Source organism: Triticum aestivum, chromosome 5B, assembly GCF_018294505.1.
Source record: "Triticum aestivum cultivar Chinese Spring chromosome 5B, IWGSC CS RefSeq v2.1, whole genome shotgun sequence".
Taxonomy (NCBI): Eukaryota; Viridiplantae; Streptophyta; class Magnoliopsida; order Poales; family Poaceae; genus Triticum; species Triticum aestivum.
The window spans coordinates 239,432,229-239,504,317 of NC_057807.1; the positions used below are offsets into that span (position 1 = coordinate 239,432,229).

The following is a 72,089-nucleotide window of genomic DNA, read 5'->3' on the forward strand; positions in this document are numbered from 1 at the left end:
AGTCTTGTTCAAGACTTTGTGAAGGTAGAGCCGGATGCATGCCATGCAGTGTTGATGGCTTTGGCCCAAAAGTTGTACGGAGATTTGAATTCCGCCATCGTGGTCCTTGCCACATCCATCAACGTCCGGTTCTTCCTCTCCGCCACACCATTTTGTTGAGGGGTATAAGGTGCGGCATATTGATGCTTGATCCCCTCATCACTAAGGAACTCATCACTCAGTGACATTGTCACTCCGGATCATCAAAATCTTGGCACCATATTGATGTTGAGCTTCATTTGCAAAGTCGATGATGGTTTGTTGAGTCTCACTCTTCCTCTTGAAGAAGTATAAGTGTATCTTGAATAATCATCCACAATCAGCAAGCAATATTTTCTCCCCCCAAGACTATCGAAGGATGGAGGACCAAAGAGATCCATGTCAAGGAGCTCCAAGGGCCTCTTCGAGTAGATTATAGTCGTGGGTCCATGAGCCGTCTCATGAAGCTTTCCTTCGATACAAGCACTGCAAGCATGGTCTTTGGAAAAACTCACATTTGTTAGTCCATGAACGTGATCCCCTTTGAAGAGACTTTGCAAATATCTCATATTGACATGGGCTAGCCGGTGATGCCAAAGTCATCCCACATCAACTTTAGCCATTAGGCAAGTCGCGATCTTAGTGGGTTGCTCCAAAAGTTAACCACATAGAGACCGTTCTCGACATGCCCAACAAAATCTACTTTAAGAGTCTTGCTCCACAAAAGGGCCATGATATCAAGATCAAAGAATGTTGAACAGAAAGTAAATTGTATGCAAGGGACTCAACAAGCATGACCTTCTCAATAGATAAACCTTGAGAGATGACCACCTTGACAAGACCCAATACCTTAGAAGTCGAAGCATCGCCGAATTGGACATGGGTGGGCATAGATGGGATTGGTCACATGTCCACCACCAAGTCCTTGCTCCCGGTCATATGATTTGTTGCTCCACTATCGAGAAACCGTGACACCCCGTCGGAAGCAAACTCCTACAAGAGATCAATGCTTGGATTTAGGTACCCATTTTTGAATGGGTCCTTTGAGGTTAGCAACAAGGGTCTTAGGAACCCAAATAGACCATTCAATGTACTCATAAGAAGAACCAACAAATTTGGCATAAATATGCCCATCCATAGCACGACATAAAACATTGGAAGGGTTAAAGTCGCTAGCTTTGTTAGGAGGGGTGGTATTTCCCTTCTTGGCATTACCACCCATCCCAATGTCCTTCTTCTTCTCATGAGCACCCTCCCCCACCTTTATGAAGACTTCTTTGAGTGGGAAATGTTGTTTGGTCTTGTTCTTCTTCTTCTTCTTTGACTTGGGTGCAAACCCAAGCCGTTCCTTTGCCACAACTTCCTTTTGATTGATCAAAAGTTCATTGAGGTTCTTCTCACCTTGTATGCACATCACAAGGCCTTTCTCAAGTTGCTCTTTCAACTTGGTCTCCTCCACAAGATGCACATGCTCACAACAAGGGTTAGTAGCATGGGCATTATCAATTAAAACAAAAGGAGGGCAAGTGGCTATCTCCTTAGTGGGATTTACTTGTAGTTGATCATGAGACTCCTTAAGAGAAGCATGAGCACTTTTCAAGGCATTGTGAGCCTTTTCAAGTGTATCAAACTCTTCCTTGAGTCTATCATGGCCAACCCCAAGTGCAACCTTCTTGGTTTTGAGCACACGAGCAAGAACAAGAGCATGATCATGATCTTTCCTTAATTTAGTGAAGTCATCATTGTGTGACTCCTCAAGAGCCAAACGAAGACCTCGCTCTTCCTCAAGAGCAATGGAAAGATCCGCTATCTCATCAACATAGTCATGACTATGCCCCTCCATCTTAGAGATGGTTTTCTCATGAGACTCAATGATATCATTGGCCTCACCAAGTTTTCTAGGAGAGCAACAGAGTGCTTATTGGTCTCACCTTTAAGCTTACCCAAGAACTTGTCAAACTCGTTCTCATCAACCTTTACCTCATCATCATCATCCACACAATCCAACAAGGAAGGAGTAGTAGTGATGGCAGTTTTGATATTGGAGGTTACCTTGTTGCTACCTTTGGCCATGAGGCACTTGGCAATGAGGTTCTCGTTGGGGGCGCCGAAGAGAGACACCTTGGTTGGGGAAGAGGTGGCAATGGCCACGGTTGTCGTTGTCATTCCTTCACCACTTGTATCTTCATCATCATCATCGGAGATGTACTCTGTGCCACCAACCCCTTTTGTTTCACCTTCTTGGTGAAGTTGTTCTTGTTGGGAAAGGACTTGGCCTTGTCTTTGTGGATGAGCTTGCCACCATTGTCTTCCCTCTTCTCATACAGACAATCCACCACAAAGTGGCTCACATTTCCACAATTATAGCACGTTCTCACACATTGGTTGCCCTTTGAGCCACTTGAGTTGTTCTTGGAGCAGTTGGGTCTTGAGTTTCTCTTGTTGCCCCAAAATTGCCTTGACACAAGAGCCATGTGCTCGTGGTAAGCATATTTGGTGTCCTCGGGGCAACTCTCTTTTTTTCCTCCTCTTCTTCTTCCGGAATTGCCTTGGCCTTCAAAGCAAGGTTGGGTGTGACTTTCTTTGACCGTTGGACATGAGCTAGAGCGTTGTCGGTGCCCTTGTTCAAGATGTTCATGGCAATAAACTCTTTCAACACATCGCTCGAGGACAAGGTGTGGAACTCCGGTCTTGGACGGATCACGGAGGACATGGCCTTGTTGAATGGCATGATGGCCTTGAGAAATTTGCGCTTGATCCAATTGTCATCGGTATCCTTGCTACCATGATCTTGGAGAGAGACCACAAGAGTTCTCAATCTCCGGTAGAGCTCACAAGGGTCCTCATCTTCATTCATCAAAAACTCATCGGCCTCATCAAGTACCACTTCAAAGTTGGATCACAGAATGCTTAAGCTTCCCTTGTACAAAGAGACAACACGTTCCCAACAATCCTTTCCATGAGAGAAGGGCCACAAGTGAGCAAGGTCTTCGGGAGGCGCTGCAGATTAAAGGATGAACAAGGCGGAGTGATTGTATTGATTGTCCGCCTCTTCTCTTGGGGTGAGGTTGTTTGGATCATGCGGGTAGAAACCTTGCTCAATGATTTTCCAAAGGTTTGTAGAGTTGTGATTCAAATGAGACTTGATACAAAAAAACCAATTAGCAAAATCATTCTTCACAAGCTGTGACGCCCCCGCTTGATCATGCACTGATCATACACACAAATGCGTACGATCAAGATCAGAGACTCATGGAAAGATGTCACAACACAACTCTAAACACAAATTAAAGTAATACGAGCTTTATATTACAAGCCCGGGGCCTCGAGGGCTCGAATACAAACGAGTCAGCGGAAGCAACAATATCTGAGTACAGACATAAAGTAAACAAGTCTGCCCTAAGAAGGCTAGCACAAACATCAACGACTAATCGAAAAGGCAAGGCCTCCTGTCTGGGAGCCTCCTAACTACTCCTGGTCGTCGGCGGTCTCCCCATAGTAGTAGGCACCTTCGGGGTAGTAGTAGTCGTCGGCGGTGTATTATACCACATGTAGCCCGATAACTACATAATAACCATGTTGATAACTACAGTACATTTAACCCGATAACTACATAATAACCATGTTGATAACTATAGCACATCTAGCCTGATAACTGCATAATAATCATGTTGGTAACTATAGTACATCTAACCGGATAACTATATAAAAACCATGTCGGTAACTATAACACATAGTAACCATGTTGCATGATGGTGCATCTTATCCACTTTTTAGAAGTTTGGCGCGGGAGAGGACGAACGATTGGAGATTCCTAGTCTACTCAACTCCTCTCTAATCAAGTACACACTCAAGCATTGTTTCCAAAAATCGGATCATTGATTGAATACTGTTTTTTTCTCGATATATGACTATTACTATGAATCCTCATCATTGCCTACTTACGGAAAGATAACCTTGCTATTACCGTGGTGTTTGTATGTGACTTATCATCTCTGATGTGTGTGTATTACCATGATATTTACTCAGAGCTTAGGGGGTATATTTTCAACAACTTTTATCCGGGAGGCAAAGTTACCATGGTGTTTCTACGTGATGTATCATCGTTGCTCCACGTATATTATCATGATATTTACACAGAGGTTACCAAGTTATGTTTTTCAATAACTTTTTCCGGCGTCAAAAGTTATTGCAGTCTTTGTAAGTTATCATCTCTGTTGTGCATATATTACCATATTATTTACACATAAGTTATCAGGACATATCTTTCAGCAACTTTTATCCCGGGTCAAAAGTTATCATGGTGTTTGTGCATGAGCTATCAGCTCTATTCTGCGTATATTATCATGCTATTTACGTAGAGGTTACCGGGTATGTTTTCCAACAACTTTTTTATCCGGGTCACAAGTTACTACGTCTGCAGTGTGTGTATTACCATGTTGTTTGCACCGAAGTTACCGGGTGGGGGGTATATTTTTAGCAACTTGTTTACTCATGGCAAAGTACCAGGGGTATATTTTTAAAAAAAAATTTATTCGGGGTCAATGTTACCACAGTGTTTTTGCATGTGTCCACCCTGCAGTGTGTACATTACCATGTTATTTGCACATAAGTTATAAGATTTGTGTTTTCAATATTTATTTTCCTGTGTCAAAAATTATCACGATATTTATACCTGGGTTAGGTCTGTGGGGCGTATATTATCATGCTATTTGCACAAAGAAAATACTAAATTACGGCGTGTCGGATTGTACCTCAGGACACCCGGCCATTTTCCCATCACTTACGTCGTTCACCTCGCCAGCTGCACCTCAATGGAGGCTTCATCGGCCGCGTCACTGACATCATCCTTGCAAACTGTCGAAGCGAGTCCGCCTTCAGCACTTGAAATGCAACGCCCATTAAACGGCCGTGTCTCGCGGAGACCAAAATTTCTCACCAAATGAACAATAGTACTCATTGAAGTGTTCGCAGAAACACCAACATATGATGCACTAGAGAAATCTATCAAAAAGTACAGAAAAGATGCCTTTCATTGTTTGTTACGGAAGTAAAGAAGGTTCAAAAAACGTTTTTCTATCTCACAAGAAACCTTCGGTGAGGTGGCTAGTGCGTCGATTACTAGCGTTTCGATCCGTTCAGATCTGATGCAGAAAAACAAAGGTAAACGTTTGCACACGGTCGACCGGCCAAGCGTTCAGCCGGTCGTACCGCTCGCTCCACTGCAGGCCCACCTTATCCCTTCTTTATGCGTGTCTTCCTCCTTGGCTCGCTGCCTCTCCTTTCTTTTTTCTTTCCCCACCACGACCTGCTTGGCGCCCAACCTCGCCGCTTCGTCGTTGCCGGTGAGCCCCTCTTCTCAAACTGCCATGGACGCGGCACCCTCGAGCTTGACCTCTTCCCCTCCTCTATCTCTACCCCCCACCAGGACCATCGTTTGCGCGCCCCTCACCACCGCTGCTGCAACGACCCACTCCGTCGCTACTCCAAGCTTCCTCGCCGAGCTTCTGCAGCCGGCGGCGGCGCCACGGGCGTCGACCTTTTTTTTGCTTCAACCAAAACGGCGCTGTGAAACGAGATGGGGGTAGTGCTACAACCAGCGACGTTGGAAGCTACAACCGGCTTTGGCGAAAGCTGCATCCAAAGAGTAGAAAGCTACAACCAGTGCACCGGCGGAAGCTGGAACCAGAGACAAGAAAAGCTACAACCATCATCCGGATTTGCTACAACGGATGCGGCGACAGCACCAACCACCGGAGCTGCACTCGCGAGCAATGACTCCACAGTGGCGACCCCTTTTGCTGGAACCATCACCAGCTTTCGCTACTACAGGCAGGAAATTTGCTACATCTATCATAAAGGGAGCTGCATGGTGCTCGACCGACAGATCTTTTTTGCTGAAACCGACTACTAGCGGAGCTGCAACCACGCAACGCGGATGCTGGAACCATTGCCGACGAAAGATGGAACTGGTGTCTTTTTTTTGCTTCAACCAACGAAGTGGTGCTGAGATGATGATGTGCGCCGCCGTGGTGAGCTGCAAACGGCACCAGAAAAGATACATCCAGCCTTTTGTTTTGCTACATTGATTTTGATGTGTGAAGCTTAATCCCAGGAGACGACAGCGAGGAGCACGGACGGCGCCACTTGTGCGGTGGGGCGGCACGACCCGATGGCTGCAACCTTGCCGGCTGCTGCTAGGAACGCACTGCCGCAGTAGCGACGCATCCCACAGGTAGAAGATGGAAGATGTGGTAGTCATGGTGAGGCGACTGCGAGGTTGCAAGCACACCCACCACGACGAGGCGCGCGTCCATGGCTGGGAGCGGTACGACCCGCGGCGCTTGCGGGCGCGGCCGGAGACGTGCGCGCTGGAGGTGCTTGCGGGGGCTGGTGGTGCCGGCGAGGGCTGGTGTTGTGGGTGGGGATCGATAGCGGAGAACGACCAGCGAAGAAGATGAGAGTTGACTCGGGGGGAAAAGAGTTTTCTAATCTAACGGCTGTGCGTTGTCCAATCGAACGATGTAGCTGCGACCGGTGGAAGCCTTGCGCCGGTCGACCGGCGCAGATCACTGCCCAAAAACAAAGCTTTCAGAAATTACAAAAATCGTGTAGTTATTGTTAGAGCGCAGCTGAAGTCTTGAGGCATTTAGATGTTACTTCCTCCGTTCCTAAATATTCCAAAAGTCTTTTTAAAAATTCCAATACTAACTACATACCGTGCAAAATAAATGTGTAGTCAAATGACCACGCACGAGAAACATGCAAGATCATTTTCGTCGATTATAGCTTGTTTTTTTCATGGCAGCTGGAGTTTTTGATATGAAGATTAACATTTTGGTATTACTCGATCCATTCATTTCGTGAAGAATGAAGTGTTGGTCTCTATTCTGTTTGTTAAGGGCTCCAATTTAGTTAATTTTTTTAGTACTACTCCCTTGTCAAACTGGCAGTCAGGTCGGGTGAATGGGTTACCAAACCCATGAACGATAAGTAAATGGGTCCACCCATTCGCCCACAGCCCATAGCAGCAGACCCATGCCCGACAGATAACCCATGGGCATAGGAGCAGACCCACGCCCGAACCCTACAGGTAACCCATGGGGATAGGAGCAGACCCACGCCCGAACCCGACAGGTAACCCATGGGGATAGGAGCAGACCCATGCCCGAACCTGATAGGTAACCTGACCCAATGGGTTACCCATCGGTTTCCGAACAGTGCACAACATAGTATAGTTGCAAAAATTCATACTATAACAAAGATCGATTCACAGTGGCAAAAATGCACAAATAGCTTCAATTGCTAGCCATCAATGGCAAAAATGCACAGAAAAGCATCACAAATACAGTACATGGTTCAGGTCTTGAAGAGCACACATACATGGCGAGAACGTATCATGTGCACCGAGCCAACTCATGCACCGAATGCACTCATACGAACCATTGGATAAAAAACTGAATAGTTCTTTTGTTTAGCAAAATCAACCCACATTACACATCTCCCTCTCCTATAAATAAATCTACGTGTTTAATTTGTTTGCTTCAAACAAAAAGGTGTCATGTATTTTTAAACTAAATGTCCGATTTCTGACCTGTTCTGACTGCCATCTTTGTTTTGACGTTATCTTCTAATCAAGAACAATATTGAGTATATTTTAAAAATTAAAATGCTTTTACTTTCTAAAATTGAACTCGAAACTTGGCTGCAACATACACATGTTTTGCTTCTCTCACACGCGCGGCCCGGGTGCACATCCTTCTAATACATCACAAGTTCCAAGCCAAACTTCAAAAAACCAGCAAATTATAATTTTTGGAAACATATCGAACATCAATCTTATTTCGAATATCTTGTCAAGACATAAATTACAGGAAAAACAGATCTTAAATCAATCATTCAGTTCAAAATATATGAACCATTTTATGTTTGGCCAGAAAAACAAACATACAGATCTTTTGATGGGAGTTAGTGCTGTGGAGTGCGGGTTAGTTTGTAGAAAGTGCAAGGTTGCCTTTGCAAAAAAGGCATAGTCCTTTTGACCAAAATCTGGCCCACTAATTTTTCATCCAAGGGTCCTGAATCCATCGGTGCATTGGGTGCACAAATTGGCTCGGTGCACCTGATATGTTCTCTGGTTCAAAATAGCATCACAAATATTTCCATCCAAACAAAAAAGCTTGTCCCTCAAATGAATGTATCTAGCACTAAGTTAGTGCTAGATACATCCATTTGAAGGAAAGCTTTTTCGGACGGAGGGGGTACATGGTTCAGGTCCAGGAGCACAAATACAAAGGTTCAGGTGCACAAATAGTAGCAGAAATACAAGGTTCAGCAGCAGCACAAATACACAAAAAACAAGGTTCAGGTTGAGTACTTATGGGCCAACAAGCTAGCAGCAGCAAGTAGTAGTGTAACAGCTAATGGAGGTAGCAGAGTAGTGTAGCAGCTGGTAGCATCAGGCTTCAGTTAGGATGGATTGAGCATCAACCTCCTGAAACATAAGAAAATAGAAGCATTCAAAGTAAAGAACAAGATTTGCATTAAAATCTAAGATTAAAAGGCGCATGGAGCCTGCTGCCTGCTGCTCGAGGAAGAACAAGGATTGAGACAGCGGCGGCGGTGCTTGGTTGGGGGATCCAGCGACCTTCGACCTGCGACGGCGTGGCCGCGGGGGACAGTGGCGGCGGCGGCGGCGGCTTGAGGATGGCAGAGAGCAAGAGCTAGTTTAGTTGAGTGAGAGGAGGCGTGGAGTGGAGAACGTGGTCCAGTTGGCTTCTCTGGTAAAACCTAAGGTGCTGAGTGCTGACTTACTGAACTGGGCCAGGGACGGTGGGCTGGCAGGCAAGGTTCGGGAGGCTACTACTATTTAGATATGAAGGGACCAGATGTCAGCTAATCGCGCAACCCAGGTGACCCACAGGCAGGACCTCATGCCCATACCCTACCCGTGACTAATCGGGTTACCCATCGGGCTTATCCATGGGTGAATATGCCGACCCATACCCTACCCATTCGGGTTGGGTGCCCATGGGCACGGCCGCCCATGGGTCGGATTGCCGGGTTGACTCCCTTGTAAAGAAATATAAGAGCGTTTAGATCAGTAAAGTACTGATCTAAACGCACGCTCTTATATTTCTTTAAGGAGGGAGTACCTATTAAGTCTGAAGCTCTTTTTCCGCTTAACAAGCAAGCAATTCACTCGTCCTGCAAGAAAGACATGACATTCTAGATCGCCAGGATATAGAGAAGATGCTAAGCATTCCCGGCCAGATCGATCATATCCATCAGCAGGAGTTATTTAAAAAAGAAGGAATCTAACTTCCGAGAAACCAAGTACTTGTGCAGACCTTTCGAGAGTATAAACATGACATATTGGCCAAGATACAGCTACTGAACACAATCAGAACAGAAATACTTGATTCAACATAACTAATTATAGTTGATATCAATACACAGATAGTTAAACATCTGATCCATTCATAGACAGTTGGACAACAAATACTAGTAAAACAGGATAGGGTACAGAGATAGTTAAATATCTGATTCATAAATAAATACTAATCAATAAAACAGTACAGTAAAACAGGTATAGTTTCAAACCTCAAGGTTAGGTCTTGCATACAACATGGACCGACCAAGCAACGGTGATCTCCACCTTGGAGTCCCCAATGTCACATACAGCTTTACTTATGTTGCAAAGCTTGGGGGTGAACTTGACATGACCTTTTGCAGAAACAACACCAGACTCTGAATAGGCTTCTACCTGAACTTTTAAGGTCTCTTCTAACTTTTCTGGATAATAAAAATGATCTACCGGTAACTCCACGGAAACAACACGCCTCATTAGATCAAGGTAACCATCAGTGCTCATTGGCATTTCTCCATCATCGCAATAACGAGAATCAAGCAACACAACTTGTGTGCCTGGGGGATCAATAAAGGGCAGCCCGGTCCATGTAGCTCCCGCTCCTGGGGGATCTTCCATCAAAAAGCCTTTACTATCACAGACAATAGCTTCATTAGATTTCAACGAGCAAGCAACGCGGCCCCCATATTTGAATGTGCATGTGCCAGCATTAACGATCTGGACAGCTATGATTGTAGCCTGAACTGAATTCACAAGCTGCTGCAGGCTTAACTTGATTTCACATAGGCAGTTGTGTAAGCCAATACTATAGAGGTCAGCACAGGAATGAATGTAGGGGTATGCTTGATATATCAATGCTCTGTCGCAAGACTTTGTTCTGCCCTTAACCATGAGTTCGACTTCAAACTCGACCTCAGGCAAAATTGCCCGAGCTGGACCAGTCAAGCACAAAAAAGGATCCTGCAAGCATCGTTATATACACTTAATTGCAACAAACGAATTAAGAAAAGACACATGCAGCATACGTTCAGGAAAGGAAAAAAAATGAAAGGAAAATGAAGAGAACTCAAAACTAAAAGCATACATACAGCTTCTGTGACTTTCTGGGCATTATTCCTCATTCGATTGAAGAGAATGTTGCGGTTGAAATCCACTCTGTCTCTGGCAGCGACCACACCATACACGTAAAGAGGCCAATTTAAGTCGCCTTTGATCTGGGCAATCTTGATGGAGAAGATCTCCAAGCTGGTCCCGGTGGTAACTGCAACGTCATCTTCAGAGGCTACTCCAGGCGGGCAGAAAGTAAAATGCATAGGACTTATCATGCCTGTACCAGCAAGAGCGAGGAATCGATATGAATTCACTTAGACAAAGAAGAAAGAATATGCTTGAAAAATGAGTTAGGTGATACACCCGGTGATTAAGAGAATAAGGCAAATTAAGTGATCAAACAGATTAATTGTCAATGCTTGTCTGCAGTTTATCTTGCTTACTTTCAGCTTCGAAGGTAGAGCCAGCCAATAAACCCTTCCTGCCTCTACGGTAGGTAGCATAGAGGCTCTCCTCCTCTGCAATCTGCTTCTTAAGAGATCTCGTCAGCTTCGTCTCCTCCTCCTGATGAGGATGAAGCCTGTAATACTCATGCATGTACTCCTCGGGCTCTTGGAGAGGGATGAGCTGCAGCTGGTCGCGGATCCGGATCTTCTCTTTCTTGGAGATTTCCTCTTGCATCTCGCGCATGCGGTTGGCGGCATAAATACCCACAAGGTCCTTCTTCTTCATAGATGATTTGCTGCCCGCGGCATCGAATCCGATCTCAACAAGTACTGTTCTGAACTTGGACAAGTTATCACACAGAGCTGAAATCTGGTTTGGGATATCTTCCCTCTCCATCAGGAGTGCGGGCTGAGATGCGTTGATCTTCGTCAAGAACGATGCCGTCTCCTGCATCTGCAGACAGATTGTCTCGATCTGCTCCTTCGGCTCCATGTCGAATCTGATCTCAACAAGTAATGTTCTGATCTTGGACAAGTTATCACAGAGAACTGAGATCTGGTTTGCGGTATCTTCCCTCTCCATCAGGAGTGCGGTCTGAGATGCGTTGATCTTCGTCAAGAACGATGCCGTCACCTGCATCTGCAGACAGATTGTCTCAATCTGCTCCTTACGCTCCGTGATGTCCATGGCCACCTCCTTCTGGGCATACACTTTCTCGACCTTATCTTCCGTGCTCCAGCCTTCTGCCCCGCCGCCATACGCCATAGCTGTTCTTTGGCCAGAAGGGTCGCCGCCGTCGGGGAGGCGATTAGGGCTTGCGCCGTCGGGGAGGCGATTAGGGCTTGCGCCGTCGGGGGCGTCGCCGCGGCGGCGCTTAGGGTCGGGGTCGGGGTCGTCGCCGCGGCGGCGCTCAGGGTCGGGGTCGTCGCCGGCGCGGCGCTCAGAGTCGGGGTCCTCGCCGGCGCGGCGCTCAGGGACGGGGTCGTGGAGGGCGCGGCGCTTAGGGTCGGGGTCGTCGGCGGTGACGGCGGGGCGCTTAGGGTTTGGCATTATCGTTTTTGTTTTCTTTTTGTGTGAACGCGGAGGATGGTTCGGAGTTTATATAGCACGTCTCTGCTAGGGTGTGTTTGGTAGCATGTATGGACCTAGCCTAATTGTTCTCATCTCATACATGCTGAGTGTAGACATGCTGAGTCCATACAGTTGTTGTTGTTTGGCAGTGATGTATGCGCTCAGACATGCTGAGCTGAAATTTTGTTTGATAGCCAGCATGTGTTTAGACATGCTGAACAATTTCGAATTCTGAATATTTTTTTTGAATGATAAACAAAATCGGAAAAATGTCAACACAAATTTAAACATATTTTGAAAATTTAAATAAAATTTGAAATTCTAAACTTTTTTGGAAAATTAAAATAAATTTTGAATTTTTGTTTTTTTTATTTGAACATATTTGAAATTATGAGTTTTTTTAAATTTAAACAAAATTTGAATATTTGAATATTTTATAAAAAACTAAATTCTATTTTTTTCCAAAATTCAAACAAATTTTGATTTCCTTTTGAAATTCCGAACATTTATGATTTTTTAGAAAAATTGAAATTTCAAACAAATTTTGAAATTATGATTTTTTTTGAAAATTTAAACAATTTTAAATTTCCAATTTTTTTATTTTTTCTGAAATTCTAAAGTTTTTCGAAAATTTAAAAAAAATTGAAATTCTGAATTTTTTGAAAAAATAAGCATATCTGGACGTGGTCTGGTCGGTGGGGACGAGTGCCAGGGCCAGCATAGCTGCCTCCATGCACCATGTCTGAGGTGCATGAGATGAGCATGGCTGAGGGCACTTTTATGCATCAGATGAGCATAGCTCAGGTGAGCCCATGCACCCTACCAAACAAGCAAAAGTGGATCAGATTGGGAACTTTTGCCCTCATACACCCTCCATGCATCCTACCAAACACAGGGACGGCCAATGTTCTCATTCGAGCTAGCAGAGCAGAGACGTAATTGGTTATCGGGGCTTCTGCCACACACTCCATCTAAGTTGTGGATCCTCCTGTTGATGATTTCAAGGGAACGCAGTTTCTCATTCGATTCTTATAATCCCTATCCCTCTATTTATCTCCCATCAAAGTATATGGATACATTCCCTTCCTTTAGTGTTGTTGTTTGGGATGATCCTGTGTTCTCGCAATCAAGCAATTCTTACTTTGTTCAACGCAGCAAGGTAAGTGTTGGGGAACGTAGCAGAAATTCAAAATTTTCCTACATGTCACCAAGATCTATCTATGGAGAAACCAGCAACGAGGGGAAGGAGAGTGCATCTACATACCCTTGTAGATCGCTAAGCGGAAGCGTTCAAGAGAACGGGGTTGAAGGAGTCGTACTCGTCGTGATTCAAATCACCGGAGATCCTAGTGCCGAACGGACGGCACCTCCGCGTTCAACACACGTACAGCCCGGTGACGTCTCCCACGCCTTGATCCAGCAAGGAGAGAGGGAGATGTTGAGGAAGACTCCATCCAACAGCAGCACAACGGCGTGGTGGTGATGGAGGAGCGTGGTAGTCCTGCAGGGCTTCGCCAAGCACCGCGAGATATGAGGAGAAGGGATAGAGGTAGGGCTGCACCAAGAGGAGAAGTTCTCATGTGTTGGGCAGCCCCAAAACCCCCACTATTTATAGGAGGAGGGGAGGGGGCTGCGCCCCCTCTAGGGTTCCCTCCCCAAGGGTGGCGGCAGCCCCCAGATGGCATCTGGTGCGGGCAGAAGGGGGAGAAGGGGGAGGCGCACCTAGGGTGGGCCTTAGGGCCCATCTGCCCTAGGGTTTGCCCCCTTCCCCACTTCCCTTGCGCCTTGGGCCCTGTGGGGGGCGCACCAGCCCACCCGGGGCTGGTCCCCTCCCACACTTGGCCCATGCTGCCCTCCAAGGTTGGTGGCCCCACTTGGTGGACCCCCGGGTCCCTCTCGGTGGTCCCGGTACATTACCGAAAAAACTCGAAACTTTTCCGGTGACCAAAACAGGACTTCCCATGTATAAATCTTTACCTCTGGACCATTCCGGAACTCCTCGTGACGTCCGGGATCTTATCCGGGACTCCGAACAACATTCGGTAACCACATACAAACTTTCTTTATAACCCTAGCGTCATCGAACCTTAAGTGTGTAGACCCTACGGGTTCGGGAGACATGTAGACATGACCGAGACGTTCTCCGGTCAATCACCAACAGCGGGATCTGGATACCCATGTTGGCTCCCACATGTTCCACGATGATCTCATCGGATGAACCACGATGTCAAGGACTCAATCGATCCCGTATTCAATTCCCTTTGTCTAGCGGTATTTTACTTGCCCGAGATTCGATCGTCGGTATACCGATACCTTGTTCAATCTCGTTACCGGCAAGTCTCTTTACTCGTTCCGTAACACATCATCCCGTGATCAACCCCTTGGTCACATTGTGCACATTATGATGATGTCCTACCGAGTGGGCCCAGAGACACCTCTCCGCTTACACGGCGTGACAAATCCCGGTCTCGATTCGTGCCAACCCAACAGACACTTTCGGAGATACCTGTAGTGCACCTTTATAGCCACCCAGTTACGTTGTGACATTTGGTACACCCAAAGCACTCCTACGGTATCCGGGAGTTGCACAATCTCATGGTCTAAGGAAAGGATACTTGACATTAGAAAAGCTTTAGCATACGAACTACACGATCTTTGTGCTAGGCTTAGGATTGGGTCTTGTCCATCACATTATTCTCCTAATGATGTGAACCCGTTATCAACGACATCCAATGTCCATAGCCAGGAAACCATGACTATCTGTTGATCACAACGAGCTAGTCAACTAGAGGCTCACTAGGGACATATTGTGGTCTATGTATTCACACGTGTATTACGATTTCCGGATAATACAGTTATAGCATGAATAAAAGACTATTATCATGAACAAAGAAATATAATAATAACACTTTTATTATTGCCTCTAGGGCATATTTCCAACAGTCTCCCACTTGCACTGGAGTCAATAATCTAGTTCACATCACCATGTGATTAACACTGACAGGTCACATCACCATGTGACCAACACCCAAAGAGTTTACTAGTGTCATTAAACTAGTTCACATCATCATGTGATTAAGACTCAATGAGTTCTGGGGTTTGATCATGTTCTGCTTGTGAGAGAGGTTTTAGTCAACGGATCTGTAACATTCTGATCCGTATGTACTTCGCAATTCTCTATGTCATATTGTAAATGCTGCTTCCACTCTCCACTTGGAGCTATTCCAAATGGTTGCTCCACTATACGTATCCGGTTTGCTACTCAAAGTCATTCGGATAGGTATTAAAGCTTGCATCGACGTAACCCTTTACGCCGAACTCTTTATCACCTCCATAATCGAGAAACATGTCCTTATTCTTCTAAGGACAATTTTGACCGCTATCTGGTGATCTACTCCTTGATCACCTTTGTACTCTCTTGCCAGGCATGTGGCAAGGCACACATCAGGTGCGGTACTTAGCACAACATACTATAGAGCCTACGTCTAAAGCATAGGGGACGACCTTTGTCCTTTCTCTCTTTTCTGCCGTGGTCGAGCTTTAAGTCTTAACTTCGTACCTTACAACTCAGGCAAGAACTCCTTCTTTGACTGATCCATCTTGAACACCTTCAAGATCATGTCAAGGTATATGCTCATTTGAAAGTACCATTAAGCGTTTTTTGATCTATCCTCATAGGTCTTGATGCTCAATGTTTAAGTAGCTTAATCCAGGTTTTCTGTTGAAAAACACCTTTCAAATAACCCTATATGCTTTCTAGAAATTCTACATCATTTCTGATCATCAATATGTCAACAACATATACTCATCAGAAATTCTATAGTGCTCCCACTCACTTCTTTGGAAATACAAGTTTCTCATAAACTTTGTATAGACCCAAAATCTTTGATCATCTTATCAAAGCGTACATTCCAACTCCGAGATGCTTACTCCAGTCCTTAGAAGGACCGCTGGAGCCAGCATACCTTTTAGCATCCTTAGGATCGACAAAACCTTTCTGATTTGTATCGCATACAACCTTTCCTTACGACTGGTAAGGAAACTCGTTTTGACATCCATCTGCCAGATTTCATAAATGCAACTTATGCTAACGTGATTCCGACGGACTTTAAGCATCGCTACGGATGAGAAAATCTCATCGTAGTCAACTCCTTGAACTTGCGAAAAACTCTTCGCCACAAGTCGAGCTTCATGGACGGTGACATTACCGTCCACGTCCGTCTTCTTCTTAAAGATCCATTTATCTCAATGGCTTGCCGATCATCGGGCAAGTCTACCAAAGTCCATGCTTTGTTCTGATACATGGATCCTATCTCGGATTTCATGGCTTCTAACCATTTGTCGGAATTTGGGCCCACCATCGCTTCTCCATAGCTCGTAGGTTCATTGTTGTCTAGCAACATGACCTTCAAGACAGGATCACCGTACCACTCCGAAGCAGTACGCGTCTTTGTCGTCCTACGAGGTACGGTAGTGACTTGATCCGAAACTTCATGATCACTATCATAAGCTTCTATTTCGGTTGGTGTAGGTGCCACGGGAACAACTTCCTGTGCCCTACTACACACTAGTTGAAGTGACGGTTCAATAACCTCATCAAGTCTCCGCCATCCTCCCACTCAATTCTTCGAGACAAACCTTTTCTCGAGAAAGGACCCGATTCAAGAAAACAATCCCTATTGCTTCGGATCTGAATTAGGAGGTATACCCAACTGTTTTGGGTGTCCTATGAAGATGCATTTTATCCGCTTTGGGTTCGAGCTTATCAATCCTGAAACTTTTTCACATAAGCGTCGCAGCCCCAAACCTTTAAGAAATGACAATTTAGGTTTCTCTAAACCATAGTTCATACGGTGTCATCTCAACGGAATTATGTGGTGCCCTATTTAAAGTGAATGTGGTTGTCTCTAATGCCTAACCCATGAACAATAGTGGTAATTCGATAAGAGACATCATGGTACGCACCATATCCAATAGAGTGCAACTATGATGTTCGGATACACCATCACATTATGGTGTTCCAGGCGGTATTAATTGTGAAACAATTTCCACAATGTCTTAATTGTGTGCCAAAACTCGTAACTCAGATATTCATCTCTATGATCATATCATAGACATTTTATCCTCTTGTCACAATGATCTTCTACTTCACTCTGAAATTACTTGAACCATTCAATAATTCAGACTTGTGTTTCATCAAGTAAATATTCTCAACATCTACTCGAATCATCTGTGAAGTAAGAACATAACGATATTCACTGCATGCCTCAGCACTCATTGGACTGCACACATCAAAATGTGTTACTTCCAACAAGTTGCTATCTTGTTCCATCTTACTGAAAACGAGGCTTTTCAGTCATCTTGCCCATGTGGTATGATTTGCATATCTCAAGTGATTCAAAATCAAGTGAGTCCAAACGATCCATCCGCATGGAGTTTCTTCATGCGTATACACCAATAGACATGGTTCGCATATCTCAAACTTTTCAAAAACGAGTGAGTCCAAAGATCCATCAACATGGAGCTTCTTCATGCGTTTTATACCAATATGACTTACATGGCAGTGCCACAAGTAAGTGGTACTATCATTACTATCTTATATCCTTTTTGGCATGAAAATGTGTATCACTACGATCGAGATTCAATAAACCATTCCTTTAGGTGCAAGACCATTGAAGGCATTATTCAAATAAATAGAGTAACCATTATTCTCCTTAAATGAATAACCGTATTGCGATAGACATAATCCAATCATGTCTATGCTCAACGCAAACACCAAATGACAATTATTCAGGTTTAATACTAATCTTGATGGTAGAGGGAGAGTGCGATGTTTGATCACATCAAACTTGGAAACACTTCCAACACATATCGTCAGCTCACCTCTAGCTAGTCTCCGTTTATTCCGTAGCTCTTTTATTTCGAGTTACTAACACTTAGCAACCGAACCGGTATCTAATACCCTGGTGCTACTAGGAGTACTAGTAAAGTACACATTAACATAATGTATATCCAATATACTTCTATCGACCTTGCCAGCCTTCTCATCTACCAAGTATCTAGGGTAATTCTGCTCCAGTGGTTTTTCCCCTTATTACAGAAGCACTTAGTCTCGGGTTTGGGTTCAACCTCGGGTTTCTTCACTGGTGCAGCAGCTGATTTGCTGTTTCATGAAGTATCCTTTCTTGCCCTTGCCCTTCTTGAAACTAGTGGTTTCACCAACCATCAACAATTGATGCTCCTTCTTGATTTCTACTTTTGCGATGTCAAACAATGCGAATACCTCAAGGATCATCATATCTATCCCTGATATGTTATAGTTCATCACGAAGCTCTAGCAGCTTGGTGGCAATGACTTTGGAGAAACATCACCATCTTATTGGAAGATCAACTCTCACTCGATTCAAGTGATTGTTGCACTCAGACAATCTGAGCACAAGCTCAACGATTGAGCTTTTCTCCCTTAGTTTGCAGGCCAAGAAAATCGTCGGAGGTCTCATACCTCTTGACGTGTGCACGAGCCTGAAATCCCAATTTCAGCCCTCGAAAACATCTCATATGTTCCGCGACGTTTCGAAAAACGTCTTTGGTGCCTCAACTCTAAACCGTTTCACTGAACTATCACATAGTTATCAAAACGTGTATGTCCGATGTTCGCAACATCGACAAACGACGTTTGGGGTTCAGCACACTGAGCGGTGCAGTAAGGACATAAGCTTTCTACTGATCGCATAATCGTTATTATCAACTTTCAACTATATTTTCTCTAGGAACATATCTAAACAGTGGAACTAAAGCGCGAGCTTACGACATAATTTGCAAAAGGTCTTTTGACTATGTTCAGGATAATTAAGTTCATCTTATGAACTCCCACTCAGATAGACATCCCTCTGGTCATCTAAGTGATCACATGATCCGAGTCAACTAGTCCGTGTCCGATCATCACGTGAGACGGACTAGTCATCATCGGTGAACATCTTCATGTTGATCGTATCTACTATACGACTCATGCTCGACCTTTCGGTCTCCGTGTTCCGAGGCCATGTCTGTACATGCTAGGCTCGTCAAGTTAACCCTAAGTGTTTTCGCTGTGTAAAACTGTCTTACACCCGTTGTATGTGAACGTAATAATCCATCACACCCGATCATCACGTGGTGCTTAGAAGCGACGAACTGTAGCAACGGTGCACAGTTAGGGGAGAACACTTCTTGAAATTTTGTAAGGGATCATCTTATTTACTACCGTCGTCCTAAGTAAACAAGATGCATAATCATAATAAACATCACATGCAATTATATAGTTGTGACATGATATGGCCAATATCATATAGCTCCATTGATCTCCATCTTCGGGGCTCCATGATCATCATGTCACCGGCTTGACACCATGATCTCCATCATCATGATCTCCATCATCGTGTCTTCATGAAGTTGTCACGCCAACGACTACTTCTACTTCTATGGCTAACGCGTTTAGCAATAAAGTAAAGTAAGTTACATGACGTTCTTTAATGACACGCAAGTCATACAATAAATAAAGACAACTCCTATGGCTCCTGCCGGTTGTCATACTCATCGACATGCAAGTCGTGATTCCTATTACAAGAACATGATCAATCTCATACATCACATATCATTCATCACATTCTTCTTGGCCATATCACATCACATAGCATACCCTGCAAAAACAAGTTAGACGTCCTCTAATTGTTGTTTGCATGTTTTACGTGGCTGCTATGGGTTTCTAGCAAGAACGTTTCTTACCTACGCAAAACCACAACGTGATATGCCAATTGCTATTTACCCTTCATAAGGACCCTTTTCATCGAATCCGTTCCGACTAAAGTGGGAGAGACTGGCACCCGCTAGCCACCTTATGCACCAAGTGCATGTCAATCGGTGGAACCTGTCTCACGTAAGTGTACGTGTAAGGTCGGTCCAGGCCGCTTCATCCCACAATACCGTCGAAACAAGATTGGACTAGTAACGGTAAGCATATTGAACAACATCAACGCCCACAACTACTTTGTGTTCTACTCGTGCAAAGAATCTACGCAATAGACCTAGCTCATGATGCCACTGTTGGGGAACGTAGCAGAAATTCAAAATTTTCCTACGTGTCACCAAGATCTATCTATGGAGAAACCAGCAACGAGGGGAAGGAGAGTGCATCTACATACCCTTGTAGATCGCTAAGCGGAAGCGTTCAAGAGAACGGGGTTGAAGGAGTCGTACTCGTCTTGATTCAAATCACCGGAGATCCTAGTGCCGAACGGACGGCACCTCCGCGTTCAACACACGTACAGCCCGGTGACGTCTCCCACGCCTTGATCCAGCAAGGAGAGAGGGAGATGTTGAGGAAGACTCCATCCAACAGCAGCACAACGGCGTGGTGGTGATGGAGGAGCGTGGTAGTCCTGCAGGGCTTCGCCAAGCACCGCGAGATATGAGGAGAAGGGAGAGAGGTAGGGCTGCACCAACAGGAGAAGTTCTCATGTGTTGGGCAGCCCCAAAACCCCCACTATTTATAGGAGGAGGGGAGGGGGCTGCGCCCCCTCTAGGGTTCCCTCCCCAAGGGTGGCGGCAGCCCCCAGATGGCATCTGGTGCGGCCAGAAGGGGGAGAAGGGGGAGGCGCACCTAGGGTGGGCCTTAGGGCCCATCTGCCCTAGGGTTTGCCCCCTTCCCCACTTACCTTGCGCCTTGGGCCCTATGGGGGGCGCACCAGCCCACCTGGGGCTGGTCCCCTCCCATACTTGGCCCATGCTTCCCTCCAAGGTTGGTGGCCCCACTTGGTGGACCCCCGGGTCCCTCCCGGTGGTCCGGGTACGTTACCGGAAAAACCCGAAACTTTTCCGGTGACCAAAACAGGACTTCCCATATATAAATCTTTACCTCCGGACCATTCCGGAACTCCTCGTGACGTCCAGGATCTCATCCGGGACTCCGAACAACATTCGGTAACCACATACAAACTTTCTTTATAACCCTAGCGTCATCGAACCTTAAGTGTGTAGACCCTACGGGTTCGGGAGACATGTAGACATGACCGAGACGTTCTCCGGTCAATCACCAACAGCGGGATCTGGATACCCATGTTGGCTCCCACATGTTCCACGATGATCTCATCGGATGAACCACGATGTCAAGGACTCAATCGATCCCGTTTTCAATTCCCTTTGTCTAGCGGTATTTTACTTGCCCGAGATTCGATCGTCGGTATACCGATACCTTGTTCAATCTCGTTACCGGCAAGTCTCTTTACTCGTTCCGTAACACATCATCCCGTGATCAACCCCTTGGTCACATTATGCACATTATGATGATGTCCTACCGAGTGGGCCCAGAGACACCTCTCCGCTTACACGGAGTGACAAATCCCAGTCTCGATTCGTACCAACCCAACAGACACTTTCGGAGATACCTGTAGTGCACCTTTATAGCCACCCAGTTACGTTGTGACGTTTGGTACACCCAAAGAACTCCTACGGTATCCGGGAGTTGCACAATCTCATGGTCTAAGGAAAGGATACTTGACATTAGAAAAGCTTTAGCATACGAACTACACGATCTTTGTGCTAGGCTTAGGATTGGGTCTTGTCCATCACATTATTCTCCTAATGATGTGATCCCGTTATCAACGACATCCAATGTCCATAGCCAGGAAACCATGACTATCTGTTGATCACAACGAGCTAGTCAACTAGAGGCTCACTAGGGACATATTGTGGTCTATGTATTCACACGTGTATTACGATTTCCGGATAATACAGTTATAGCATGAATAAAAGACTATTATCATGAACAAAGAAATATAATAATAACACTTTTATTATTGCCTCTAGGGCATATTTCCAACAGTAAGCACATGTTTCTTCTATATTTGAGCTTTCTAACCTTTAATGTTGCTACTCCTCCCTTTATTTTTGTTCTCCGGGATGGTTCCATCTAGCTGCCTCTCTTGATTCATGTTCAACCTTTTGATTGCCGGCGATCCGGCACTGATGCTAGCTTCTTGCCGCATTTGCATTCTTCTACAGAGGCTAACTCTATGCATTTTATGATGAGATAATTCATTGTAGATTTCTTACGGCTAATGCAGCTACTTCATAATTATCTCTATACAACAGTACTATCAGGATGTTCTAGCACTAACATGGTTTGTATGTTTATGCATGCATGTATACAGTCCAGTCTACACTTTTTTTTACCCAAATCAATATGACCTCACACAACAGTAGGTTGCTATTGAATCATAATCTCATATGCGAATGATTGACAATTTTTTTCTCTAATCTTGATTGGGTCTAATCTTTATAATTGCAAAACTTTGATCACTTTCAGGTTTGCTGCTTCAACTTCTCACGCCTATAATTTGTTTTAGTTTGTAAATTGTTTAATTTCCAAACGCATCATTCATCAATTATGTCACCGAAGTGGAGATTGCCTTTGATATTATCTCTATACTATCCTATGATCAGGGTGTTCTAGCAATAACAAGGTTTATTCGTTTATGCTTGCATGTATACAATGTACTCTAGGCATTTTACATTAATCCCATATCAATTTGACACACAAAACACTGACCCCGATAACCTCTCTATCCTTGAATCAGGATATAAAGTACGACTGACGGACAAAAGATTTTCTTTCTCTATTGTTGAATCCAGCTAATATTTATCATTGAAAAAATTCAGTCACTTTTAGGCAGGTACTTAATCTTATTCATCTGAGTTAACCGGAAGTACCTGTGTCGCAGCATACTACCAATTTGGTGCCATTCCAAAATAACATGTGCACTTGACTTTTGCTCGCTCCTTCTACACCTGTGCAATTGTACACATGTTCATTTTTATATACCAATAGGCCACTGCAGGTTGGGTTATCTGTTTGTGAACTTATATGTTTCCTTTTTGTTCGGAATATGGTTTCTCAATGGTAGCAGAATTCCATAGATTATATGTCTTCAGAGTATTGTTTTTGCTCAAAAAAATATCTTAAGAGTCCATTGCTAGTCGTTAACTCCAAGGAAAATGCTAGCTGCCAATACAAATTTTTTAGTGATCAACAGCTTGAACAATACTATGCACAATCTCACTATACAAAATTGGAGATGCCGGATGCTCTATCTTTTTATTTCCATCATCTGCTCTTCTAACACTTGCATTCCAGGATGCCTCTGCAATACTCACGTCACTCTTCCATCAGTTCTGCCAAAAAGGCACACAACAGATACATGCACTCAATGAACCGGCTCAAGGATTCTATAAAAGGAAAAGTATGTATAACTATCACAAGGAAATCTCATGGTGAAGACTATAGTATCCAACTGCCGCATGAACACCACATTAGCACTGTTGGCTACATCAAAAAGGTGAATGACACCTCAAGACATTTACAACAACGTGGACCCCGGCAAAAAGAAATTGATACATATTAGCTCCTCTGCTTATTGACAAATAATATTAATAAATAACAAATTTATTTCTACATATAACCGCATTTGTAAATATACTGTACTAAGTACTTGCATTTAATATAACTTTTGTTACTATACACTTCTTAAATTTCCCCTCTCAACTCAAAACACTATAATTTACACTGCTAACATACTATGGTTCTCCACGAATATTATAGTATTTCATTATTTGAATCATCAACACATTGGTTCTCTAAAATTAGTCCTCAAATACCCGCAGCAACGCGCGGGAAATCATCTAGTTTAGTAAAACATGATCCACCGTGTCATTGCACATCACTTTTTACATCTGACTGCGATAAAACATCAAAAATAAGATTACACTTTGTTTCGCTTTTTGAAGCTTGAAATGTGGACGTGAAGAAGCCACCAAACATCGTTTGTGAGGATCTACTTCACCTCCACACCGTCGTCCGATGAATGAGTATCGGTTTATGTAATACTATTTTCAATCTTCTTTTCCAAATAAACATGAGTATTTTTAAAAGGTGTTTTTCTCATAAATTTCTTGAACATTTGTTGAAATACATTTTTTAAAAGCAATCATTTTTTAAGGCGAGCATGGCTGATTTGGATAATTACATTTAATTTGTAATCGGTTTTTTTGAGTATTTGGGCTTGGCCCAAATTGAAGGAAAAGTTGACCTTTTAGCGACACCATAACTTCATGCACTCGTCTTTCTTCATGTTCCCTTAGAAAAAATATCTCTTCCCGTTCCTCATTCTCTAAGAGAAACTGACGCATCTCAATGTCCCTAGTAAATGCCGCCACCGACCACCGTTCCCAACTGCCACCGGCCGCCGTTCCCAACCGCTAACGGCCATCTGGCGGGCCGCTGTCCACCGGAGTAAATCCACCATTTTCTTCTATGGTGAAACCACGACGATGCCTCGCCATGCCACCTCGTCGTTCCTAATCGACAACGTCCGTTCGGGTTTCTGGTGTGGCGCTGTTTGTGGGTGATAAAACCGGCGTATCTGGGGTAGGGCGTCCCGAGCTGGTGGTATCGACTGGATGGTAACATGATGAACATTGGACATGATGTTTACCCAGGTTCGAGCTCTCTCTAAGAGGTAATACCCTACTCCTGACCTTGTTTATATTGTGTGGATGGAGTATAAATTACATGATGATCTACCTCAAGATCCTATGTATGAGTTCTAACTTGCCCCTACTGACTAAAACCCTCGGCTTGTATAGGGGCCGAGGGGTACCTAGGGTTATTCATGGTCGGTTGACTAGAGATAGACATGCCGAATATTTGAATATGCCTTGAAATATACGCCAAGTCTTCGGGGAGCTTCATCTTGAATACGCCGGGGGCCATTGCAACAACCCAAGAGCAAGCCTTCCATGTTTGTTATATTATTTGACTTCGATGTTATGTTGGTGATGGTTTTATTTTATTTTACATCATGGCATCAACTACATAACTTGTTGGATTGTTTTCCTTTTTCTTTTATGCATGGCATTTTGTTTCTTCCCTTGATCATGTCAACTCCACTTTTTGTCATGATCACTTCACCAGTTCTTGCTCAACATCCATTCAAAACCATGGTCATCTTTCTTCTTGTCCATGCAAACATTCTAATCCTCAATTACAACTTTCACTTTTCTTTTGATTGAATTGGAGTTATTTGAGTCACTAAATTTTAGTGCGCATTAAATGTCCATCTCCTCTCATAAATCACACGTGGTGTGTGGAGCAACATCCTAAATTTTCAGCCCATCCAGAGTTCCTTTGAATGGGTTATCAAAATTCAAACATGTCAAATTAAATTCAACATGTGTAAATTTTACTTCCTATAAAAATCATCTAACCATTTTTTATTGAATTCCTCATATTCTGTAATTATTTTGTTACCCGTGCTATTCTTTTCTCCAATTCTCTGTTTCCAAAGGAAATAGAGAAGAAGCAAGAAAAGAATGGACAGAGAGGCAGCCCAGCACGCCAACCAGCTTACCAGCAGCCAGCCCATCTAATTTTTACTGAATCAGTAGCGCAACAATGTTCTTCTCCCTCGATTGTCCTCTCACAGTAACTCCACCTCACTCGAGCGCAAAGGGTTGCCGTTGTGAGGCCAGCGCCATCCACACCTCCCACGCCCATATAAATTCCCCTCAGCATCTGCACCTCACCGAGCTCCTCGAAAAACTTTACTTGTGTAGGTGCGAGATTGACAAGATCCGGTACCAATTCTCCTACTTCCATAATACCATATTCAGTGATCATTGATCCATATTTAGCATCGGGAAAGGTAAATTTGGTATTGTTCTTCTCATTCTTCCACTCATATTTGCTCGAGTATGATGGATAGGCCAAGCACGCCAAACCTGCTTTTTGACAAACAAGGAGACACGAACATCTGTGTCATGAAGGTTCATCTCTTTGGCATGCAATGATCCATGCATCAAGAAAGTGAAGCTTTGGGCGACCGCATCGAGCAACTTATCACGACATGCATCAATCAGAAGCAAGAACACGAGATTATCTCGACACCAAGCTATCCACCCAAATGGAAGATATTCGTGCCATGATGGTCACCCGCGCTTCTTCAACATCTTCATCGTCAAGACGACGGCACTCAAGTCATCACTCTTCGGACTCCTCTTTCGGCACAAGTCCACCATGATCTCGTTCTCATCTTCGAGGCGATCGTCAAGACCATCAAGCTTTGGAAAATACCTTACATGGCAATGGGTTGCAAGATCGCATTCGCGAGCGCGAATAACGACATTGCCAAGAATAAGATGCCATGTCCCAAGAGCAAGACCAACAACGTTGTGAGGACAAGCGCTTGACACACAACGTGCCCTCTGGGAAGCTACTCGCGCCATGGAGGACCGCACTTGCCAAGTGCGTGAATAAGAAGAAGCACTCCAATGAGAGCAACGAGATGAAGCCGTTCGCGTTGAGGAACACCAAGAAAAGAGGGTGTGATTCCCTCGTCCACGACATCAAGTCCTTCATGATGAATATGACAATGAGGATCCATTTCCAATACAAGAGCATCGTCAACACCACAACAAGGAGCGACGCTATGGCAAGCTCAAGTTCAACATACCCAAGTTCTCCGGAATCACCGACCTGGAAGATTATCTCTCGTGGGCCCTCAAAGTGGAGAAGATGTTCCATCTTCACAACTATGAATAGGAAAAAAAGATCGCGATGGCCTCACTTAGTTCCAAGATTATGTTCTCATTTGGTGGGAACAAGTGATTGAGCGATGAAGGGAAAGAGGAGAGCCATCGATCACGACTTGGAACCAAATGAAGGAAATCATGAGAGCTCGTTTCGTGCTTACCCACTACAATCGTGATCTCTTCAATAAGCTACAAGTCCTCAAGCAAGGCACCAAGTCGGTTGAAGATTACTTCCAAGAAATGAAGATTGCCATGATACGAGCCAACGTCAAGGAAGACAAAGAGCAAACTATGTCACGTTTCTTGAATGGCCTCAACCACCAAGTCAAGAAAATTGCGGATTTTCAACCTCCTCGAGCTAGTGCACCAAGAAACGAAAGCGGAATGTCAAGTGCAAGATAACTACTAGTACTCAAGTACTCATCCAAGACATACGGTTCAAGTGGTCGCGCTCCTCCAACTTTGGCGCCCACAACTACACGTGCTAGACCCACTAGTGGTGAAAAAACAAGCTACAAGCAAGCTACGACATCTTTGAGTCGTCCTCCAACAAGAAACTACAAGCCGAGAGCTTCATCATCCACAACTCCAATGGATGCTCCCGCAAAGTCAAGCAACATCCAATAATTCACTTGCAAAGATCGAGGCCACAAGACCTTTGAGTGCCCCACAAGACACACGATGAATACACATGATGACGACACCTATGACTCCATCGGAATGAAGAGACGGAAGCCTTAGAGCACGTGGCCATGTGATACGTCTCCAATGTATCTATATTTTTTGCTTGTTCCATGCTGTTATATTATCATTCTTGGATGTTTTACAGTCATTTTATAGCAACTTTATATCATTTTGTGGGACTAACCTATTGACATAGTGCCCAATGCCAGTTGCTATTTTTTGCTTGTTTTTTACTTCGCAAAATATCAATACCAAATGGAGTCCAAACGTAGCGAAACTTTTTGGAGATTTTTTTTGGACCAGAAGACACAAGATGGGCCAAAGAAGTACCAGAGGGAGGCCCGAGGGGAGCACAACCCCCAGGGCGCGCCCAGGAGCCCAGGTGCGTCTTGGTGGTTGTGCCCACCTCGGTGGCCTCCCGCACCGCCTCTTCGCCCTATAAATACCCAAATATTCCAGAAACCCTAGGGGAGTCGATGAAACATAATTCCAGCTGCCGCAAGTTCCAGAACAACGAGATCCAATCTAGACACCATCACGAAGGGGTTCATCATCCTCATTGGTGCCTCTCCAATGATGCGTGAGTAGTTCATTGCAGACCCACGGGTCCGTAGGCAGTAGCTAGATGGCTTCTTCTCTCTTTTTGATTCTCAATACAATGGTCTCTTGGAGATCTGTTTGATGTAACTCTTTTTGCGATGTGTTTGTTGGGAACCAATGAACTTTGAGTTTATGATCAGATCTATATCCATGAATATTATTTCAGTCTTATTTGATCTCTTATATGCATGATTATTTATAGCCTCATATTTCTTCTTTGAATCTTTGGTTTAGTTAGGCCAACTAGATCGATTTTTCTTGCCATGGGAAGATGTGCTTTATGATGGGTTCGATCGTGTGGTGTTCTTTCCCAGTAATAGAATGTGCAGCAAGACACACATGTATCATTGCTATTAAGGATAACAAGATGGGGGCTATTCCTACATGAATAGATCTCGTCTACATCATGTCATCGTTCTTATTGCATTCTCCGTTTCTCCATGAACTTAATACACTAGATGCATGCTGGATAGCGGTCGATGTGTGGAGTAATAGTAGTGGATGCAGGCAGGAGTCGGTCTACTAATCTTGGATGTGATGCCTATATATTGATCATTGCCTTGGATATCCTCATAATTATTCGATCTTCTATCAACTGCCCAACCTATTTTCTTGAGAGAAGCCACTAGTGAAATCTACGGCCTGTCGGTGTCAAAACCGGCAGATCTCGGGTAGGGGGTCCTGAAATGTGCGTATGAGGATTGATGGTAACAAGGGACAAGTGGGACACAATGTTTACCCAGGTTTGGGCCCTCTTAATGGAGGTAAAACCCTACATCCTGCTTGATTGTATTTGATGAATATGAGGGTTACAAGAGTTGATCTACCTCAAGATCGTAATGGCTAAACCCTAGTTGTCTAGCCTATGAGAATTCCGATAGCCTCTACGCACTAAACCCTCAGGTTTATGTACACATCGGAGGGATCTAGGGTTGTACAGAGTCGGTTTGCAGCGGAAGGAAATAACAAATACGGACACCAATCTTGCCATCCATGCATATAAGAGTCCAATCCGGACACGGGGGAAAATCTTCTACTTGTATCTTCACGGTGAAGGAAATATGCCCTAGAGGCAATAATAAAGTTATTATTTATTTCCTTATATCATGATAAATGTTTATTATTGATGCTAGAATTGTATTAACCGGAAACTTAGTACATGTGTGAATACATAGACAAAATAGAGTGTCCCTAGTATGCCTCTACTTGACTAGCTTGTTTATCAAAGATGGTTATGTTTCCTGACCATAGACATGTGTTGTCATTTCATGAACATGATCACATCATTAGGAGAATGATGTGATGGACAAGACCCATCCGTTACCTTAGCATTATGATCGTTTAGTTTTATTGCTATTGCTTTCTTCATGACTTATACATGTTCCTCTGACTATGAGATTATGCAACTCCCGAATACCGGAAGAACACTTTGTGTGCTACCAAATGTCACAACGTAATTGGGTGATTATAAAGGTGCTCTACAGGTGTCTCCGATGGTGTTTGTTGAGTTGGCATAGATCGAGATTAGGATTTGTTACTCCGAGTATCGGAGAGGTATCTCTCGGCCCTCTCGGTAATGCACATCATTATAAGCCTTGCAAGCAATGTGACTAATGAGTTAGTTGCGGGATGATGCATTACGGAACGAGTAAAGAGATTTGTCGGTAATGAAATTGAACTAGGTATGATGATACCGACGATCGAATCTCGGGCAAGTAACATACTGATGACAAAGGGAACAACGTATGTTGTTATGCGGTTTAACCGATAAAGATCTTAGTAGAATATGTAGGAGCCAATACGAGCATCCAGGTTGCACTATTGGTTATTGACCGGAGATGTGTCTTGGTCATGTCTACATAGTTCTCGAACCCTTAGGATCCGCAAGCTTAACGTCCGATGACGATTTGTATTATGAGTTATGTGTTTGGTTGACCGAATTTTGTTTGGAGTCCCGGATGAGATCACGGACATGACGAGGAATCTCTAAATGGTCGAGAGGTAAAGATTCATATATTGGAAGGTTATATACGGACACCGGAATGGTTCCAAAGAAGATCGGGGATTTTTCGAAGTACTGGGAGGTTACCGGAACCCCTCGGGAAGTTAATGGGCCTTATTGGGCCATAGTGGAGGAGAGGAAGCAGGCCACGAGAGGTGGCCCCCTTGACCAATCCGAATTGGACAAGGGGAGGGGGTGCGGCCCCCCTCTTTCCTTCTCCCTCTCTCTCCCTTCCCCTTTCCCCCTCCATTGGAAGGAAGGAGGGGGGCCGAATCCTACTTGGATCGGGAGTCCAAGTAGGACTCCCCCCCCTTGGCATGCCCCTCCTAGGCCGCCGACCTCCTCCTCCCCCTTTATATACGGCGGCGGGGGGCACCCCAAAGGCACACAAAGATTTGGCTTAGCCGTGTGCGGTGCCCCCCTCCACAGTTTACTCCTCCAGTCATAGCGTCGTAGTGCTTAGGGGAAACCTTGCGCGGATCACATCACCAACACCGTTGCCACGCCATCGTGCTGACGGAACTCTCCCTTGACCCTCTACTGGATCAAGAGTTCGAGGGACGTCATCGAGCTGAACGTGTGTTGAACACGGAGGTGCCGTACGTTCGGTACTTGGATCGGTTGGATCGTGAAGACGTTCGACTACATCAACCGCGTTAACTAAACGCTTCCGCTTTCGGTCTACGAGGGTACGTAGACACACTCTCCCGTCTCGTTGCTATGCATCTGTTGGGGAACGTAGTAAATTTCAAAAAAATTCTACACACGCGCAAGATCATGGTGATGCATAGCAACGAGATGGGAGAGTGTCATCTATGCACCCCCATAGACCATAAGCGGAAGCGTTATAACAACGCGGTTGATGTAGTTGTACGTCTTCACGATCGACCGATCCTCAACGCCGAACGTACGGCACCTCTGCATTCAGCACACGTTCAGCTCGGTGACGTCCCGCAAACTCACGATCCAGTAGAGCTTCCGGGAAGAGCTTCGTCAGCACAACAATGTGGTGACGGTGATGATGATGCTACCGATGTAGGGCTTCGCCTAAGCACCGCTACGATATGACCGAGGTGGATTATGGTGGAGGGTGGCACCGCACACGGCTAAGAGATTAATGATCAATTGTTGTGTCTTGGGGTGCCCCCCCGCCCCCGTATATAAAGGAGCTAGGGGGAGGCGGCCGGCCAGGAGGAGGGCGCGCCAATGGGGGAGTCCTACTCCCACCGGGAGTAGGACTCCTCCTTTCCTAGTAGGAGTAGGAGAAGGGGGAATGAGGAGAGAGAGGGGAAGGAAAGGGGGGCGCTGCCCCCTCCTTGTCCAATTCGGACTAGAGGGGGAGGGGGCGCGCGGCCTGCCCTGGCCGCCCCTCCTCTTCTCCACCAAGGTTCAATAGGCCCATTATACTCCCCAGGGGGTTCCGATAATCCCTCGGTACTCCGGTATATGTCTGGAACCTCCCGAAACACTTCCGGTGTCCGAACATAGTCGTCCAATATATCGATCTTTACGTCTCGACCATTTCGAGACTCCTCGTCATGTCCCATATCTGGGACTCCGAACTACCATCGGTACATCAAAACACAAAAACTCACAATACCGATTGTCACAGAACTTTAAGCGTGCGGACCCTACGGGTTCGAGAACTATGTAGACATGACCGAGACATGTCTCCAGTCAATAACCAATAGCGGAACCTGGATGCTCATATTGGTTCCTACATATTCTACGAAGATCTTTATCGGTCAAACCGCATAACAACATATGTTGTTCCCTTTGTCATCGGTATGTTTACTTACCTGAGATTCGATCGTTGGTATCTTAATACCTAGCTCAATCTCGTTACCGGCAAGTCTCTTTACTCATTCCGTAATGCATGATCCCGCAACTAACTCATTAGTCACATTGCTTGCAAGGCTTATTGTGATGTGCATTATCGAGAGGGCCCAGAGATACCTCTTCGACAATCGGAGTGACAAATCCTAATCTCGATCTATGCCAACTCAACAAACACCATCGGAGACACCTGTAGAGCACCTTTATAATCACCCAGTTACGTTGTGACATTTGATAGCACACAAAGTGTTCTTCCGGTATTCGGGAGTTGCATAATCTCATAGTCACAGGAACATGTATAAGTCATGGAGAAAGCAATAACAGTAAACTAAACGATCAAGTGCTAAGCTAACGGAATGGGTCAAGTCAATCACATCATTCTCCTAATGATGTGATCCCGTTAATCAAATGACAACTCATGTCCATGGCTAGGAAACTCAACCATCTTTGATTCAACGAGCTAGTCAAGTAGAGGCATACTAGTGACACTCTGTTTGTCTATGTATTCACACATGTACTAAGTTTTCGGTCAATACAATTCTAGCATGAATAAACATTTATCATGATATAAGGAAATATAAATAACAACTTTATTATTGCCTCTAGGGCATATTTCCTTTAGTCTTCCACTTGCACTAGAGTCAATAATCTATTTCACATCGCCATGTGATTTAACACCAATAGTTTTCATCACCATGTGATTAATATCCATAGTTCACATCGTCATGTGGCCAACACTCAAAGGGTTTACTAGAGTCAGTAATCTAGTTCACATCGCCATGTGATTAACACCCAAAGAGTACTAATGTGTGATCATGTTTTACTTGTGAGAGAAGTTTAGTCAACGGGTCTGCCAAATTCAGATCCATATGTATTTTGCAAATTTCTATGTCTACAATGCTCTGTACGGAGCCATTTTAGCTAATTGCTCTCACTTTCAATATATATTCAGATTGAGACTTAGAGTCATCTGGATCAGTGTCAAAACTTGCATCGATGTAACCCTTTACGACGAACCTTTTGTCACCTCCATAATCGAGAAACATATCTTTATTGCACTAAGGATAATTTTGACCGCTGTTCAGTGATCTACTCTTAGATCACTATTGTACTCCCTTGCCAAACTCAGTGTAGGGTATGCAATAGATCTGATACACATCATGACATTTAAAACAAAACAGAAGCTAGCCAACTCGCTCCCAGAATGCTCCCTCAATCATCTCCTTCGTTGACCGTCTGATCTACCTTCTGGCGCGTCTGAACTGTCGGATCTTCATCTGCAGTCAAACCTAATTTTACTTCACGGTTGTTTTTGTAGTCCAATGACAAGTGGGCTCATGTCGGGCGCTCGTTGGCTGGGTTGGCCCTTTCCGCGTGCAGGAGGATTTGCCCCAATCAGCTCGGGCGCTCCGCACCCAATCACCCGCGTCTCGCGGCTCTTGCCCCACCCCAGCCACCAAACATGGAACCCTAGCCTCCTTTCTCCTTCCCCTCGACCCCCACGAGCCACTGCACCCCTCCCTCTCCCTTCCGTGCGTGTGCTCGGCCAAGGACGCCGCCGTCGCCCTCGGCTCCTCCTCCACCACCTCGCCTTTTTCTCCTCCTCGCCTTCCCATCGCTCGCGTGCATGTCGCCGCCGTCGGAGAACAGGATTGTGCGGGTCGCTTCCTCCTTTTCCTCCCGCCGGATCTAAGGCGTGCGGTCGTGGAGCCGAGCCTCTCCGGTGGCGGCGGCAAAGGGTGACCACATGGATCGGTCCTTGCAGGAGAGAGAGAGAGATGCGAGAGAGGGAGAGAATGAAGGAGAGGAGGGAGGCCCGGCAGCGACGGGAGAGGGTCACCGACCGGCGCCGGCGAGGTCAGGTGCGACCTGGTGGTTGGTGGTGGCTTGATCCACTCCTGGATCCTTCTTCCACTTCTCCACTGCCTAATATGGGGCACCGGTCAGGGAGCACGGGATCGATGTTCTGCGGCTCGAGGTTTGCTTCCTTTCTGAGGTAATCTCTATCTGGTTACCCTTCTATTATCTCATATCTGGTTTGTTTCTTGTCCAGTGTGTGATCATATTGGGTCTCCAGGATCTTGTGCTCCTACTATTCTTGTCTGAACTTTGTTAATTTTATCAGAAGAAGCAGGAGCAAAGCATATGCTTGCTCTTCCATGGTGAGTTTGGAGTTTACCCTCTGTCCCTGGAAGTTGAAATTGGCTATCATGCAAGCGATGGCCTTTTCTTAGCCATGGTGAGTTTGAGGCTTACTCTCTGTTCTTGCTAGCTAAAATTGGTTTCTCGTTGAATAATGTTCATCATACTATACTCAGGAATACAAAGGAAGCTACAAAATTGTCATATCGCATTTTCTTGAGATATCCGTCAAGGGAATCTGATTGTACCCAAATGTGATAGGTCCCACTCTTCGGCAGCTTGAATTCGAAGTTGTAGTGGCTAAACAAGATTAGGATCATGTTTATGATGGGTTTTCCATCGATACAGAGGTATGAATCATATGGTTGACATTGGTAAAAACTCTCAGTGAGCGCCCTACCTCCTGAATTTAATAGTGAGAAGCTGTATATTACTTTTAGGTGTAAACAAATAGTAAAAGATGAGGTAGCCGTCTCCTACTGAATTAATAGTGAGAAGCCTACCAGCTGAATTTTATTCTTACATGATATGTGATATGAAGTATTATTTATATTTACTATTTAGGATGTATGCATATATGTTACTGGCTAGCATGATACCGTCTCCTACTGAATTAATAGTGAGAAGCCTACCAGCTGAATTTCATTCTTACATCATATATGATATGAAGTATTATTTATATTTACTATTTAGGATGTATGCATATATGTTACTGGCTAGCATGATACTGTTAGCGGAAGCTGTAGTGCTTTTTATGGTCGACGGTGGCATGCCGCTCCAAGCCACACTGCTTTCCATCAACGCCGACAACCACAACAGGGATGGATCCAGCCGCCAAGAGGCACGGCGGTGGCCTGCTCCCAAGCTGCAGGTGAGAACGTGACACGGCGGTGGCTGGTTTGCATAAATATTGATCAATGTGTTCTGAGAATATTTTGTGAGGTATCATGATTGGCATATCACAGGTTGCTAGAGCTGTTCAAGCAGATGCGTGCGTTCTACTTTTGTTACTTAGTTTAGTTTGAATAGGTACCGTAACAAGGCTAGGTTCAGTAACTATTTTTTTGCTTTTTTGCATAACGTCTGAATCAAATGCTCAAGTTAGTATGCATTGGTTAACAATGGCAGGGTCATTGTGGTGCCTGTTGGGCCTTTAGTGTTGTGGCAATGCTGGGGCCAAACTAGATTTCATAAAGAAAGGTAGATGAAGAATCTATCGGAAGATTTTGTTAAATGAAACTTGCATTTTGATGTTATGAGCGTAAAAATATATTTTGCATTTTTAGGAAATAAGATAATAGGACCAGCTAAAGGAAAACTTTGGTTAAAATATTGCTTTATTTGTTTGTGCAACCAGGCTTATTTGGTTCTCATCGAAAGATAACTGGACCAGCTAAAGGAGAACTTTTCTGAACTATTTCTTTATTTGTTTGTGCAACCAGGCTTATTTGGTTCTGATCGGAAGATAATTGGACCAGCTAAAGGAGAACTTTCCTGAACTATTTCTTATTTGTTTGTGCAACCAGGATTATTTGGTTCTGATCAGAAGATAATTGGACTAGCTAAAGGAGAACTTTGCTGAACTATTTCTTTATTTGTTGGTGTAACCATGCTTATTTGCTTCTGATAATTGGACCGGCTAAAGAAGAACTTTGCTGAACTATTTCTTTATTTGTTTGTGCAACCAGGCTTATTTGGTTCTGATCGGTTTCTTGCCTAGGTTGTATAATGTCTCCTCTCTGCTCTCGTTCCCTCCTTACCTTCACCCATCTTCAGGCGCAAATGGAGCTGCGGCAGTGACGTCATCACCTGGTATTGCACTTCTACCCCCTGGCTTGAACCTGAAACCTCCATGTGCTCTGTAGGTGTAGATTCAGACGTCACCAAAGCCCTTTTTGTGGGATTTACAAAATTCATTCAGTAACATTGTAAATGGGTGTAAATTCAGACGTTGCCAAAGTCAAGTTTGTCCTACTGATTTCCTTGGTATTCCATATATTATGTGCCCTGTAGGCCTTATTGCTTTCCTAGCTTGGTAAGTTAGTATGCATGAATTTTGTGGGTGTGTGTGCATTTGGATGCTGGCTTAGATGTCATGCTACTTAGCTCATTAGTTTGCTTCCCATCTTGCTTCCATGTTTTTTATTCACCATGTTATCTTTAGCCTTCCACGCCACTGATTTGGTTGGTTTATTTCCTTGCATAGTTCTCCTTGTTTGCCACTAATAAATACAACAATTATGTGATGTCTGTATTTATAATTTTAGCTAATGTGTCTCTTTTATTATTATTATCATCCTCTATGGTTAATCACACATTTCATTGTTGTGCTTCGAAGTCTATGGTGTAGTACATGCAACATGATACAATCCGCAATGGTTAATAAAACTAAATATGATAGCAAATGAAAACTATTGTGATGCATTGAACTATGATGGACACATAACAAAAGGCGTGCAATAACTCTAACTTTATTCCACTGACGAGATGCGTCAAATTTATTGTACAGTATGTTCTAAATTTATTCCACTGACAAGATGTGTCAAATTTATTCAATGTTTTTTGTATTGTGGTCGATGCAGTCCCATTCTTCAACCACAAAACATTAGGGATTTCATTTCTTATGTCTTCGGGTGCAAAAGTTGCCTTATATGATGCATCAAGAGCTTGGTGAACTGTTTTGCGTTTTGTTGTTTTTCAGTATAGAAAATATATTAGTCCAATTTTTTTCCCTTGACAAAGCTTCCATTTCTTATGATTCATTAACTGAAGAGCCATGATTGATTTCCCAATATACAATTTTTATACTGTTTTTGCTAGAGCATTGTGCAATGTGGATAAGCTGATCGCTTCTGTTTTGGTTACAGGGAAATGCCTCTTCCTTTTCTAGCATTTGCATTTGCTTACAGGGAAATGCAAGCGGGACCTGTTTTGGTTCGAGTAATTATGCTAGGAAATGTAGTCAGAGGTTTAGCCTACAAAATTAATCTGTACACGCTATGAAGTAATGGAACATTATATGTTTTTGTAGCAGACCAAAATAACAAAATTAGTGAAGATCCTAACAACAATAATCGAATGATTCATATAGAAATCAGGTTTCCCTCTCAGGTGGGGAGGGACAGATGTGGCTGCATCAACGAAGTGACAGAAGAAGGCTGCGTTGGTTGTACTCCGGGCACTGCCGCCTCCATCCCTGCTCCATCAGGTTTTCTATTAAAGGGAATTAAACCATGGATATTTTTTCATCACATACATGGATTTATCGTGCCTCTGCGCCATTTGGCTCAACGGGTCATCAGACACGATCACAACATCATATATATTGAGTGACTATGAACTTCGATACAGACAAAAAAGAAAGATCATGAACAATAAAATATATATTTGCTCAAATTTTTGTTTTCAATGGCAAGCAAATAATTTGTTTACTTAGGAAATGATGTTTCATGTCACACACACCAAAGTAAGAAACAGATTCCTTCCTCTTTACTTGCAGAGATCAACAAATTATTGCGCTTACCTGATACAATTATTTTCTTTTGTTTGGAGCGTTCCCTGTGATCGTCAGGGATATCCTGCAGAACAATACGGAAATCCATCATCGGCAAAAATATCGAGTAGAAATCAAGCACGCGTAATAGGAGTGCATATGGACGATCTGTCTACTCTCTGGTCTATTTTTAAACAGACATGTTGGCCTTTTCTTACATAATCAGCCTACTGTTTCTATTCCTCGCAGGTCATTTCACTTTCTGTCAATAGGCATTGATCTCCATGTTAACTTGGTGTAAGGTAGTCTTGACGATGTGTTGAGGCGGTCTGCTCAGTGTAAGAACAAATAGTTGGCCGCTCCCATTTGTATCTCATTTCGTAATCATCGCAAGCTATGCCTATGTCAATATCTAAATGTTTTTGCTGTTTTTTTCTCCTCCTTAAATCAATATTTTCTTTTGATTTGTAGGACCGTTAGTAAGGTTGCTCATCGGCAAGCGAAAGAGCTTTGTGCATTCTTGCATGGTTAAGGAAGAATTTGTTATTTGAAGTATGCACTACAGATATTGCAAGGTATTTTTGTTACCAGATTCATATTTTTTGGGACCTATGTACAGATAATAATTCTTAGTTGCAGTTATTTTTGTCCTAAATAGTGGTTCCTTGGAAAGCAGTTTAATTTCTTGCATTGATTCCTCATGCTATAAGCCACACCTTTCCTATTTTGTTAAAGAAGTGAATTCATTCCTAAACTTACACCACCAGTCAGCGTAGCCACTAGGCCAGGCCATTCAAGAAAACTTGCTGCCACTACAGTTCAATTGTTAACTATGCCTGCGAGTAATTCTAATCTACAGTTCTATCATGTATAGCTGGATCCAGAAAATGTAGAGAAATTTTTACAAGAGAAACAAAGTGCATAGGTTACGCCTCTTAATTTTTCTTCAACTGTTTTTGGTAAAATTCCTTACCTAGGCATCGGTATATTTCGTGACAGGAATCTGCACTATGTTCTTATGCTTCTAGCAATACCAATCTTATTTTATTTCTTGGTGGAATTGCTTACCTAGGCATAAAAAAATGCCAAAAGAATCTGCACTATGTTCTTATGCTTTCAGTAATGAGCGTCTTGTTTAGATTCTCGGGGTTTTAGCCCTGCTGACTTCTGAATAATGATTCATTCATGAGATTGGCTGTAGAATTGCTTACCTAGGCATAAAAAACGTAAAGAAGGTGAGATTGGCTGCAGTTTTGATGTACTTTTGTAATGTTTTCATGTTTGTGCATACTTTATTGGTTTGCTTGAAACTGCATTTTAATCTGTTCTTGTAGGCTCTACAGGATCCAGTGATGGATCTGAGTGTCAGCACTCGAGTTATAAGTTTCTTCTAGCATGTAGACACACTAATTAGATTCAGGAATTATTTGGTACATCTAAGCTTTGCGGCATCATGTGTAGAGGGTCATGTTAATAAATATATCTGGCCTGCACTTAGATGTTCTTTTCTTGTAATTGATAACTCATACGAATTCTGCAACATATTGTGCATAGCAATACACCTCTATTGAAATACTACTTTCTTATTCCCATTTCAATCCCGCACCTGACTTTACATCATTTCTAATCTCCTCTTTTCTCCTGAATTTTAGTCTACTTCAGTAATGCTGTGGCATGCCGCAAAACAACCACATTTTGCTGCTGTGATTTGGTCCATCCTGTGCATTTCAGTTCCTGGTGATCTCCAATGTTTGTCAGCTAATGCCACCAGGAGGGCTGCCCACCCAAGACTTGTAATGTGGGCATCGGTACTGTCCTTTGACATATTTGGAAGTCACTGTCGTTTCAACTCCGTCAGGTGCCAGGCCAAGGATGTTACTCATCGCTGCTGTGAAGACCTTGCGGTGTGGTGTCGGTCGTTCACATCTTATACTAGAATATATAAACTGAGCATCATGTCTGCATCCATGCTATTTTTTGGTTTTCTTTAATCTAACCACCAATAGTATGATATATAGGATCTCTGGACAAACAACCACAATGGGAGCATTGTTTGGTGCAGCACTAACAATAGCCACTACAATGACCAGTGAAGCTACAAATTAACAGCTGGAGCAAGGAAAAGGACCTTCGAGAGTATGGAATAATGAATACAATGTATTGTCTATAGTTCCAACTCCTAATGTCAACTTAATGTCAACCTCCCTCTTGATCCAACTAGGAACATAAAAACCAAATGGGATATCATTGAGTGGACTTTAGATGGCCATGCTGTGAGTACACCATTGGTATCTGAATCTGCTTTGTATAATTAAGACACACTTTCTACATATCGCTGCTATATTGGTACCATGTGATCACTTAACATAAGTGTGACTAGCCTATTTGCTTGCCTAACTGTGTGATTGCATGTAGTAATGCATGGCTTCTCTATTTAAATGAAGGTTTATCATAATAATTATATACCACAGACTTGTTTCTTTCTATTTATATAATAATGCAGTTCGTCTTCTACCATATGTTTTCTTCATTACATGTCTTCTAATTGTTCATCTTTTTTTCTCTTTCGGCGACAAAATAACTTAGCGTTTCAAAATATTTAGTACGCCATCATGGTCTTTCTTAAGGGTGTTCAGGCCTTTTTTTACTTATATAAATTAGCGGTCTTCTATTCATGTTGCAAACCCCAATATGGCATCTTGCCATTCCCCATGATCCACATATTAAGTATGGATTTATTTAATGATAATATGATATCATCTGCCTTTTCTTCAGGATAATCTGACACCTAATAAGGATCAAGAGAACAACAGAGATGCTAAGAGGCAACATTTTGGGTTTAAGGATATAAACAACATGGCTTACGAGGATTTGGACTGCTGTTATTTTAGTTCCACTCTTAAATATTTTGGTTCTTGAAGGCCTGACTTTCCTGGTGGAGTAGGAGCAAAATAATCCAGAGGCTTTAAAGCTGCTGCACTTTAGTAGTTAGGATCAATTCTTTGTTTTGGTTTGAAATGCTCCCCAATTCCTCCTATTTGATTGATTCATCTGATGGTCATTTGTCAGGCAAATAAACAGAAGGCATATGTATTGTTTTGAGTGAAGCCATCCATACAAGTCGATATATTAATTATCCCATATGTGGAATTCAAGATATAGAGAAATGTTATTGTTCTTCTGCTAATTGGTTGCTTGACCAAATGTACTATAAATGATGTTATTATTGTACCAGATATAGAGAAATGTTATTATTCTTCAATTATTGAGATGATAGAAGTACTACTTAGCAGTTTTGTCTCTGACTGAACGAAGCTCTCCAGGAAGAAGGGATAAATAAGTGATGAGGAAAAAGGGCTAAACAAGTCGCCCGATTCATGGGCCGAACTGGCTGCCATACGACTGCTTTTTTCAAACACACAGAAACAAAGTTGATAGAAACGCTACTCTTTCTAAAATAGCATAAATATACATATGTTTTTAGTAAAGAAGATATGTACTTTTATAGAAGGGTCTAAATTCTTACCCCGCGTACTTGCTCAAACAAAAGATTCTTGAAAAATACATATATTTTCAACACGACGTTGTTTTGAATGAGACTCCACGCTACCAAAGTAAATTGTGCATGTACATCTTATTGTAGACAATAAACCTATATGTTTTTACTAAGGGGGATTAAATTTGTTACGGTATGTGCATGTTCATAGCTAAAACATGTTTTTTAGAATGCGCACATAGATTAAAAAAGATACATGTATTTTCAGCGGCATGATTTTGGATGGGACTTTGTGCTACCAAATTAGAATGTGTATATACATCTCATTATAGACAATAAAATCATGCCGCTATTAAATTATAGACATTTAAAGAGGGTTAGTTTTGTTAAATGGATTTTGTTTCAAATAGAACTTTGCTATCAAATTTAAATGTGTATATACATCAATTGTAGACAACAAGGCCCCGTTTTTTCCAACTAAGAGAGATTAAATTTGTTGTCATATGTGCTTGCCCATAACAAAATCAACCAAATCATGGATTTCTTTTCATCGCTAACATGAAATCAGCAGGTTTCTGCGCCATTTGGCGTAAGAAAATCAACTAAACCATGTTTTTTTTCCTTAGGTTTCTTATCTTTTTCCCTCTTTTTTTGCAGGAAAAATATGCATGGCCAGGTTTCTCATCATGAAAACCATGTTTTCAAACTTGCTAAAAAAAATACAACCATGCCAACTTTACTCTCTCATTATAGTGCCCATATTTTCAAACTGAACATATTCATATTATGCAAAGTTTCCCTTTTCCCAGACTATTATTTAACAACGTAATAAACATGTTTAAAAAATAGCATGATTTAGTTGAAGGTTCTTGCAGCATGAAACTATTTTCATCGACAACATGTCTTCAGCAGGTCTCTGCGCCATTTGGCGCAACGGGTCAACTAGTACTTTATAGAACCTATGGCTGAGGCATAGGGAATGACTTTGATTCTCTTTCTATCTTCTGCCGTTGTCGGGCTTTGAGTCTTACTCAATTTCACACCTTGTAACACAGGCAAGAACTCTTTCTTTGATTGTTCCATTTTGAACTACTTCAAGATCTTGTCAAGGTATGTACTCATTGAAAAAACTTATCAAGCGTCTTAATCTATCTCTATAGATCTTGATGCTCAATATGTAAGCAGCTTCACCGAGGTCTTTCTTTGAAAAACTTCTTCAAATACTCCTTTATGCTTTCTAGAAAATTCTACATTATTTCCGATCAACAATATGTCATTCAAATATATTTATCAGAAATGTTTCCCACTCACTTTTTAGTAAATACAGGCTTCACCGCAAGTATGTATAAAACTATATGCTTTGATCAACTCTATTCCAACTCCGAGATGCTTGCACCAGTCCATAGATAGATCACTGGAGCTTGCACATTTTGTTAGCACCTTTAGGATCGACAAAACCTTCTGGTTGCATCATATACAACTCTTCTTTAAGAAATCCATTAAGGAATGTAGTTTTGACATCTGATACGTCCATTTTGCATTATGGCTGTTATTACACATTATATCTCAATACTTATGGCTATTCTCTCTTATTTTACAAGGTTTATCATGAAGAGGGGGAATGCCTGCAGCTGGAATTCTGGCTGGAAAAGGAGCAAACATTGGAAACCTATTCTGCACTGCTCCAAAAGTCCTGAAACTCCACGAAACATCTTTTTGGAATTAATAAGAATTATTGGGCGAAATAAATACACCAGGGGGCCACCTCATCTAGGAGAGTGGGGGGCGCCCCCCCTACTGGGCGCGCCCCCTGTCTCTTGGACCCCCTGATGGCCCCCCGGTGTCCATCTTCTGCTATATTAGAGCTTTTACCCTGGAAAAAATCATGGGCAAGCCTACGGGACGAAACTCCGCCGCCACGAGGCGGAACCTTGGCGGAACCAATCTAGGGCTCTGGTGGAGCTGTTCTGCCGGGGACACTTCCCTCCGGGAGGGGGAAATCATCACCAACGATTCTCTCATCGGGAGGGGGTCAATCTCCATCAACATCTTCACCAGCACCATCTCCTCTCAAAAACCTAGTTCATCTCTTGTATCCAATCTTGTATCAAAACCACAAATTGGTACCTGTGGGTTGCAAGTAGTGTTGATTACTCCTTATAGTTGATGCTAATTGGTTTACTTGGTGGAAGATCATATGTTCAGATCCTTTATGCATATTATTACTCCTCTGATTATAAACATGAATATGCTTTGTGAGTAGTTATGTTTCTTCCTGAGGACATGTGTGAAGTCTTGCTATTAGTAGTCATGTGAATTTGGTATTCGTTCGATATTTTGATGAGATGTATGTTGTCTTTTCCTCTAGTGGTGTTATGTGAACGTCGACTACATGACACTTCACCATTATTTGGGCCTAGAGGAAGTCATGGGGAAGTAATAAGTAGATGATGGGTTGCTAGAGTGACAGAAGCTTAAACCCTAGTTTATGCGTTGCTTCGTTAGGGGCTGATTTGGATCCATATGTTTAATGCTGTGGTTAGGTTTACCTTAATACTTCTTTTGTAGTTGCGGACGCTTGCAATAGGGGTTAATCATAAGTGGGATGCTTGTCCAAGTAAGGGCAGTACCCAAGCACTGGTCCACCCACATATCAAATTATCAAAGTACCGAACGCGAATCATATGAACGTGATGAAAACTAGCTTGACGATAATTCCCATGTGTCCTCGGGAGCTCATATCTCATTATTAGAAATTGTCCAGGCTTATCCTTTGCTACATAAAGGATTGGTCCACCTTGCTGCACTTTATTTACTTTATTTACTTGTTACTCATTACCATTTATCTTATCACAAAACTATCTATCACCTACAATTTCAATGCTTGCAGAGAAAACCTTACCAAAAACCACTTATCATTTTCTTCTGCTCCTCGTTAGGTTCGACACTCTTACTTATCGAAAGGACTATGATTGATCCCTTACACTTGTGGGTCATCAAGACTCTTTTCTGGCGCCGTTGACGGGGAGTGTAGCGCTTTTGGTGAGTGGAATTTGGTAAGGAATTATTTATACAGTGTGCTGAAATTTTCTATTACTTCTCACTATGGAAACTAATCCTTTGAGGGGCTTGTTCGGGGTATCTTCACCCCGACCAGAAGAGCAAAGAGTTGCTCCTCAACCTACTGAACTTTATGAAAATATTTACTTTGAGATTCCTTCAGGTATGATAGAGAAACTGCTAGCTAATCCATTTGCAGGAGATGGAACATTGCATCCCGATTTACACCTTATCTTTGTGGATGAAGTTTGTGGATTATTTAAGCTTGCAGGTATTCCCAATGATGTTGTCAAAAGGAAGGTCTTCCCTTTATCTTTGAAGGGAGATGCATTGACATGGTATAGGCTATGCGATGATATGAGATCTTGGAATTATAAGCGATTGAAGTTGGAATTTCACCAGAAGTTCTATCCTATGCATCTTGTTCATCGTGATCGTAATTACATATATAATTTCTGGTCTCGCGAAGGAGAAAGCATCGCTCAAGCTTGGGGGAGGCTTAAGTCAATGTTATATTCATGCCCCAATCATGAGCTCTCCCGGGAAATGATTATTCAAAACTTTTATGCTCGGCTTTCTCTTGATAATCGCAACCTGCTCGATACTTCATGTGCTGGTTCTTATATGCTGAAGACTATTGATTTCAAATGGGACTTATTGGAAAGAATTAAACGCAACGCTGAAGATTGGGGTTCCGACGATGGTAAGGTGTCATGTATGACACCTAAGTTCAATTGTGTTAAATCTTTTATGAATACCGATGCTTTTCGTGGATTTAGCGCTAAGTATGGACTTGACTCTGAGATAGTAGCTTCTTTCTGTGAATCTTTTGCTACTCATGTTGATCTCCCTAAAGAGAAGTGGTTTAAATATAATCCTCCTGTTGAAGTGAAAGTAGTTGCACCTATTACAGTTGAAGAAAAGACTATCACCTATAGTGATCCTATTGTTCCTACTACTTATGTTGAGAAACCTCCCTTTCCTGTTAGGATAAAGGATCATGCTAAAGCTTCGACTGTTGTTCGTAAGAGTAATACTAGGACTTGTACACCTCCTGAGCAAATCAATGTTGAACCTAGTATTGTCGGATTTCGGGTTCCGACAGACCCTTGAGGTTCGAACACTGGGGTGCGCGCGGAGATCTCTCCCCTACCAGCTCATGTCTCGAAGTCTTGCAAAGATCTAAGCAAGAAAGATGAACACACAAGGGACACGAGGTTTATACTGGTTCAGGCCACCATGGTGGTGTAATACCCTACTCCAGTGTGTGGTGTGGTGGATTGCCTCAGGGGCTGATGACGAACAGTACAAAGGGAGAACAGCCTCGCGAGGGGCTGTTCTTGAGCTGGCGCGATGAACTTCTTGGGTGAGTTCAGTCGCTTCTCTCTCTCTCTGGTTGATCTCTGGATGATCTTCCCCCCTCTCTCGATTGTGGTGGCTAGTCCTATTTATAGAGCGAGGCCCTGGGCCTCTCCCCAAATAATGAGTGGGAACGGCGCCAACAATTGGCCATTTTGAAGGGGAACATCTGGTACACTTATCCTGACTAAAGTTGGTCTTCTGCTGCCAAAGGTCCTAACGGTGACGCCGCCCTGGGCTCCGTGATGACCTCCATCCTGCCGTTCTGCTAGCCTTGGTCTTGTTGCACCGAAACAGCAATGTTGAGGATATCGCTTATCGTTATCGTCTCGGTCAGCTGGGTAGAGATTAACCAGAAATTGGCCGATTAATCGATTTTATCGGCCGACTATTAATCGGCCATGTTTTTGCAAATCCCAGGGTCCCAACACTAAAATATGCTATATTCAACACCAAAAAAATATTGGACTAAAGTGTTACCTTGATTCCTAGCCTTTGAATCCTCGTATAGTGACATAAAAATAGGACAACGACATATATTGCGTAACAAGGTCCACAAAACACAAATAAACATAGTTTTTGCAAACATAGTGCTATAAATAGGCCCGATTTATCGGTAGATTCCCGATAAATCGCTTGTCATGGCGATTAATCGGCACAAATGATAAACAGTGAAGATAAGGCATAATCTTATCGGTCACCCCAAGAGTACCGATAAATCGGATGATAAATCGCTGAATCGGAAGATTTTTTGAACAGTGTGAAACGGCAACCTTTGCCTGATGCCTTGGCCTGTGCTTGCCCCCTTTGCACCGAAAGAGAAACAAGGACACTACGCAGGCCGACGCTCGCGTGGCGCCCGCCTGGGCCTCGATCGTCATGGCTTGCGTCACGGGCCCCTCGGGAGGTGCCCTGCCTTGATCTCTCCGCCTCCTCGCGAGCATGCCTGAGGAGGCTACTCCTGAGGAAGCTCCCTGTCGTCCGCCCCGCGAGGCTTGGCCCCTCGCGAGGGTCTTGAGCTTGAGCTGATGAAGCTGGGCTGCATTGGGCCCCCACTTGAGCCACACCGCAGGCAGGCAAGTCTGGGGACCCCCGTTCCCAGAACGCTGACAGTAGCCCCCGGGCCTAAGGCGCGCCCGGACTTGGCTTAGCAGAGAAGCGAAGGGGCAAGTGCGAAGCGCCGCGGGCCCCAACAGCCTGCGGCCTTGGGCGTCGTGTGGCGGTTGATTGGACGTGGGCGTCTCTGCTTCCCCACGACGCCTCGGCAACCCCACGACTTGACAAAAAGGGGTGCCCGGGCCAGACTGACCTGCTTTGTTCTTGCCTTCCTTGCTCCAGATCCCCTTTCTCGCCCTTCTCCTTCCTGCTTCCGAAATCCTCCAGATCTGCCTCAATCCTTCCTGCCCGGCGAGCTATGGCGCCCCGCAAGACTCCGACTGAGGCCTAGTACTCCCCAGCTCTGGATCCCCCAAATGTGTTGGAGAGGAATCTTGCCCTCGTGCGCCAGAGGACGGTGGTGCAGGGCAGCGTGGGAGCGACTGTGTCCAAGGCCGGCTCCAGCCAGCCTGAAGGCAAGGGGAGCACCTTTTACCCGCTCTTCGTGAGCGCCATCGTCGCCAGTCTGGTGCCTCCTTTTTCCGAGTTCTTCCTTGCTGTTCTTCGCCTATACAACTTGCAAGCTCTGCACCTCCACCCCAACTCTGTTCTCCTTCTGGCGATCTTCGCCTACTATTGCGAGGCTCATGTTGGGATAAAGCCCTCGGTGGCCTTGTTGCGCCATTACTTTTATCTCCGGGTTTCTCGTGGCCCCATCTCCGCATGCGCGAGTTTTGTCGCATACTCTGTCTCCAACGCCATCTCGAAGCCCGGGAAAAGATTGAAGGCTTCCGGAGCAGGTGGGTCATGGTGGACGCCGGGCGCATCCACCCCCGACTTGTGTTGCCCACGGGGCAGCCCAAGGCCGTTGATGCATGGTCTCGCGCGGAGCTCGTCGACCCCCGTGCGAGGGCGGTGCTAGAGAGGCTGGACGCGGACCTGAGGCCAGGCAACCTGGGGGCGGCGAAGCTGACCGGGGCCTCACTCCTGAGGGAGTTTCTGGAGCACCGGGTGGCTCCACTCTGGGAGCACTCGCTCCCGTTGTGGAGGCTCGGGGAAGCAGATGCTGCCATTCGCTTGAGCTCTACAGCCCTGGCCGATGAAGATCTGGTCGCGGCCCTCCACTTCTTGGTCGGGGGAGACGTGGCGAGGCCGGACGGTGCTCCTGTCCCCCTGTTTCTTCGTGACGACTGGGAGCAGGCGGTGGACGCCGTGCCCACCTTCAACGGTGAGGGGCTGGTGTCCGCAGTGGATCCTGGGGATCTGACGGCGTTGCCGATGGTGAATGTGTCCTCCAGCGACTCCAGCGGGAGTGAGGAGGAAGAAGAGGAGGAGGGGGAGGAAGAGTTCGACTCCGAGGCGACTGGCGAGGAGTCGGAGAAGTCCTTCCCCCGGCGCAGGTCTCGCACCCTCTGCTCCATGTCGGATGACGACGAGACCAGCGCCGGGCGAGAAGGAGTGGATTCTCCCCCGGTCCCGAGGAAAGACAGGTCTGGGCTGGTGCCCCCAGGATCCGCTCTGGCTCCGGGGCGGTCTGAGGCCAGCTCCGGCCTTCCCGACGCGTCCTCTGCTTCCATGCCTCCCAAGGCTGACCTAGCTGCAGGCTCTCGGGCTTCAAGTTTGGCCGGAGGCTGCTTGAACCCGCGAGCGATGACCCATAAGTACTCGATCCGTGCTCTGCTTTGTTTCTGCCGCCGAGACTTGACGTCTGCACTCCTTGACCAGGCCGGCACCTGAGGCGAAGAGGTTGAGGGGGGCTTCTGCGGCCCTACTTGAGGCGAGTTCGCCTGCCGAGGCAGCACCTTCTTCTGCAGGGAAAGAAGGCACTGGGGCCCACGCTTCCCCTGCCCGGTCGTCCTCACGAGCCCAGCAGGGGCACTCTGGCGAGGAGTCAGCCCCCGTGGCCCCGCTGACCTTGGAGGGGCCTAGGCTTGGTGCTGCTGCTGAGATGCCCAAGGCCCGGGAGGCTCCTTCCTCCCAAGCCGTGGTCACGCTGCCGTCCTCTCCGCCTGCTCCACCAGCTCCCGTCTCTCCTGATCCCTCCGTTGTCTTGGACCAGGCCGCCAATGAACTGGGCCGGCTTCGGGAGGATCTCCAGAGCGCGGACCCCCGCCTGGTGGTCGGGCGCCTGGAGTTAGCCTCCGTCTGGGCCCGCTCTGCTGCCTTTGTCCAAGCAGCGCTGAGGCAGGCTGCATCCGCCTCCGACGAGGAGAAGCAAGCTGCCCGCCAGGCTAAGGCTGCTCGCGATGCTGCCCAAGGCAAAGCTGCGGATGCCCAGGGCCGCTACAAGGAGCTGGAGGTTGAGCTGCAAGACCTGCGCGAGGAGCTCGCGAAGGAGGTCCGCATCCGCCAGGAGAAGGAGGAGGGGATGAAGGCTCGGGAGGCTACCATGAAAGACCTGGACGCCGAGCTTGTTGACCATCGCGGCCGGTTGGAGACGTTGGAGCAGGCGCTGAAGGTGGAGAGGGCCGAGCTAGACCGCAAGGCGAAGGTCCTGGCCAAGGACCGGGTGGCCTTCGCCGAGCTGGAGGAGAAGGCTCGTGCCGCGCTGAAGACGCTCTATGAGAGTGGCTTGGAGGACCCGTTGGCTGGCAAAGAGGACGGCCCTGCCGAGCTGCTTCCCTTCTTGGTCCGTGCGCTTGAAGATGCCGCGGACGGCCTTGGTCCCATGGCCGAGGCCGAGGCTCATGCCCTGTCATCTGCAGTGCTGACGCATGTCCTCAGCCACATCTACCTTCGCGACCCCAACGTCGACCTCGACAGCCTGATGGAACCCGTGAGCGGCGACCTTGCCGCCGCCGCCGCTGAGGCTGTGAAGGGCCGAGCCGAGGTTTTGCTGGAGAAGTTCCGTGCCTTCAGCATCTTGCCTAGACGCGACGCCACCGGTTCCGCGGCTTCAGGAGGCGGAGCCGCCCAGCATGGCTCCACCGCAGGCGGCAGCGCCACTGGAAAGTGATCCCCTTGCATCCTTTGTCTTGTTTTAATTCCTGCAACATGCACCATGCCTCGTGGAGGCATTTAAAATTGTGTTTGGTGTTGTGAAAACACTCTATGGCTTGTAATATTTGCTTTTGAATTCCTTAGGATTTGCATCTTTCTCTCCTACTTGCTTGTGTTCTACGTCAGCAGGGCCCGACCCCGCGCATACCTCAGCCGCCGTTAGCCCCGACCGGAAACCAGGACGGGACTAAGGGGTGAGGGGCTACGTGGCAAGTTAGGCTCCTGAGTTGCGATGCTCAGGAGTCCCCCTTGACGCGCAAACAACAAGCAGGGAAGGGGCGTAGGAGTGGATTTGTCGTTCTACGTCGGCAGGGCCCGGCCCCGCGCATACCTCAGCCGCCGTTAGCCCCGACCGGAAACCAGGACGGGACTAAGGAGTGAGGGGCTACGTGACCAGTTAGGCTCCTGAGTTGCGATGCTCAGGAGTCCCCCTTTACGCGCAAACGAGTCTTCGTACCTTGGCTCCGCTCAAGGGGAGGCGCGCGACGACCAGGTCCGAGGGACCTGGCTGGGTGGCGTGTGTTTGGGCGTAGCCCGGGCGCAGCCCCCGTGTCCAGCCCCCTCGCGCGGTGCTCCCGAGGGGAGGCGTTGCGATGGCACCAGACACTGAGCTCTGGGCTCCCCAAGGTTGATACAGCTGTGGGCCACCCTCAGTTGTTTATCACCAGCGCAGAGCATAGCGCTTCCGTATGTGTACGGGCATAGCCACTCCTCGGCAGTGTCATCAGCCAACGCGGAGCATGGTGCTTCCATTGGTACGTGGGAGGGGGCTCCCCACCGGGAGGAGCCCCCGGGGCGTGTACAACCCTGCCCTGACACGTGGCCGACACGGTAGGGCTAGGGGAGGTGTATCTGGGCACCCGTGAGCCAGCGCGGGACTCACGAGGCCCTACCTCGAGGCGGGTTGTGCCTGGCTCTGGGCCTTTATCAATGGTGTGTTCCTGCAGGGTGGTTAGAATGCAAATTCTCTACGTCCTCAGGTCCCAGCCCTCGAGCGAGCTCAGCCGCCGCTGGTATGACAGGTCGCGATGCCGTGGGTCAAGGCCAGGGGGTGAGGGCTGGAGAGCCAGTAAGAGCCCGTGAGTCACGATGCTCAGGTGCCCCCCTTTTAACGCGAAATGCTTTGCATGCGAGCGGAGAGGTCTGTGATAAGCAGCAGATGATAATCATGAGGACCAGGTTAGGCTCGGAGGAGCGAATTCATATAGGTAGATGCGAAGAAGTAAACGCCACTGGGTCTGGCCCGAGCAGCCTGGGGATAATGCAGCCCGAGGGGCGCCCCCAACAAAGCATATGAAAAACATATGCAAAACGGATACATGCCGCAGGGACGGACCCAAGCGACCTGGGAATGATGCGGCCCTGCGGGCGCTCCCAGCTGAAGATAAAACTTGAAAAGATGTCACCTAATACCATTGCAAAGCGAGTGTCGGAGTAGCTGTCGACGCGCGGTGAAGAAGCCAACCCTCACGAGCCCTCAGAGCCCTAGGCCTCGGGAGGCTCTGAGAGTCCGGGCGGCTCCTCAAGGCCCGTCTCCATCTCCTCCAGGAACGCGTGGTGCCTGGCCACCCGAGCTTCCAGGATGCTCCTCATCAGGCGCTGGTGGGCAGCAGCCGCGTTCGGCAGGCTGAAGGGCATGCGAATGTAGCTGTGAGGTGGACCCTCACAGCGCCCCATGTGTGAAGGCCAAAGGCTCTCCTGAGACGCGGCTCGGTTGAGCCCCGGTATGTCGATGCAGACACGCAGCCCACCATCCTCGCTGGGATGTGGGGCTACAGTGGGTAGGCGGCGACTGCCACGCATGACTCTTGACTCCTGTAGCTCCTGAATGTTCCTCGTGATGAACTCCTAGGGGTTTTGCCTTCCTTGCCTTATACCTTCCTGAGGAAAATGTGCCTTGAAGCACGCCTCCAGGTGGTGCCCGAGCGCCTCCCTCGTGACATTGGCGAGGTCGGTGGCCCTCCAGGAGAGAGCCCCCGAGCCCTGCCCGAGGAGGGCACCGGGCGCGCCTTCCTATGTGACAGAGGGTGGCGCTCCTTGGACGGGCGCAGGTCCTGACGCAACGCCTCCGGAGGGGCCTGCCTCGTGAGTTTTTGGGCCAGGTGAAGCCTTCTTCTTCTTAGGAACTGCCTCAAGGAGCCTCCCGCTCCTGTGATCTGGGTCTTCGATTGCCGCAGCCTGGAAGGCACGCTCGAGAGAACACACTGCATCCCTTTCCTCGCAAGGCACTGTGATGATTCCACTGCTTCCTGGCATCTTGAGGACATTGTAGCCATGGTGAGTCACTGCCATGAACTTGGCCAGAGCTGGGTACCCGAGGATGGCATTGTATGGCAAGCGGATGTGAGCGACGTCGAAGTCAATGAGCTCGGTGTGGTAATTGTTGCGCTGCCCAAAGGTGACGGGGAGACGAACTTGTCCTATCGGAACAGTTGAACCATCAGTGACTCCTGAGAAAGGCTTGGTTGGCTGAAGCTGATCGTATGGCACTTGGAGATTGTTGAACGTCTCAACGGACAGGACGTTGAGCCCAGCCCCGCTGTCGATGAGGGTCCTTGTGACTTGCACATTGCCGATGACTGGGGAACAAAGCATCGAGAGGACCCCAGCTATTGCCGCACACTTGAGCTGATCCGCTGAGCTGAACATGACAGCGCACGCAGACCACCTGAGAGGGCGCGTGGCCTCAAGCTTGGGGAGGACTGCATTCACCTCGCGAGCAAACTGCTTGAAGATGCACTGAGAGGCTGGGGCCTGAGCGCCGCCCAGGATGCAAGCGATTGCGCGCGGCTCCTGGAATCCCCCAGCCCCCTCATCCTAGTGATGGTCTTCATTCCTCCTTGGCGGTGGTGGTAGAGGAGGGAGGCATGCGTTGCCTTGAGGGCAGTCCTCACGAGGCTGATCCCTCCAACCTCCCTCGCGAGGCTGGTCCTGCTAGTGGTCCTCGCGAGGCCGGTCACGCCACCCTTGGCGAGGGCCACGGTCTTCCCATCGTCCTCCACCTCTTCCTCCTCCTCGGCCATAGCCCCGGTCGTTGCGGTCGGGGCATCGGTCGATACGTCCATCTCGCACGGCCCTGAGCTCCTGACATTCATTGGTGTTGTGTGTGTGGAGGTCGTGGTACACGCAGTACCAGCCACCCTTAGATGACTCAGGCTGATCCCTGCCTCGCTTGGTGTCTGGCTCTGCGGCGAGCACTGCAGCCCCCTTGCGCTTCATGTCCTTGACCTTGGGCTTCTTCTCTTCTAGATCGGCAACCGGGAGCTCGAGGAGGGAGAGGCGCCCTTCCTCAGCCCTGGCGCACTTGGTAGCCAGGTTGAACAACTCCAACGATGTGCACAGATCTTCATGGATTGCTATCTCCTCTTTCATCTTGATGTCACGCATGCCGTCGGAGAAGGCTGAAATGATGGCCTCCTCAGTCACCTTGGAATCTTGAGGCAGGCGTTGTTGAAGCGCTGGATGTACTTCTGCAGGGTCTCTCCCGGCTATTGCTTGATGCGGCGCAGGTCGCTCATAGCCGGGGGCTGGTCGCGGGTGCCTTGGAAGTTGGCGATGAAGCGGGTGCACATCTCGTCCCAGGAGGAGATCGTGCCTGGGGCCAGATTCAGGAGCCAGGTGCGTGCACCGTCCTTGAGTGCCATGGGAAACCAATTCGCCATGACCTTCTCATCCCCGTTGGCGGCCTCGATGCCCAACTCGTAGAGCTGGAGGAACTCCGCGGGGTCCACTGTGCCGTCGTAGCACGGAGGCAGGTCTGGCTTGAACTTGCCGGGCCACGCGACGCTACGCAGCTCGGAGGTGAAAGCGCGGCAACCTGCAGTGGCCACCAGAGCTCTCTACTGAGGTGGGGCTTGCTCCTGGGGATTCCCGCGCGCCGCTGCCTGGAGCAGCGCTGGGTCTTGACGTGGCGGTGCAGGGATGCGGTCATGGCGCACCGGCGCTGGGAGCACGCGAGCACCTTCTTGGGGGCGAGGGATCTCTTGGCAGCTCCTTTCTTGTCGCGCATGCGTCGGACGCGGCGGGTCTCGACCTGGGGCCACGCACCTTGGAGCCAGGGCGCCTTCTTGGGGAGGAGGTGGAGGAGGCACCTCCTGCTCCTCGCCTCCTGCGTAGGATGGAGGGCGAGGCAGTGAGAGGGACGACATGGGAGAGCCCCCTGCGGCGCTGACGAGCTCGGTGATGCGGGCGAGCCAGTCCTCGTAGAGGTCGTCGATAGGGCGGTAGTGCAGGAGCTCACGTGCCAGGAGCAGTGCGGCGTGCGCGTCCGTGGGGGCGCGACGGGCGTGGGACGACGAACCAGATGGAGTCAGCGACGGGGTGGCGGTGCGGCCATCGCGCCACACCGAAGGATGCAGGGACGAGGCCTGCTGCTCGTTCCCCGCCGGGCCGATGGCGGCGTTGGCGGCGGGCGACGGAGAACGACGGGGGCGTCTGCCGACGGGCGCCGTCTGGGCGAAGCGGGTGGCGAGAGCAGCCCGACGCTCGGCGCGGGCTCGGCGAGCGTCAGTCATGGTCATGGCGGAAGATCAGACGCGACCAGCGGAAGAAAGATTCCAGCGCACCCCTACCTGGCGTGCCAAATGTCGGATTTCAGGTTCCGGCAGACCCTTGAGGTTCGAACACTGGGGTGCGCGCGGAGATCTCTCCCCTACCAGCTCACGTCTCGAAGTCTCTCAAAGATCTAAGCAAGAAAGATGAACACACAAGGGACACGAGGTTTATACTGGTTCAGGCCACCATGGTGGTGTAATACCCTACTCCAGTGTGTGGTGTGGTGGATTGCCTCAGGGGCTGATGATGAACAGTACAAAGGGAGAACAGCCTCGCGAGGGGCTGTTCTTGAGCTGGTGCGATGAACTGCTTGGGTGAGTTCAGTCGCTTATCTCTCTTTCTGGTTGATCTCCGGATGATCTTCCCCCCTCTCTCGATTGTGGTGGCTAGTCCTTTTTATAGAGCGAGGCCCCGGGCCTCTCCCCAAATAATGAGCGGGGAGGGCGCCAACAATTGGCCATTTTGAAGGGGAACATCTGGTACACTTATCCTGACTAAAGTTGGTCTTCGGCTGCCAAAGGTCCTGACGGTGACGCCGCCCTGGGCTCCACGATGACCTCCATCCTGCCGTTCTGCTGGTCTTGGTCTTGTTGCACCGAAACGGTAACCTTTGCCTGATGCCTTGGCCTGTGCTTGCCCCCTTTGCACCGAAACGGTAACCTTTGCCTGATGCCTTGGCCTGTGCTTGCCCCCTTTGCACCGAAAGGGAAACAAGGACACTGCACAGGCCGACGCCCGCTTGGCGCCCGCCTTGGCCTCGATCGTCATGGCTTGCATCATGGGCCCCTCAGGAGGTGCCCTGCCTTGATCTCTCCGCCTCCTCGCGAGCCTGCCCGAGGAGGATGGTCCTGAGGAAGCTCCCTGTCGTTCGCCCCGCGAGGCTTGGCCCCTCGCGAGGGTCTTGAGCTTGAGCTAATGAAGCTGGGCTGCATTGGGCCCCCACTTGAGCCACGCCGCAGGCCGCAGGCAGGCAAGTCTGGGGACCCACGTTCCCAGAATGCCGATAAGTATTGCTATGGTTAAAGATCTCTTGTATGATGATTTAGATGGGCATGTTATTTATTTCTGTGGTGAGACTGCTAATATTGCTAAGATACATAGACCTGTCGTAGGCATGCCTGTTATTTCTGTTAAAATAGGAGATCATTGTTATCATGACTTATGTGATATGGGTGCAAGTGCTAGTGCGATACCTTATGATCTATATAAAGAAATTATGCACGACATTGCACCCATTGAATTAGAAGGCATTGATGTTACTATTAAGCTTGCTAATATGGATACCATTAAACCTATTGGGATTGTTAGAGATGTTGAAGTCTTATGTGGGAAGGTTAAATACCCTGCTGATTTTCTTGTTCTTGGTTCCCCACAAGATGATTTTTGTCCCATTATTTTTGGTATACCCTTCTTGAATACAACTAGTGCTAAGATTGATTGTGAAAAAGATACTATCACCGTTGGCATAGATGGTATGTCTCATGAGTTTAATTTTGCTAAGTTTCATAGACAACCTCGTGATAGGGAACCACCTAGTAAGGATGAGATTATTGGTCTTGCTTCCATTGCTGTGCCTCCTACTGATCCGTTAGAACAATACTTGCTAGACCATGAAAACGATATGTTTATGAAGGAAAGAAGGGAAATAGATGAAGTGTTCCTTACATAGGAACCTATGCTGAAACATAACCTTCCCGTTGAAATTCTTGGGGATCCCCCTCCACCCAAGGGTGATCCCGTGTTTGAACTCAAACCTTTACCTGATAATCTTAAGTATGCTTATCTTGATGAAAAGAAAATATATCCTGTTATTATTAGTGCTAACCTTTCAGAGCAAGAGGAAGAAAGATTATTGAAAACTCTGAAGAAGCACCGAGCAGCTATTGGATATACTCTGGATGATCTCAAGGGCATTAGTCCCACATTATGCCAACACAAAATTACAGTGGAGAAAGATGCCAAACCTGTTAGAGATCCTCAACGACGACTAAATCCCAAGATGAAAGAAGTGGTAAGAAAGGAGATACTAAAGCTCCTTGAGGCAGGTATTATTTATCCCGTTGCTGATAGTGAATGGGTAAGCCCTGTCCATTGTGTTCCTAAAAAGGGAGGTATTACCGTTGTTCCTAATGATAAAGATGAATTGATCCCACAAAGAATTATTATAGGTTATAGGATGGTAATTAATTTCCGTAAGTTAAATAAAGCTACTAAGAAAGATCATTACCCTTTACCTTTTATTGATAAAATGCTAGAAAGACTATCCAAACACACACATTTCTGCTTTCTAGATGGTTATTCTGGTTTCTCTCAGATACCTGTGTCAGCGAAGGATCAATCTAAAACTACTTTTACTTGCCCTTTTGGTACTTTTGCTTATAGACGTATGCCTTTTGGTTTATGTAATGCACCTGCTACCTTTCAAAGATGCATGATTGCTATATTCTCTGATTTTTGTGAAAAGATTTGTGAGGTATTCATGGATGATTTCTTCGTTTATGGATCCTCTTTTGATGATTGTTTGAGCAACCTTGATCGAGTTTTGCAGAGATGCGAGGACACTAGTCTCGTCTTGAATTGGGAAAAGTGTCACTTTATGGTTAATGAAGGCATTGTCTTGGGGCACAAGATCTCCGAGAGAGGTATTGAAGTTGATAAAGCCAAAGTTGATGCTATTGAAAAGATGCCATGTCCCAAGGACATAAAAGGTATAAGAAGTTTCCTTGGTCATGCCAGTTTTTATAGGAGGTTCATTAAGGACTTTTCTAAAATCTCCAGGCCTCTGACTAATTTATTGCAAAAAGATATTCCTTTTGTCTTTGATGATGATTGCGTAGAAGCATTTGAAATACTTAAGAAAGCTTTGATCACTACACCTATTGTTCAGCCACCTGATTGGAATTTACCTTTTGAAATTATGTGCGATGCTAGTGATTATGCTGTAGGTGCTGTTCTAGGGCAAAGAGTTGATTAGAAATTGAATGTTATCCAGTATGCTAGTAAGACTCTTGATACTGCCTAGAGAAATTATGCTACTACTGAAAAAGAGTTCTTAGTAGTTGTGTTTGCATGTGATAAGTTTAGACCTTATATTGTTGATTCCAAAGTTACTATTCACACTAATCATGCTGCTATTAAATATCTTATGGAAAAGAAAGATGCTAAGCCTAGGCTCATTAGATGGGTCCTCTTGCTCCAAGAATTTGATTTACATATTATTGATAGAAAGGGAGCTGAGAACCCCGTTGCAGACAACTTGTCTAGGTTAGAGAATGTTCTTGATGACCCACTGCCTATTGATGATAGTTTTCCTAATGAACAATTAGCGGTCATTAATGCTTCTCGTACTGCTCCTTGGTATGCTGATTATGCTAATTACATTGTTGCTAAATTTATACCGCCTAGTTTCACATACCAGCAAAAGAAAAAGTTCTTTTATGATTTAAGACATTACTTTTGGGATGACCCACACCTTTATAAAGAAGGAGTAGATGGTGTTATTAGACGTTGTGTGCCTAAGCATGAACAGGAACAAATCCTACGCAAGTGTCACTCTGAATCTTATGGAGGACACCACGCTGGAGATAGGACTGCACATAAGGTAATACAATCTGGTTTTTATTGGCCTACTCTCTTCAAAGACGCTCGTAAGTTTGTCTTATCTTGTGATGAATGTCAAAGAGTAGGTAACATTAGTAGACGTCAAGAAATGCCTATGAATTATTCTCTTGTTATTGAACCGTTTGATGTTTGGGCCTTTGATTATATGGGACCTTTTCCTGCCTCTAATGGTTATACACATATTTTAGTTGCTGTTGATTACGTCACTAAGTGGGTAGAGGCTATTCCAACTAGTAGTGCTGATCATAACACTTCTATTAAAATGCTTAAAGAAGTTATTTTTCCGAGGTTTGGAGTCCCTAGATATCTTATGACTGATGGTGGTTCACATTTTATTCATGGTGCTTTTCGTAAGATGCTTGCTAAGTATGATGTTAATCATAGAATCACATCTCCTTATCATCCGCAGTCTAGTGGTCAAGTAGAGTTGAGAAATAGAGAGCTCAAATTAATTTTTGTAAGTGCATATAGTGCCCCTTAGTGATTTTGGTGTATTGAAGACTTATAGGTTAAGTAACTGATGCGTTTGTGAGTGTACACAGATCTATAAGTCTATGAGGAGTTTGATATTTACAGAGAAAGTCGACCCCTAAAAATGAAGTTCTTCGACTGAAGACTTTGATATTCTGAAGACTTTCTGAAGACTTTGAAAGTGAAGAAATTGGTGTGACCTTGAAGACTTGGTATTCATTCGAGGAATATGAAGCGTGAAGACTTTTGTTTCTGTAGTTTCATTTTCTCTTTCTTGAGTCATAGGAAACACCGTACTGTTAAACGGGGTCGAGGAAATACTAAGGAAAAATTTCCATGTGATGCTCAACTCAAAATCCTACACCTAACAATCCCTTCGAGTGAAGCCATTGGAAATCTCATACAGTTCAGTCAAATTCTTCAGTAACAGAGACACAGTTCTTCTGGTCACTGAGGACTTTGCTCTGACTGAGGAGTTAGGAATTCGCCAGTGCGAATTGCCCACACAGTGAGGAACATGATAGCCCTGAGGAATTTGAGAGTCAAATTTCCGACCATTGCTGTGCCGCGCGCCGGCTGTCCAAAATATCTTATCCACCTAACGGTCATATCATTGAAGGGCATTTATGTCTTATCATGTCGGGCTGCTCCCTAGGCTATAAATAGCCGCCCCCTACAACCACTAGTTGGTTGGCTGCTCCGAGAGAACTTGACACTTGTCATTTGAGAGCAACCCATCCTCCGAGGACTTTGAGCGAAAATCATCAAGTGAGGAAAATCCCAAAACCAAACCCTCACAAACCCAAAGTGATTGAGCATCACTGAAGAAATTGATCCTGCGTGGATCCGACGCTTGTTACCTTTGAAGACTATGCTTCTTCCAGACGGTTAGGCGTCAAGGTCTAGAGCATCCAAGAGGAATTGTGGATCACCGAGTGACCAAGTTTGTGAAGGTTTGGAAGTCACCTGAAGACTTACCACGAGTGATTGGACGAGGCCTGCGTGGTCTTAGTTCAAGGAGAATACGGTGAGGACTGGGTGTCCTGAGTTGCGGCTCAGAGACTGAGTGTCCGGGACTGTGTGTCCTCGAGTTTAAATACTCAGCCGCTCCAACCAGACGTACAACTGAGACAACAGTTGGAACTGGTTTACCAAATCATTGTCTTCACCAACTAACTGGTTCTATTTCCTCAACTCTTTCATTTCCTCATTACTGTGTTGTATGTTGTTCATATCTGTGCTTGAAGACTTTGACTGAAGACTTTCACAAATTCCTCAGTTCAATTTCTTCAGTCTGTTTGTCTTCATCTTGTTATCCTGTGTTTACGCTTTCTGTACTCTGTGCTAGTCTTCATTTCATCATGATGACTATGTGTGTATCCTGTTATGTTTACTTCTGAGTACTTATTCCGCTGCTAGTAGTTCTTCGCTAAGGAATTTCCTCACTAGCAAATTCCTCAGTGAAGAATTCATAAAAATCGCCTATTCACCCCCCCTCTGGTCGATATAACGCACTTTCAATTGGTATCAGAGCAAGGTACTCCCTTGTTCTGTGTGATTTTGGTTTAACCGCCTGGAGTTTTAGTTATGTCGACCACAGGTATGAAGAAAGTGACATGCCCTATCTTTGACGGTCATGACTATCCCAAGTGGAAGGCCATGATGAGGAAGCGTCTCATGGCAAAGAACAGCGAGCTGTGGACCGTCACTGAGATTGGTCTTACTGATCTATGCAAGATGGCGAATGCTGATGATATTCACAAGTACACTCGACTTGACATCATAGCGAAGGATATCATCTGCTCCTGCCTATCCAGAGATCAATTCGGGCGAATTATGCATCTTGGCAATTCGAAGCTCATCTGGGACCGAATCTCTGATGGCTATGAAGGTCATCGAACTCGTCATGATCCCTGGTTTGAGGACTTCAAGGAATCTCTCAAAATGATGAATTTCGAGCCAGAATCATCATCTTCTGCATCTTGTCTCATGGCAAACGGTGCTGAGGTAACCGAATGCTCCTCATCCGAGTCTTGTGATAATGAATCAGATAATGAGGAATCTGACAATGATGAATCTGATGATGATATTGAATCCTGCTATACCAAACTTATTTGCGTTGCCACTAAACAACAAACGGTTTTAGAACAAACTCAAGATATGCTAGAAAAGAGTGATAATATGTTGCGCAAAGAAATGGATCAGTCAAAAGCATTGGGTGAATGTCTTCAGAGAATTCACTCCAAGCTTGACGCCCTTCAAGATCAACATAATAGCCTCTTGACTGATCACGAGAAGCTTTCTCTTGAATCTCTTCAAAGAAAGGAAGATCTTGAAAAGCTAAGAGTGTGTTATGAAGATCTTCTGAAGGAGCATGATTCATTACTAGCTCAACAAATCAGCGCTTATTAGGAAGAATTTGTTCCTCCATGCTTAAAGTGCATTGAATGTGAATCTGCTAATTCTTCACCTGAATGTTCAAATGCTTCAAATGTTACAAATTCTTCATCTGCCTCTGCTATCACTAATTCCTCATCTGAGGACATTGCTAGTATCACTGACAATGCAGGGCTGAAGGAATTGTACATGACAGGAATGTACAAAAGCCTCAAAGGGCATCAGACACTTTGTGATGTGCTCAAAAAGCAGATCCTCAACAGAAACCCTAGGAAAGAGGGTATTGCCTTTGAGAGGAAACTCAATGCTGATGGAACATATTGGAAGCCTGAGCAGTACCCCAAAACCTCATGGGTTGCTGCAAAGGGACCTCCAGTTGATCCATCTAACTTATCTGGCTTTACATGTGAATCTTCTCATTCTTCTGATGAGTCATTTGACTCCAACTATAAACTGTTCAAAAATCAGAATGGTGAAGTATTTGCTAGATATGTTGGCACTAACTGCAGGAACGGTTCCCCTATGAAGAAAATCTGGGTTCCCAAAAGTTGTGTTGAAAGTCTTCAGGTGAATGTCCTCATGACACCACCTGTGAAGAACAGGAACCCCAGATCAAATTCTTCATATGGACCAAATTCTTCACATGGATCAAATTCCTCAACTGGATCAGAGTCCTCATATGATTATCATCGTGCTAACAACTCTGTCTCGCAGGGTAGAGCTAAGGGTTATGAATATGTGCATTATTCTTCAAACCATTATGTTCATAAGTCCTCGAAGAATTACTCTGCTTATTCATATGCTTACCCTAACCCCTCTTATGTGAAACGAAATGGTTTGGCATCTTTGCCACCTTTCTCATATGGTGCTCGCAGAATGATGAACTCTTTGCCACCCCTCCAGATGTGGGTGGTGAAGAAAAAGAACTAATCTCTTCTGCAGGGTCAGGTCTCCAGACGTGCTCTAACGTCTGAAGAATTTGCTGGGGACCTGACAAAAATGCCTGAAGGGACGCAGGCGAATCATGATGAAATGAACTTTCATTTCACACGTCCTCATACTGCTATATCTGTTTACTGCTTGATGAAATTCATCTGATGAACTTGATATCATATTCTTCACTGATGAAGCATATGAGATTGTAAGCTACACAAATTCATCTGCAGGATGATCAACCCAAAACCACTGAATGGGTCCTCGATAGTGGATGTACAAATCACATGACTGGTGACAAGAATCTATTGATGGATGCTCCCTTATCACCGTCACCTCTGAAGCATATCATCTTTGCTGACAAAGGCAAAAGTCAGGTATTGGGTCTTGGTAAGGTTGCTATCTCTAAGGATAAGCACATGGACAAAGTCATGCTTGTTGAGTCCTTAGGATACAATCTCATGTCAGTCTCAATGCTTTGTGATCTTGATATGGTTGTTGTCTTTGGCAAATATCGCTGTGTTGTGATTATGGAAGCTGGCAATTCCAAAGTCTTCAAAGGCTTTAGGAGAGGAGATCTGTATATTGTTGATTTCTCTACAGGATCACAACCAGCCGTATGTCTACTTGCAAAAGCTTCAGAAGGCTGGCTATGGCATCGACGACTTGGTCATGCAGGCATGAGGAATTTGAACACGCTTGCGAATGTCATTGGCATTGGCATTGAGAATGTCAAATTCCTCAAGGATCACTTATGCGGAGCCTGTGAGGCTGGAAAAATGACCAAGGCCAAGCATCCAGCGAAGACTATCATGACCACTACCCGTCCATTCGAATTGCTTCACATGGACCTCTTTGGACCTAATCATTATTCAGCAGTCACTAATGATGCATCTCTATATGGTTTTGTCATTGTTGATGATTATTCTTGATATACATGGGTACACATTGTTACTTACAAACATGAAGTGCAGGAAGTCTTCAAACAATTTTCCTCGAGGGCTTCAACCAACTTTGGTGTGAAGATCAAGCATATCAGAAGTGACAATGGAACTGAGTTCAAGAATTCCGGTCTTGATGCATATCTTGATGAACTTGGTATTACTCATGAGTTATCTGCTCCCTATACTCCTCAGCAGAATGGCGTCGTGGAGCGCAAGAACAGAACTCTTGTTGAGATAGCTCGCACTATGCTTGATGAATACAAAATGCCTCAGTGTTTTTGGATTGATGCAATTGATACTGCTTGCCACATCATCAACATAGTATATCTTCACAAATTCTTCAAAAAGACTGCCTATGAACTCCTCACTGACAAGAAACCCAATGTGAGTTATTTCAAAGTCTTCGGTGCTAAATGTTGGATTAGAGATCCTCACCACAATTCTAAATTTGCACCGAAAACACATGAAGGTTTTATGCTTGGTTACGGAAAGGACTCGCACACCTATAGAGTCTTCAACATTGTTCTTCACAAGATTGTTGACACTATAGATGTGCGGTTTGATGAAACTAATGGCTCACAAAGAGAGCACCTACCTTCTGTGTTAGATGAACCAACACCTGAGGATGCTATCAAGCTCAAGGCAACTGAGGATGTCATTCCGACTGAAGAATCTGCTGAAGAATTCATTCCTGTTCATGAAGAACGTCGAGCTGATGCACCTGAAGAACAAGATGAGGAAAATGGTGCTGAAGAAAATGCTGATCAGAATCCTCAGCGACAACCAACTCATCCACGCGTTGCAAAAGAAGTGCAAGTGGAGAAGATCATCGATGACATTAGCGCACCAGGTCCTCTCACACGCTCAAAAGCATCACATTTATCTAACTTTTGTGGGCACTATGCTTTTGTCTCTATCACAGAGCCCACTAAGGTAGATGAAGCATTTATGGAGCCGGTGTGGATTCAGGCTATGCAAGAAGAATTACATCAGTTCGAGCTGAACAATGTCTGGGAATTGGTCAATCGCCCAGATCCTCGCAAGCATAATATCATTGGCACAAAGTGGATCTACCGCAACAAGCAAGATGAAAATGGCCTTGTGGTGAGGAATAAGGCACGATTAGTAGCTCAAGGCTACACACAGGTTGAAGGAATTGATTTCGATGAAACTTTTGCACCTGTTGCTAGACTTGAGGCTATTCGCATTTTACTTGCCTATGCTAACCATCATGATATCATCTTATATCAAATGGATGTGAAAAGTTTGTGTGCAAAATATATGTTGATGATATTATCTTTGGCTGTACTAACCAACGTTATAGTGATGAATTTGCTTATATGATGAGTGAAGAATATCAAATGTCTATGATGGGAGAGTTGAAATTCCTCTTAGGTCTTCAAATTCGTCAGCAGCGCAATGGCATATTCATATCTCAGGAGAAATACCTCAAAGATGTACTGAGGAAATTCGGCATGCAAGATTGCAAAGGCGTCAAAATTCCTATGCCCACAAATGGCCATCTATGCACTGATGAAAATGGTATTGACTTCGATCACAAGGTATACCGCTCCATGATTGGTTCTTTATTGTACTTATGTGCATCTAGGCCAGATATAATGCTTAGTGTTTGCATGTGTGCCCGATTTCAAGCTGCACCGAAGGAATCACACCATAAGGCTGTGAAGCATATTCTTCGATATCTAGCTCACACACCAACACTAGGATTATGGTACCCCAAGGGCTCTGCTTTTGATCTCATTGGATATTCTGACTCTAACTATGCTGGTGATCGTGTGGACCACAAGTCAACATCTGGCACTTGTCATTTCCTCGGACGATCTTTGGTCTGTTGGTCCTCGAAGAAACAGAACTGTGTATCACTGTCTACTACTGAAGCTGAATACATTGTTGCTGGCTCATGCTGTGCTCAACTGCTTTGGATGAAGCAAACCCTCAAGGACTATGGCGTCAACGTGAAGAATGTGCCTCTCCTCTGCGACAATGAGAGTGCCATCAAGATTGCTCACAACCCAGTTCAGCACTCGAAGACTAAGCACATCCAGATTCATCATCATTTTCTTCGTGATCATGTGTTGAAGGGCAACATCTCCATCGAGCATGTGAAGACTAAAGAACAGCTAGCTGATATCTTCACAAAGCCCTTGGATGAGAAGAGATTTAGCAAGTTGCGGTGTGAGCTAAATATCTTAGAATCTTCGAATGTTCTTTGAAAAGGACACACATCCTAACCCTTATGCAGAATTGATGACTTAGATGTGCAACACATGAAGAAACATTTTTCTTCAATCAATGAAGAATAACACTCTAAGTGTGAAGAAATTAATGAAGAATTTGATTCTCAGAACCCTACGACAATTGTACGCGGTGTCTGAAATCATCATTCTTATACGGTGGGTCACGCCACCACAAAAGTTGAAAATCTTCAATTTGAGTTTTTCCTCATTTTTGAAATTCTTCAGTCTTTCAAATTCTTCAACTTTGCAAAATCTTCACTGTTTCCGTCGTTTTTCTTCATTGGCTATATATATATATGTGAGTTTATGTCCTCTACAGCATTCACTTATTGCTAATTCTTCAAGTTGCGATTTCTGCTAAGTGAATGTGATCGGACCCTTCCCCCTCTATGCTATACTCAACCCAATCTATTCACAAATTCTTCATGTGCGTTCTGATTGAAACTCGTTCAAAGTCTTCACTGTGTCCTGTCAGCTGAAGAAATTGCGAACGAAACTTTAAAACAAATCTTATCCAAATTTTTGGTTTTACCGCTCAAACTGTTCCGCATCCCATGATGCATTAGTTTATTCACCCATGATCTTACACGATCTCATCTGCACAGTACGTGGGTGACACATGTCGCGTGAAGAAGAAAGGGCAGGGGCATGTTCGTCCCAAAATCTTCGGGCGAACAGTTTTACCGTGGCTATAAATACCCCCTCTCCCTTCCTTACTTCATTTACTCCGCTCGGTTGCTGTCTCTCGCTCGAGCTCTCCTCAAACCCTAGCGCCGCCGCTACTCCATCGCCGCCGGTGAGGAAGAGCTTCACTGCCTCGACCTCGTCACCGTCGTACTCGCGCCGGCCGCGGAAATCTTCACTCCGCCGCCGCCGTAGCTGTCTCCCTCTGCCAAGTTAGGGCGTGGGAGATCTAACTTGACGAACTTCACCATGGTTCATCTCTGTTCATCGTGTTCTTTAGTTCGGGTAATTAAAAGTCACTTTTATTACTCGCTTTGATTCTCAAACTTTTCTGAAAATCTTCAAAGGTGTTTTATTCTTCAAATCTTCACATATGAACACCTCACACACTGTATGCATCTCTCTAAGCACTCATTTCTTCAAGATTCCTCAATTGTGCGGATTTTTGATCTGTACAACTCTGGAACCTAAGACAAGAACGCTTAGTGAAATTCCTCAAGGCTCAACTGGTCAAAATCCTCAAAACTCGTCTTTTCGAAAAATCTTCTGAGAACGCATATGACCTCTCCAAATTCCTCGCACCTACACTCTGTTCACAGGTACTCATGTCCACTGCTGAATCACTAGGTTCTCATCAACTTAACTCATTTGCAGCGTTCCTCGAAGAAAAACTGCATACTTCTTCAGAGTGTTCTATTGTTCAAATTCCTCATCTGAAGAAAATGGCAGAAGGCAAGAGACCGCAGAAAGGAGGAAAGAAACCGGAGGTCATGACTGCTTTCGAGATCCTTGATGAAATATACAAGGATTATTGCACACCTGATGAAGCCAAGTTTGGCAAAGAAAACAAGAATCAGCGCAAAGTGCGCATTCAGAGGATAGAACGAAGATGGGCACGAGAATGGAGGGAATATCGTTATGTTACTCCAAAGTACATGAAGAAATTCGCCTTAAACCCTCCATGCCCAAGAGCTCCATTGGCACCTGGCCAAGTCGCTGATTCCACCAGCATCAAGCGTGGTGAGGACTTTCCTGAAGAATGGGCTAGGCGTCAAGCAAAACTGGCAAGACAAGCCAAGGAGGCAGTGAGGAAATTCAATGAGGATTCTGCTGCTGCTGCTGCCGCTGAGACCTCGGTCAAGACGAGGAAATCAATGCCGAAGAAGCCTGCTCGCAAGCCAAGTGCTTCACCATCAGCGCCCTCACGGCCAAGTTCCTCAGCCGCGCCCTCACGGCAAATTCCTCAGACTACTGCTGTTCCACCAAAGTCCTCAGCAGCTCCCTCCAAGTCCTCAACTCCTGTGCATCTGGCTACATGTCAAAGGACTCAGGGTTTCTCAATTGCTTCTGGTGTCTCAGCAAGTTCCTCAGCTGCACCAATGTCCTCATCAGGCCCCACTTTGCTGAAGACAAAAGCAACAGCTGGACGCGGTCCTCGGCCAAGTCCAAGAAAGAAACAGGTTGCCTTCCAAGTGCCTTCTGATGATGAAGCCTCTGATGAAGAACTTGCAGAAATCATCAGAGACAGACAAGCAATGGCCGCTAGAGCCAAAGGAACACCTGTGCCTCTGCTTCTGGATCCGAAGAAGATCCTTGACTTCATCGACTTATGGCATCAGGATCCAAACACTCCAATGCCTGATCTGCCTCTGACTCCTGGTCAAAGTCATATGTTGACCCATTTCATCTCTGAAGAGAAATGGAAGTTTGAAAAGGCTCGTGAGATAAAGAGAGCACAAGCTAGAAAGGAGAAGCTTCTGAAGAAGAACATTGTCAGACTATCTCCTGAAGAACTTCTCAAGGCTCAATCTGAGATCCAAGCCCTCAGCAAAGATTTTGATGCATACAATGCTGATTGGCAAGGAGCCAAAGTGAGATTCGTCAATTTGACGAAGAAAATGACAACTGTTGCAGCCCCATCGCAACAAGCAAATCCTCAGGCTACAGACTCTGCTCAGCCTGCTGAAGAACATGCCAGCACTGCTGATGACTTTTAGCCTGCTGATGAGAATACAAGTTCCAGGGCTGATGATTCCATTCCAGCCGCTGAAGAAATTCCCAGGGCATCCACTAGTGGTGCGCCTGAAGAAACTGAAGAGATCAGGGCAACTGCACTAGTTGCACCTGAAGAAAATGAACCACAGTCCTCAGCTCCTCCCGCGCCAACACCAACTCCAATTCTTCCTTCTGCTTATGAAGTGAAGAAGACCAAGGCTGCAGAGCGAGCTGCAGTGAAGAAAAGGAAGGCATCAGCTGCGTCAAATTCTTCGGCCGTGAAGAAAATGAAGCCAATGACCAGCTCGCTTGAAAATCCTATTGATGCCGTTCCCATTTCCTCCATGTCGTCTAAGGAAATTGTTCCTTATGGAGAAGACTACAAGATCCCAAGCGGATCTGATGAAGAAAATCATTCTGTTGCTACCTCAGAGCAGTTTGATGAAGAAATTGAAGTGGAAGCATTCCCTTCAACGCCAGTCGTTTCCTCACCTATGCCTCAGTTCACAGCTGAAGAGGCTGGTGTTGAGGAAATTGAAAAAGAAGAAGAAGATGCACTACACCAGTGATGAACGATGACTTTTGGGAAAGTCAGCATCCAAATACTCCTCTCTTCACTCCTATTCAACAAATTCCTTAGTCCCCGGCTACAACTGTTCAAATGGGCTCTGAAGAAACTCATCCCACGTCGTCTGTTCATGAAGAAATTCCAGCCGCTAGTGCTGAAGAACCTGCTGCTGATCCCCAAACTGCACAAGAAGAGGAACCAGAAATTCCTCAGCTTGAAGCACCTGAGATCGCGATTCCTGAGGTTGTGCTGCAAATCACTGACACTCCTCTGCCCAAACCGAAGAATCCGTTCTCGAGCAAGCAAAAATTCAAGGCTGAAGACTTCTTTTCTGAGCATGTGTTCTTCACTGATTACAATCCATATGACTCTGCTCGCATAAGGAAGCGACGTTTCTGGACTGCTACTCAAGCCAACTTCTATTCCTCAGTGCTCTTTGACAAGGACAAAATCTTCGATCATGAGCATATTCCTCATGTGGATATGGAATCTCTGCCGTGCTTCGAGCCAGTTCTCCGAGTTATTCACGATGCAGGACTACTGAATTTCTGCACTGATATCTGTGATTGGAATGAAGAACTCATTCTTCAGTTCTATGCCACTTTGCATATCACCGGAGATGCTGAAGATGTCAATACATGGGTGCTGGATTGGATGACTGAAAACACTCACTATAGGGCACCAGCAACTGAATTGCTTCGTGTCCTTCCTCTTGATCCTCCCCATGACAGTGCACGTTGCATCTACAATGACCGCGAACTGACAGATCATTATATGCAAGTGCTCATGAAGCCTTTGAAGCCAGGGCAGGCCCCTCGAACCAAATTCCTCGTCAAGGAATTGCTGTATGTGCCTCGGACTGTCTATCGAATCCTGACGAAGACAATGAGTCCTATCAAAGGCCACGACTCAAATGATGAAGATGTCGTTGGCATCATGAAGAACATGCTTTTCAACATCATTCATGGCGTTCCCGTCAACTTCCATGATTTCTTCATGAGGACTCTGGCTAATGTTGCAATGTCACCTTTTGAGCTGAAGCCCTATGCGCCTTGGATTATGAGATTCATAAGGGCAAGATCTTCACTGAATTATAAGGCTGACACTCTGAACCATGGTAGCTACTTGCCGCCCATTGAAGTCCTCAAGCGACCAGTTTCATCATCTGATGACAAGGGCAAGGTAGCTGCTGTGATCGATGAAGGCACTCGTCCATTGGATGGTCAATTCCGTCTAGCTACATCTTACTCCACCAATGACGATTCTGCAACACATGACACTGCCGCAAATACATCTGCTAAGCAAAAGCCTCAAGCAACATCACCCAGGGTGATGACTGACCGTGAGTTACTCCTCAGTCTTCATCAGAAGGTTGATCGCAATCACAAATGGGCGAAGCGTCAATTTGCTGCAATTCTTCACAACATGACCTCAACCCATAATGCAGTGAAGAAAAATCAGTATCACCTTCATGAAACCCTCAACCGCACCTGGGCTGTTCTCACTCATGTATATTCCGCGGAAGAACCGAAGACTATGGGTCTCCAGGAAGCATTTGACTGGTCTGCACCACCTCCAAAGAAATTCAAGAGAGTCAAAGTTCCTGATCTGGTGGCCAGCTCTTATTCTTCATCGCGTGAAACTGATGAACATGAAGATTTGGACGACACTGCGGCATGCCCTACTTCAACGACAAACCCCGACAATGCTGGCGCTCCTCCATCGACTTGAAATTCTTCAGGGGCGTTAGTCCTCAGTTTCGATCCTTTTGGTCATTTGATGACAAAGGGGGAGAAATCTGAGTTAGTCTTCAAGCGGGTTTATATTATGGGCGTTTTGTTAAGTTACAACTCTCGTTCTTCCGAAACATTTATTGGATCGAGTTGTAATCTTAAATCCGATGGTGCCTTGATACTTTTGGTCATGCTCTGATGCTTTTGATACACTGAGCTCTGATACTTTTGATGTGCTATTCTGCATGCTTATTCCTCGTTAATATTATTGCACGCATGCTGAATCTCATCAGGCACCATATTTCATCATGCATTTCAAATTCTTCATATTATATATCAAATGCGTGTATGAATTACAAGATATAGGGGGAGGTCTCCATGATTCAATTCTTCAAATGTGCATTGCCTCAAAAGCAAATTCCTCACTATGCACATATTCAGGGGGAGTTCTTCTATATCTTGCAATCAAATTCCTCAATATCAGTATTTACACTTCATATGTTTTTCCCCGTTGAAAACTTAACCTATGTTGTCATCAATCACCAAAAAGGGGGAGATTGTAAGTGCATCTAGTGCCCCTTAGTGATTTTGGTGTATTGAAGACTTATAGGTTAAGTAACTGATGCGTTTGTGAGTGTACACAAATCTATAAGTCTATGAGAAGTTTGATATTTACAGAGAAAGTCGACCCCTAAAAATGAAGTTCTTCGACTGAAGACTTTGATATTCTGAAGACTTTCTGAAGACTTTGAAAGTGAAGAAATTGGTGTGACCTTGAAGACTTGGTATTCATTCGAGGAATATGAAGCGTGAAGACTTTTGTTTTTGTAGTTTCATTTTCTGTTTCTTGAGTCATAGGAAACATCGTAATGTTAAAGGGGGTCGAGGAAATACTAAGGAAAAATTTCCATGTGATGCTCAACTCAAAATCCTACACCTACCAATCCCTTCGAGTGAAGCCATTGGAAATCTCATACAGTTCAGTCAAATTCTTCAGTAACAGAGACGCAGTTCTTCTGGTCACTGAGGACTTTGCTCTGACTGAGGAGTTAGGAATTCGCCAGTGCTAATTGCCTACACAGTGAGGAACATGATAGCCCTGAGGAATTTGAGAGTCAAATTTCTGACCGTTGCTGTGCTGCGCGCCGGCTGTCCAAAATATCTTATCCACCTAACGGTCATATCATTGAAGGGCATTTATGTCTTATCATGTCGGGCTGCTCCCTAGGCTATAAATAGCCGCCCCCTACAACCACTAGTTGGTTGGCTGCTCTGAGAGAACTTGACACTTGTCATTTGAGAGCAACCCATCCTCCGAGGACTTTGAGCGAAAATCATCAAGTGAGGAAAATCCCAAAACCAAACCCCCACAAACCCAAAGTGCTTGAGCATCACTGAAGAAATTGATCCTGCGTGGATCCGACGCTTGTTACCTTTGAAGACTGTGCTTCTTCCAGACGGTTAGGCGTCAAGGTCTAGAGCATCCAAGAGGAATTGTGGATCACCGAGTGACCAAGTCTGTGAAGGTTTGGAAGTCACCTGAAGACTTACCACGAGTGATTGGACGAGGCCTGCGTGGTCTTAGTTCAAGGAGAATACGGTGAGGACTGGGTGTCCTGAGGTGCGGCTCAGAGACTGGGTGTCCGGGACTGTGTGTCCTCGAGTTTAAATACTCAGCCGCTCCAACCAGACGTACACCTGAGGCAGCAGTTGGAACTGGTTTACCAAATCATTGTCTTCACCAACTAACTGGTTCTATTTCCTCAATTCTTTCATTTCCTCATTACTGTGTTGTATGTTGTTCATATCTGTGCTTGAAGACTTTGACTAAAGACTTTCACAAATTCCTCAGTTCAATTTCCTCAGTCTGTTTGTCTTCATCTTGTTATCCTGTGTTTACGCTTTCTGTACTCTGTGCTAGTCTTCATTTCATCATGATGACTATGTGTGTATCCTGTTATGTTTACTTCTGAGTACTTATTCCGCTGCTAGTAGTTCTTCGCTAAGGAATTTCCTTACCAGCAAATTCCTCAGTGAAGAATTCATAAAAATCGCCTATTCACCCCCCTCTAGTCGATATAACGCACTTTCAATTTTGCAAATTACTGTGAATGGATCTAGAAAGAATTGGTCCAAAAAACTTGATGATGCATTATGGGCCTATAGAACTGCATACAAAAATCCTATGGGTATGTCTCCATATAGATGGTTTATGGGAAAGCGTGTCATTTACCTCTTGAACTTGAACATAAGGCATATTGGGCTATTAAAGAGCTCAACTATGACTTCAAACATGCCGGTGAGAAGAGGTTGTTTGATATTAGCTCACTTGATGAATGGAGAACTCAAGCCTATGAGAATGCCAAGCTATTCAAAGAAAAAGTCAAACGTTGGCATGATAAGAGGATACAAAAGCGCGAGTTTAACGTAGGAGACTATATATTATTATTCAACTCTCGTTTAAGATTTTTGGCAGGAAAACTTCTCTCAAAATGGGAAGGTCCTTACGTTATCGAGGAGGTTTATCGTTCTGGTGCCATAAAAATCAACAACTTCGAAGGCACAAGTCCGAGGGTGGTAAACGGT

General features: G+C 45.4%; 1 protein-coding gene and 1 long non-coding RNA gene across 32 annotated transcripts; one reads left to right on the top strand and one right to left on the bottom strand.

The window, feature by feature from the left end:
• Nucleotides 1-8,284: 8,284 nt before the first annotated feature.
• Nucleotides 8,285-11,965, bottom strand: LOC123111169 (uncharacterized). Its single transcript, XM_044531857.1, has 4 exons — nucleotides 10,882-11,965; nucleotides 10,477-10,715; nucleotides 9,622-10,348; nucleotides 8,285-8,512 (listed from the first exon to the last, which is right to left on the bottom strand). Exons 1-3 carry the CDS (start codon nucleotides 11,933-11,935, stop codon nucleotides 9,629-9,631), a joined length of 2,013 nt encoding a protein of 670 aa, XP_044387792.1. The 5' UTR covers nucleotides 11,936-11,965; the 3' UTR covers nucleotides 8,285-8,512; nucleotides 9,622-9,628.
• Nucleotides 11,966-33,112: 21,147 nt separating this feature from the next.
• On the top strand, nucleotides 33,113-40,597 carry LOC123111170 (uncharacterized). 31 transcript variants are annotated; one of them, XR_006454211.1, is made up of 9 exons: nucleotides 33,113-33,696; nucleotides 33,826-33,939; nucleotides 34,019-34,713; nucleotides 35,285-37,050; nucleotides 37,585-37,673; nucleotides 37,807-37,910; nucleotides 38,988-39,239; nucleotides 39,354-39,492; nucleotides 40,111-40,597. It is a non-coding gene; the product is annotated as an uncharacterized lncRNA (long non-coding RNA). The 31 variants fall into 31 exon arrangements; XR_006454209.1 differs by adding an exon at nucleotides 39,557-39,608 and having other exon boundaries at nucleotides 33,114-33,696; nucleotides 35,285-37,673; nucleotides 39,354-39,471; XR_006454199.1 differs by having other exon boundaries at nucleotides 33,114-33,696; nucleotides 35,285-37,479.
• The last annotated feature ends 31,492 nt before the right edge of the window (nucleotides 40,598-72,089 follow it).

What these genes read in the sequence shown, in the direction of transcription:
- LOC123111169 (XM_044531857.1), bottom strand. Translation starts at nt 11,935, where the DNA reads ATGCCAAACCCTAAGCGCCCCGCCGTCACCGCCGACGACCCCGACCCT. An exon ending in CTCTACCTTCGAAGCTGAAA is followed by an intron (nt 10,716 to 10,881) that starts GTAAGCAAGATA and finishes TTGCTGGTACAG; the next exon opens with GCATGATAAGTCCTATGCAT. An exon ending in CCCAGAAAGTCACAGAAGCT is followed by an intron (nt 10,349 to 10,476) that starts GTATGTATGCTT and finishes CGATGCTTGCAG; the next exon opens with GATCCTTTTTTGTGCTTGAC.